This window comes from Trichoplusia ni, chromosome 7 (genome assembly GCF_003590095.1).
Source record: "Trichoplusia ni isolate ovarian cell line Hi5 chromosome 7, tn1, whole genome shotgun sequence".
NCBI classification, from domain to species: Eukaryota; Metazoa; Arthropoda; class Insecta; order Lepidoptera; family Noctuidae; genus Trichoplusia; species Trichoplusia ni.
The window spans coordinates 11300187-11372275 of NC_039484.1; the positions used below are offsets into that span (position 1 = coordinate 11300187).

General features: G+C 32.8%; 2 protein-coding genes across 2 annotated transcripts; one reads left to right on the plus strand and one right to left on the minus strand.

Annotated features, from left to right (window-relative positions):
* The first annotated feature begins 17105 nt into the window (after positions 1-17105).
* Positions 17106-48863, plus strand: LOC113495949 (fatty acid synthase-like). The gene is made up of 40 exons (XM_026874954.1): positions 17106-17267; positions 17628-17820; positions 17989-18109; positions 18222-18425; positions 18842-18958; positions 19090-19256; positions 19427-19563; positions 20249-20452; positions 20697-20883; positions 21203-21365; positions 22393-22562; positions 22834-22985; positions 23230-23413; positions 24369-24517; positions 24964-25145; positions 25530-25649; positions 26142-26251; positions 26664-26854; positions 27285-27445; positions 28379-28636; positions 29271-29388; positions 30037-30294; positions 30479-30767; positions 30847-30992; positions 32418-32561; positions 32911-33011; positions 33389-33539; positions 34719-34890; positions 35101-35213; positions 35681-35845; positions 39656-39843; positions 41484-41636; positions 42107-42349; positions 42767-42899; positions 43222-43375; positions 44979-45123; positions 46032-46179; positions 47108-47278; positions 47794-47896; positions 48250-48863. The coding sequence occupies exons 1-40, from the start codon at positions 17121-17123 to the stop codon at positions 48804-48806; spliced, it is 6969 nt and encodes a 2322-aa protein (XP_026730755.1). The 5' UTR covers positions 17106-17120; the 3' UTR covers positions 48807-48863.
* A 9250-nt stretch (positions 48864-58113) lies between these two features.
* LOC113496169 (odorant receptor 4-like) lies at positions 58114-67126 on the minus strand. Its single transcript, XM_026875306.1, has 9 exons — positions 66868-67126; positions 66142-66294; positions 64265-64453; positions 61979-62171; positions 61450-61546; positions 60789-60893; positions 59987-60075; positions 59799-59865; positions 58114-58176 (listed from the first exon to the last, which is right to left on the minus strand). The coding sequence occupies exons 1-9, from the start codon at positions 67124-67126 to the stop codon at positions 58114-58116; spliced, it is 1215 nt and encodes a 404-aa protein (XP_026731107.1).
* Between the last annotated feature and the right edge of the window lie 4963 nt (positions 67127-72089).

A 72089-nucleotide genomic window follows, 5' to 3' on the forward strand; every position in this document is an offset into this window, starting at 1 on the left:
TAAACGGACGGATAGCAGTACCTCTGTTATACATTTTCTTTATTACCATTTCGATGCGGAACCGCGAAAAAAAACTGAAAGTCTACCTCTTCATAAAGTTTGCAATGATTTCGACAACCACATAAAAATACATTTCATAAGAAAACTGTAAGGCTCATATAAAACGTAAAAACCACAATTCAGTCCAACCAACACACACTTCAAAAATAACAACTACCACTCGTACCGGCTCTTCCTTTCAGAAAGTACTTTTAAAGCGAATAAGACAGTAAAATAAATGGCTAGTAACAAAGGGTATAGCGCCCTTGCTTGCATTTGAGTCTTAAGTGCTTACTCGTGTCAAGGGATGTTGTTAGGTATAAGATTTTTAGGGTTCCGTGAGCAAGGGGTGAAAACGGAAACCTCTTACTGAAGCACCGCTGTCCGTCTGCCACTAAGCTAGCTGTATCTTAAGAACCGTGATAATTAGATAGATAATGTATTTCTGGTGTCGCTATATCACCACATACTAATAAATAAAACTAAAAGATTTAAAAAAACCCACATTTTTTAATGTCACATGCCATTCAAATTTTAACAAAACCAGTCCAGCCGTTTTTATAGTTGTAAATTGCATTGTCTATGCAATTGCAATTTCAGCCTGCTAGCTTATCAGGAAGTGCCTCAAAATTTATTTCCAAAAATCCATCCGGAACGACAAACAAACAAGAAAAGTGAGTACAGATTTAATAGATTCCTGACCGGTTTGTGTTTTAGCCTATTTGTACTCTTATTCATAATACGGACCCTCAGTATTATGAATCCGACTAACACTGACCGGTTTTTTTTCGTAAAGCATTCATGTAGTTATTTATGAGAATTTGAGTGGCTTTGTTTGGTTTGTAAATTGTATGAAGTGTAAATGGGCAAATAAATTATTTAGAGTCTATCTACTATTTTTTCAGGATGTAGTCGTTAAAAAAAAGGTGAAAAACCAATTTATATCCGATAAAGCCGTTGCGAAACCCCGATCTTTATTTTCAATTGGTTTTAGCATTCTGCTTTAGCATCAAAAACACATAATCTTTAAATTTCACTTTTTTAGCTAAAACAGTTCACAAGATACAGCCTGGTGACAGACCGACTTACATACCGCGATGTTGCAGTACTGGGATTTTCATTTTACCTTTTCTTTAGACAGCTTGTAAAACCATATATTTTACAAAGTTTCAAAATTATATGAATGTCATTGTTCCTTTCCAGCAAGTCTAAGTCTTTGTTTGGACAGCGGCCCTATTTTCTAAGTGCAGTAAGATTGATTTCCACAACCAGGTGGTTTGTTATTGACACTGTTCAAGATTTATTTGCTTTAAGCGGTAAGCTTTAAGAGTCTACAACATAACAGCATAGCATTACTGACATAACATTACTTATTTTTTCTTTGGAAAACCAATTTTCTTATCTAATACTTAATGTCATGCTTTTTTTAGTTCTGGAGATGCCAGAGATTATTATTATTGACTTTTACGATTCGAACATTCACTTATAATCTTGAATTAATTAAAGAAAACAAACTCTACACGCCTACGACAAAATTTCCGAACAAAACCGCTTTCATATCAGTGCTAAGGGACTCCATAAGTTATCTTTAACAATATTCCTTCCTTCTTAAGTACTTAGTTAGGTACTTAAATAATTAACAATTTGAAAAATAATCATTCGTATTTATCGGGATATCCCGACTAGTTTCATAAGTACCTGCATCTTATTGAACGTGCCGTTGACAAACTCTATTAAGCATCTCCGACTCGCTGTAAAGCAACTAGCGGGCTGTGTGTTTGGCAGACGTCGACTCCGCAGTTGTTTGTGCGACGTCAGGCACAACTATCGATGGAAAATGTTGTTTTTATAAGAAAATATTTATAGTGTTTTCCTATTTTTATGTTATTTAATTATTGTTGTGGGAAAGATAAAATAGTTATTCGTGAGTAACAGGCTGCTATTTAATTGTTTGTCGTATTGGGAAAGCCCAAGAAGGTTAATATTTCAACTGGGCATTTACAAATATTTATAGGCTAAAAAATCTAGGTACACTAAGACTTGATATAACTGACAATTACAACTTGCCCTCACACTTTTCGTGTTTATGACGATTAAATAGTTTTTGAAGTAAATGCGTTGAAGTACTTAAAAGTAGCACACATCATTTTTCTCATACCATTTCAAGCCTAGTCTTCCCAGAACAAAAACAATCTGTTTGTATCCAAATTGATTTCACACTAAGATTCGGACCGCCAAAATGACTTAGGCTAACACATTTATCAACGGCCATAGCCCCACTTTGTTCCGAAGTTAACACGAGAGTGCTTCAAAACTAATTCCTGATTGGAAACTTGTAGGTTCGTCTTGCATCTATTGAATAATGAAATGCAATAATCAGTCGCCGGGGAAGCCTGTCCCGGCCCGAGACTTCCGCTGTCAATTTGTCCCGGGAATACTACATTTTGTTGGTGACTGTAGTTGGTGTAGAGTTATGAAGGAATAGATGTGGCATGGAAAAATAATTAGAAAAAATACAGGTTTCAATGTAAGAGTGGATTAAAAGGATGTTTTTTTCTCTTTAACCATTTGAATTCATAATAATAACTTCTTTGATTACATGAAAGTGGATTTTGACGACCTCCGTGGTCGAGTGGCGTACACACCGGTTTCAAGGTGTCGCTAGCTCTGTCGTCCGGGTTCGATCACCGGTCGGGTCAATATAAAAATTCACATTTCTACATTGTCTCGGGTCTGGGTGTTTGTGGTACCTTCGTTGTATCCGAATTCCATAACACAAGTGCTTAAGCAACTTACTTTGGGTTCAGAACAATGTATGTGATGTTGTCCGCATTTATTTATTTATTATTTCGATTTTATGACTGAATAATCCTCTCATGAGATTTTTAGATGCGTGAATAACGACCATTTCAGTATCTAAATGGTATTTTTTTTGCAACAGGTAAAACAATTATTTTAAACTTAAAATTAAAGGGAAAATAATATGTTTATAGTAATTTTCGTGAGGATGATGAATTACTAAATAATGCAACGATTTACTCGTGTATTTATCGGGATTGTCTGACTAGTTTCGGACCCAAACACTAGTTCAAAATCATGAGCTCTCGTGGCGGCGGGGTCGTGTGTAAATACGCGTGAGTTAACGGTTGCATCATTGCAGCATTGGTAATCTTTAATTAATTTAATAAATTTTCATTTATAAATCTTTTCTGATTTATATTCATAACTGTCAGCATTTTATCAATTCCCAATGTAACCTTCTACAGTTCTGTAGCTCCATGTTCAATTTAATACTGTAGCCTGCGCCTGTCAGTTCAGCAATAGCAATAATAGGCAGAATTTGAAACTATTTCACTCAGATTGAAATTACTTTCGATGGCCATTTAATGTTTCTTGTAACGAAAATATTTTAGTGGTGGGAAAGGATAAAATAATATTTTTATTTTATTAGTTGTTGTATCGAGTTCGATTACCAAAACTATAAGTTGCACAATAGTAATGTTTCACAATTATATTAAGTCATGTGACAGCAGATAATTTATGAAAATTATCCTGAATTACTTTCTTTATATTTAATGGATTGTTTTTAAAATCTGACGCTAAAAGAAGGGTGTTGTAAGTTCGAACGTTGTGTGTGCGTGTCTGTGTCGCCGTAGTTTTTAAATGGGTGAACCGACTTGGATTTTGAGCCTATAGCGCAGTTATTAACAACATAGTGATTGCACGAAATTATGTTTTAAAATCGAGTTCCCTGCTCTACTTCGGTCACTAAGCAATAAACATCATAAATCAAATATATGTACATAACACTCAACAGAATTCTATTCAAAAGGCAGTCACAGAAATATCCTACCTCAACACACAAACAAAACGTGTAACAATGTGGAAACCACAAATCACAGTCACATCAACCACTCAAAAGCGTTTTGCATCTTTAACGGAATCCAACATGGCGTACGGCGGCTTGCAAGTCGACAATCCATTCGGCTAATCCACACACAGATTAATTGATGAATACAGAGACGCCCTGGACATTCGAAACACGATTAAGGGGCCACCGCCTCGTCTCACACAACGTCTAAATGTCATGCGGTGCTCCATGCTAATTCTATTCAATGACTCAATCTTGGTAAGCGTGAAACCAGGCTTGATATTTTGATCCCTTGGTTACAGTTCAACGTTTAAATGGGAGTTTAGAACAATGCCTCTAAGAAAATTTTATAATTATTAAATTAAACGACTCCCGCATTAAGGAGTTTAATCTTTGTTGCGGGGTTTACAAACATTCAAGCATGCACGAAGACACCCAGACTTGGACATAGGACATAGTTTTGGCGTGGTGAGCTTTCCGTGTATCAAAAACGATTTCACAATAATATGTCGTGATATTTTTCATAAGTTGAAAAGTAATGACAATGTTAATGTACGTATTGCGTGAAAAGTAAAATTATTCTTAAAGCAAGCTACTTCATTTTCAGAAAAAATAACTCAGTAGTAATATTTGTTTCGTATTTCACATTATGAAACTCTGGAAGTCATAAAATAGAACATTATTTTCGCTCTTTCTATTCATTTCTATAAATAACTTAACAAGTGCGAGTGGTACTTGCAATACTGAGGGATCAGTACAAATTGGTTAGATGATAAATAAATTTTATGTTGGGCCTAATTGCCACAACCATTGCTTAATTTCGATCTCTTTGGTGATTGTTGTTGTAGCAGCAAAATAAATACAAAATCTATAAAAAATCAACTGTCGAGTTATCACGGTTCATGTGACAGATAGACCGTGACTCTTCAATAATATTGTTCCGTTTTTACCCTTTAGAAGAAAACCCTAAAAACAACTGTTAACCAATCGTATATAATTAAGATACCAAACCATTATTCAATTTAAAACCTTCACACAAAAGAATAAAGCAGGTTATCTAATGTAGTATCTATTAAGCATTGGTACAATCGATTGCTAATGACCCGATTAGCTCGGAGTCAAACGCTTAACCGGGGTCAATCTCTACCAAATCGGATCCGCTAATTAATAATGATTATTTGCTGACCCGATTGCCGTTGTAGCCTTGGCATTTGATATCCCTTTGACAAATGTTTATTTCGAGTGGAAGTGTAGGCGTGAATGAGCTAATTAGATGTGTGAGATTAATATTAGTATGTAAGATGGAACACTGGTTTTGATGGTTGATTGATTTATATTGAATTTCGGTACGTCGTGTATTCTGTTAGCAAAATTAGCAGTCAGCAAATGTTTCCGTTTATCACATTCTATTTTAAATTAGAATGAATTTGTTTAAAATTTCTCTGGTTTAGGTATCTTTTTTAAATGGCAACGTTGTTAAAGTTGAATTAAGAAAGGTTAAGAGAAAACATATTTTATTGAGACATTTTTGTACAATAGAGTATTTGACTAAATGTAAAAATATTAAATAAATCTGTTTAGTCCGACAGATTTGCAAAAATATTGGATACGTTTTTTCATTTTATAGTCAGATAGATTTCCAAAAAAATACTGAACACGTTCTTAGTATCTATTATAAAAAGTAAGGTTGTTAAAAACCCTTAAGATGATGAAAAGTTTGGTAGTTGGAGCTAGTAGGCAATATCACTTGCTAGTAATTAGCGTAAGTGACGTCATACGAGATTTTAAATCACTGTACCCCTTTCATATTTTGCTAACGAGATAAAATAAAAAATAACTATCCATTATTTTTTGTAAATCTGTCTAAGCAGAAGTTTTTTTTCAAATATCCTATTAGCTGTTGAAATCGAAGTATTTACCTAGGCAGTGTTACGTTTGCATTTAAAATTCAAACATAAATATTTATTCACTAAAACACTAATTCTAAAACCTTGTATAATTCGAAGTCCCATCTAAATCTAATTACGTATTCGTCATTGATCGTGAGTCCCAATTTATCTTTGAGAAACATTACAGTAAACAAAATTGACTTTCTAACGAAAATGTTATTGCCTCGATAAACTGAAGTTTAAAAGTAAATAAAACACGAATCGTAAGAAAGTTTCTTCATAAATGAAGAAGAACTGAAGCCTTGCTGGGAATAGATCTGAGGCTAATTTGATTAGTACGATATCGCGAATGTTTCTGACAAATTATTTTGTGAAGTTCGATTTTATTTACATTACATTTGATAGAATTTTGTTTCTTTAATAATATCCTACTTAATTCAACAAGAATAATACAACCCTCGCTATACTTATTTCTCCATGTTTTCATTAATTTTCCAATAATCGGCGGTTATTTCATATCCTTAATAGCAGATCTATGTATTCACATGTTACATACTCTAATTTAGACCTAGACGCACATTTCTTTACACACGTCGAAAATTCCAAAGGAAAACGGAGGGACAGGTAAAACAAAAGGAAAATCAAAAACAAAGATCCTTTCGGTGAGTCAGCAAAATCTCCGATACACCTCCCACTTTGGGAAATGTGTTCAGCAGACTGATTGACGGACTCTTCACTTCAATGGCTTGACCAGTCAGCGTTCTTTTGTTTTCTTGCTGATTCCACCTCTCTACAATCGAAGGTTTTATTTTCTTGTTTTTATGTGAGAGGTTTAAGTTTAGTTTTTGATACTTTTAGAACTACTGATGAAAGTTCTGAAAGTAAAAGAAAATTTATGTCTGTCACTTAATGTCTAATTATTTTGCAGTGAAATAACTAGGGGAAAAGGGAAGAAGATACATTCTGAGAAAGTCATTTTAGGGTTTCATATCCAAAGGGAAAAACGAATCCCGTTTAGGCTGTCTGTTTGACAGCCACCATGCTGTATCTCATGACCTGTAATAAATATATGGGAAATTAAAAAAAAACCCAGAAGTTTTGTGTTGCTGTTATCGCTATAACAACCACATATAAAAGTAGTAATTGGGGTTAAGCAACAATTGGCAGTCTTAAATTTTATGGCTATAATTATATTTTATACACAACACTCATTGTCGTGATTGACCGGTTATTTCTTATCCAAAATAGTCTGACTGGCCACAAGCATCATCGTACACCGAGTACACAAAACAATTAAAAAGAAACAACGATTAAACATTTCTATAAACAGATAACGAGCATAACTGCAAACTAACAGAAAATCCAAACAAATTAAATCAGGAGTGTGAACTAAGCACAAGATGCGCATCACGTAATGGACGGCGGCAACTTGAAAGCGTTATGACGTCACGTACATAATTGTCGACGTACGTCCGAGCGTTTTATCACGGCACTTGTAGTGTTAAAGCGCAATGTTTTCTTGTTACAGCTATTGTTGATAGTTTTGTGAAATGTTTTTGTGAATTGATTTTTTAATATTCAATTGTGTGACTTTTTTTTTGAGACAGAGTGTTTAAAATTAGGACTCCTCGGTTGCTTTGGATAATATTATTTTCCTCTACTCATAACGCCTGGTTTGCACGGGAGCTTTTTTAACGCGCGTTAAAAAGCGTTCAAATAGAACAAATGCACATGTTCATACGACTATTCCCTTTAGCGCCCAATGCCCAGCGCTCAAAATGCAACACTACTCAATAAAAAAGCGTCGCGTTTTAAAAGCGCGGACGTATGATCAAGTACTTGGAAATGCATTTGTTCCATTTGAACGCTTTTTTAACGCGCGTTAAAAAGCTCCCGTGCGAATCGGGCCTTAGACTTTTAAGTCAATAATATAATCATTATAATTTATTGCTATAGATTGACGTATTGAATAAAATTTTACATTTTAAAGAGGTTTTTCAATAAAGGTTTGATGTGATATCAAGATGGTGAAGAATTATAACGTTTTTTGTAAAAAAAACCTTTCTCCCACAATTCATCAACTAGATTAATTAAATACCCATGTAAACAAAATCGTATCATATACTTCATACAAAACCTTGTTTCGCCCAGAAAACAAAATTTGATATGAAATGTTAGAACTAAACCTCTAAATCGGTGGCATTCGGAAAGTCCCAATAAACTGGAGTCGGGATATTAAACGACAATTCACACAATCGTATATTGCAATATGAGAGGGCTTGACCAGGATACAGCTGATCTAGTTTGAGCCAGCTTATGAGCTATTGCATCGGGTTAGTGAAAGACCTGGGGTTAAACTAAACGGATTTTAAAGTGAGTGTTGGTTTGTGACACTATAAATATAGATAAACAGTATCAGTAATGTGAATATGATGGTGAAATGAAAAGTGGGAAAAATATAACGAATTATGTCAATGCTACTTTGTTAAGCTTTGAGATGTTAAGATTTAAGGGCATTTAATGGGATATTACGAAGTATGATACAAGCTATTTGTTTATGTGTGAATTGTAAGATATACATTTAAGAGTTTTTATTATTATTTTTATCGTAATCATTGTATTTTATGGTCAATGGCATGGTTATTTTTAATTGTACGACGTTTATTCAGACAACCTGGTGAAATCACAAAGAACAATTGTTACCAAAATCTTCTTGACTCCGTTTTGTAATAAAAGTAGTCTTATAATAAACTACGTTTTATAATAAACTACTACTAATTTTAAGATTAAGACCGTACTGAATTTATTATTATTCGATTACAGAAAAATAATCACGATCTAATTCAACGAAAATTTATATTTGACTAATCTGTGTACAAATATCTTTTGCAAATTACCTATTACAACAAACAAGGTCACTGATTCCTAAATGCACCTTTTGAACTATTTATAGCTACTAGGATTACACCAATCGACCCGTAGGTTAAATATTGAGGTATTGTTAGTCACTGCAATAGCAAACACGCGTCAATTTGTTTACCCTTTTCAAAGGACGCCGATACGTTTGGTCCTCACTGCCCTGTCATTGCACTTTGACTGGGGCACCCGTCAAAGGCTGTTTTTGTTTTTATTTTTAGTCATACGCTATTTACAGTTCGAAATTGTAGAACTATAATTCTTGTTATGATTTTTTTAAGGTCAACGCTCATGAAGTGTCTGAAGGACGATCGGGATGTTAAGATACTTAAATGATACTACAGTTTACGAACGCGTATTTATAGAGATAGGTGATCCGCGCAATTGCAAATGCGTTGCGTTATTTAAGTATTAAACGATATAAATCGGGGACACAAATAGTTTTTTTTTTGCCTCCTTTTTGAACCTACCTTCTATCCTCCGAGGGGTATGGTTTTTGGCTCCGTTAAAGAAAACCTTCTTGCTGCTCTACGCCATGTGTCTCTGTCATGTATCTCTTTGTGCTACTTTAACTTCGTAGCTGAGGTTATCTTCATCTAAACATCTCACTTTAAACTCCTCTATAGAAAATTACCTCAAAAATAACCAAGGAATGACTTTCCAAACTCGACTAGACTAACGAAGAATTGTTAACACTGCCTGCTTTTAAACACCGCCGCACTTACAAACTTTAAACTTTACTCTCAACATAAGGTACATCGTAGAAGCGAAAACTTAAATTGTGTTACTACCCGTTACCAAGACACGTTGATGAGCCGCACGTTGTGTTATGTAAGGGCTCGCGCACACTGGTCACCGGCAACGACCACAAAACGCCGCTGCAATATTGCATGAAGTTTCAAACATTCGAAACGCCGCACACGGTGGGAGCTGGTGGTCGCCGTCCGTTTTTTCTATGTAAAATACCTAAAAAGTACAAATTCACTGTATTGACCGTGAGTGTTCCGTCCCGTACTGAATTTAGTTTAAAAATATAGTTCCCATTATTGTGTCGTAAAATACTTAGCAAAATAAGAATAGTGTCAAATTTTATCCGATTTTCCATTCCGATTGACCATTATAAACAGCAGAATCGGGATCCAGGAAATGTGCCGTGGCGGCGTTTTGTAGTTCAAGCGGTTAAGGTGCCACATGTGCGACGACCCTAAACTGTGGCACTTACACTTCTTTGTGTTATGTTCATAATGTTCGCGAATTTTGCTGGCTGAACTTTGAAAGTTTGTGTGACTGTTATTAAGGCGTCAGTTTTGAATTCAAATTGCTGACGTCGTGTTGTAGAATTGTTTTTTGGAAAGTCAGTGTTGTGTAGAAGGTATTTTTTCAATTAATACATTTTAGAAAAGGCTCGAGGAGAAAATTGACTACTTGAAAAAACTCAGGCCTCTTAAGTAATCCTTAATAATACGCTTAATAGCGTAACTTGAAGTTCTTTAGTTGATTTGAAATTTTAGTTTTCATGTGAAAAATAAAAGTCTAAAGAAGGTTTTAGGGAATTTCAATAGATCGTATTACATCAAAGCTAAGGTTTATTTTTAGATCAGACCTAATTATGTTTCATTCTTTACTTAACTAAAATTTTCCTAAGTGTATATATACTTTTTTGTGCCTCTAACTTTAGATAATATTTTTGATTTCAATAGCACTGTGAAATCTGATTCATATCAATTAGAAAAAAAAACACAATCATATTTTTGTCAAATATAATAAACCAAATTTAAAACGACCAACATCTACTTACGCTTTGTTTCAAGATTCCTGAAACCATAGTCCACTTAATGTGCTATTGTGAGTGTCCTTCTATAGTTATCCTTGAAAACCCGAACGAGGCCACTACCGGCAATGTTGGCTAAACGAATCAATTCATCAATCAAGATTAAATTTACTGAGGTATCTCTACCTATGAAAGTATGCAAGAGATCCTTCGATCGTAGATCGTAGCCTGGAGGTTCTAGGTATGAATTTACATACATGCACTGGAAGCTGGTTCAATCCTAATGTTAACGGTATATTAAATTTCTAATTGATTGTGAAGGTGCAGAAAAACATAAGGAAATTGGAATTCAAAATATTGGAATCGTTCGTAACCAGTGGGGCACTAACGTGACGGTTGTGATCAATGCTCAACCATTCCTATTAGAGACCTGAGGATTTGAAGAAAGAAGAAGAATTATGGGTATGGAAGAGAGAAGCTTCTCTACGCCTTGTATTGCACTGTTAAGCTTCCTTGACCATAATAAAATAACTTTAAGACGTGGTGGAAGACCCTCTGACGCACATGGGATTGTTTTATAATATTTCTGTAAACAGAAACCCATCATATACTCAAAATTGACATTTTATTTCACTTGTAAAACGAACTTATAGTTCAGTTACTCCAGAAATAAATAAACAAAACAACTTAGTTACAAACCAAGCCAAGTTTCCGTAACTGTTCAATGTTCTTGCGTCTGCAATCTGCATGCATGGCTAAATGGAAAACAGGCTTAACAATAAACCGCCCTAGGATATATTATGAGCGGGGTTAAAAGCATTCTCTCGGTTGTGAGCTGTTGAATACAACTTGTAAGTGCCCGATTATAGGAATGCGAGATACATTATGTGGATGTACTTGCTTCATGTACATTGTATTATCGTGTTCTGCATTATTTTGCTTGTCTGAAACCATTGAATATGAGTAATCCTCAATGGTGTTGAAATTGAAAATGGTAGTTAAAGCTGTCAAATTGTTGCCTCGTATTTAGTTTAGGAAGATTTTCGTACAAATTATTAATATGAAGGGTGGTATTTTTCTATGAGTAATCCTTTCTTTCTTAAGTTCTTGTTTTTTCGTCTAGTCAAAACACCCTGATTGCAAAAGTTTTTAAGCCACCAGGCAGCTTCTGGCTTGACGCATCCTCAAAGAATTCTCGGTGAACTGATTTCCTTACAATATTTTAATTCGCCGTTTCAAACATGTAATACTTACTTTGTATTACGCACAAATGAATTAAAAATTTATAAGTATTTGTGCCAGATTTGACAGACAAACGTTCAGCTTATGCAAAAAAAAAGGAAAAAAAAATGTTATTTTATTTTATGCGTGTGTTCGTCAACTTATTAAGCTTAATACTGGAGGATTAAAAAATATTGGTCTGATTGGTACCCTGTAACTATAATTATTACGCCATATTGTGATGACATGACAGTTGACAAACGACGCTACTCTGAATTCACTCAGTGCACGCTAGCTTATTGATTGATTACAGCTACTGGTGGAATTATCAAAAGGTATAATATTAGTGTAATATTCATCAAATATATTAAACAATACAAGATTTAAATGGGAGATCCGATGGAAGTCAATATTGTAGCCATGATTCCATTAAAAATTGAATTGTTTTTAGATATTATAGTCTTTAGTATACAAGACGTCTTCAAATTTTGACATTATTTTGTCTTTAAGCTATTTTCTCTTTTTCTGGTAATAGTCGGATCGAATATCCTTTTTTGGATATCCTTCCTGTTTATAGTCAACCTTAGTCTAACAAAGACCTATGTTACAAACATTTCGCCCCGTTTAAAGTGTAGGGTAAAATATATTACAACTTCCGTATACCGCTGATATTACTTTGAGTAAAAGTCTAGAATGTGCTTACTCTTTATTCAAGCACTAAAGAATCCAAATTTGGGTTCATACATCCTCCCTAATATATTCATATCCCAGAAAATGGCGGAAGCTCTCTATTGTGCTCTTACTGTTGTGTGTAAAGGACCTAAGTTATTTTTACAATATATTTACACAAAAAACTAGATGAAAAATAAACGACGTTGTGATGACAAACTTACCAGCAGGATCTGAGGGTTTTAGTTCTTTTTCGATTCAGATTTTATTTGTTGTTTAAAATAAAATAAAAACGTATTTGATCAAATAGTCCAAACGTGTTGTAATTAGTAATCAATATGGAATAGTTAACAACAGTTACAAATGGAATCAGAATACTAACATTCCAATAATTTCAGACCAAAACAATAATGTACCACCAAATTAATCTGGTCAACACATGATCAAAATGTTATAAATAATTTTCTCACGTCTATCTAAATGATTTTACAATACAATTTTTACTATAACATAAAGAAAAAAATACGACGCAAATATGCATATAAGCATTTTCACCAAGATTACATGAATAGACATCCTGTTATCACTACCGCCATCTATGACGCGGACGAGGAACTAATTCACATCGCTTTTCGTTTCAAAGCGACAGTGCTTTTGTTATATGTATTGCTTCCTGTAGTTCGGTTTGAGATGCATGAAGATGTAATACGTGTACTAATATTTATTAGTGTAAGCAGAATATGGCTTAATAGAGTGATTTATGAACTACAATAAACGTTCTAAGAAATTAATGTGGTATAAACATTGTGTAGTCATTGTTATAACAATATAGATACAATTCTTGATTTTTTTTTAATGTTTTATTAATACAGCAAAATGTACCCAAATAATGTTAATTTGGATGTTATTTTCGAAAGTATTTAAGTAAACTCTTACGATCAATTTATAAGGAAACATCAAATATACAGAAAGGTCAAGTCCTGATAAAATCTACTAAAATGCTTTCGAAAATAACATCCAAATAGACATTCTTATTTTATATTTTGCTGTATTATGTCTATATTTTAATTTAGAATTACAAATTCGAAATAAGTTCTCGTCCTTGAAATTTACTTCCTGACTAACTTTCCATTTAAATTACAAATTTGTATCAGATAATAACTTAGACTAAAAAGAACACTAATGACACCGGTTCATAAAATCTACTTTGCGGTGCTAGGATTAAAAAAATAAATAAACCTGAAGGTAAATTCTTTTAAAAGTAGGCTACTGAAATGAAGCAGCAAAATAAATTGTAAAACAGCTGAAAGTACTGTAAGCAATTAGTAAGAGTTTGTGATATCCGCATAGAGCGGCTGGATGAGACTTAGTTGTGTATAGAAAAAAGGCTTTAGAAAAATTTAATGAAAAGTACGGGAATATAGTAGGAAATAGTTCAAGTTTGTTTTGATGAAGAAAAAAATATTTCTATATCTGAGTTAAATTAAGACAAAGCTATTAAAAATGATGATGGAAATATGAAGTCTTTTATTCGGTAAAATATTTTTGTGATGGTATAAATTATTTTTGACAAAAAGTTAAACCGCCTTGAAAAAAAAAATAGCTGAAACTGACTTAGTCGCCACTAGAAAATGGAATCATAAAGTACCTATTATTATTATGGTTGGGACATTGGCGATACACGGTATAGAGTAGTATCTCTTTCCATACCTGCAAAAATAATACTTTAAGATGTACAGTAGACAATAAAAAATCTTAAAGATATTGGAGTACCTACATAATGCACATAAGAAAAAAATACGAAAGTATTGAGATCCTCCTTCTACTTAAAATCGGCTAAAAATAGTTAATAACACTTTTACAAAACTAGCTTCTGAAACACTAGTTAACAGACATTAAATTTTTAGGGGCGTTGTCCTGAACAAACTATTATTCAATTAGACAGTTAATTACTAGGGAATAATAAGGCCATTGACTTTATGCCTAAGTTCAATCAAACTAACGCCTATTGTTCTCCAGACTGAATATGCTTCAGCTATGTCCAAGTCAATGTCAAAAATTTCAAACATTACTCGATTTTGACCTTTCTACTTTTTTGTAACCTTTTGAGTTGGCAAGGGGTTTTACGTATAAATCGAAATGGAAAAGTACGAAAGTAGCTAAATAATTTGAATCAGAGAAGAACCCGTACTTATAGTCGTCTCTTTCATCATGAGAGGGGCAAAAGACATCATCGACGAGTCGGTTAAGTGTCAACCAGACTCACAGGGTTCAGCTGATACTGTAACTTGTCCGAAGCGACAGCCTATCTACTTTCAACCGAGCATTATTTTCAAAAATACCAATTAATATAAAATTGAATGTTAAAGACACAATTTAAACGCAACAACGTACAAACGTTGGCTGTTTATTCGACTGTCTAATTCAATGTTACTAAAGTCTTAGAATATAGGTCTAAAAATAACTTTACTGTTTTGATCTTTTGTTTTTACCTGAATTTATGTCCGTTAAGAATCGCGAAAACTGACAACACCTTACCCATTCAGAATAAAAGTAAAAAAAGAGATCTCAATAAAGTATCTAATGCATCGGTTCATAACAGACATATCCAGAATTCTCATGTGGTTTCGTCCAGATCTTCCTTTTTTCAATAGTTTTATCCATATCCTTCCATAAACGCTTTAGCATGGCAGGTGATAGAAAACGGCTGGAAAAATAAAAATCATTAATGTCTTACAAAAATAATTGAATTTTCTTCATTATTTTAAGCGTCTTATCCTGCAAGTTCTCGGTCTATGCTCTGCTTCCCGACGGCACGTAATTAGCCAACGTTAATTTTACGCATTATTTACCCACCTTGGGCTCCTGGGGTCAATTATGATTAACCCAATTCTAGGTTAGATTTTTAGATGATGTGGATACAAGGTTTGCCTTCATTTCAATAAGGCTCATTTACATTTTTTAAATATCAAATATCGCTTCACAAAGATGATTGAGCGACACAATAATCATAAAGTTTTGGCAAGTCTCAAAAACAAAAAGAATTTACGATACAAAATAAATTGAGCCAATTCAAAATTAAATAAACGAGAAAAAAATTACAAATAATCTGACATTGTTACATCCTAGCCCATATCGAAAGACAAAAATCGACAGCACACCACTTAATAATCTGCGATGAAAAAACTAAGAAATCCGAAGATTTCATTATTTCTATTTATTTTCTTGATTCAAAATCCAAAACAAACACACTTACCATCCTTAGTGAAATTACAACACTATGTCACAACCGTGTCTTCAATCAAGTCATTTGCGTCATTTACCAAAGATATTGAACTATTGACTTCAAACAATATTCATTGACCAGGACCACCTTGCTTTTATCATTGTACATTGACATGTAATACTCTATAGTTCCGTATTAATCTACATGTTCTGTCACAAATAATTCATTCACATCATGTTGAAAATTGTAATTGACTTGAACTTTAACGGTTAAGTCAATTATAATTTTGTCCTCGCCGCATTCGTTGACTTTAAAATGTTTTACAACTTCACCACTTTTTGTTGGTTCTTTTTCTTTTATAGGTTGGTTTTATTTGAAACACTATTGAAAAACGTTTTCTTTTTTAATTGACTATTTTAGGTCACTTTATCTTCCTGGACCAATATCCATGCTCGCCTTTTCCCCATTCCAACAGGCATTACTCACTTTATAAAAACTTAAAAATTTGTAAAGTTTTCATTACACTTTCTGTGTTTTATTGGTATTATTAATAAGCAAACAATAAAGATAGATTGATTCCAATTTAAAATCTTGGTATATTCAAATATAAGCGACTAACACTTTGGCTAATTTTTGCGATCACATTTTAGTAGGTATACCATGGAAAGTCTGAACAATCTATAAAATTATAACCTTTTTTTGGATAGTAAATTTTTCAAATTCGATAACTCGGAAGTTAAATTTGTATTGTATTTTGTTGTACATGGCAAATTCACGCTCACTAGTGTAGTGTAGCAAAAATAAGGAAAGCGGAACCAAAATGATCCTTAATTTGGTCCATTCGATTCATCACAACAAAAATGTGCATGAAACGAAATAAACTTAAATGAAAGTTAAATACTGAATAACTGCGAAAGAGACTAATAACTGCTAACTTATGCAGTATTTTATTCATTATCGACTAAGGTAATTAAAATTTCTACATTTACATTTGTCTGATGATGAAGAACGATTCAAGTTTATATATATTTTAGTATCAGGGTTCATTCTATTTTGTAAGGAATTGTATTATTTTTCTCACTCATCTCCAAGATTTTGTTTTAAAACATGAGAGAAGGCCTAAATTTAATATCATTTTTAATTAAAAATATTCTCAATAAAATATCATGGAGCATGCATGATGTATTTCGGCAAGTTATGTAGTGTCAAGGTTACCCTATTCAACCATTTCGTAAACATCTAAGTGTTTTACGAACTATAACCTGACTATGGTTCTGGAAGAATTCCTGGAAGTCAAAATATGATTCCAAAATGCTGAAGTAAAAAGAAACTCCAAAAAAGTAAATTTGGACTTCGTATTTTCTATTACCGAGGAACTCTAACACATTTGAAGTCAACGAAAGACCTTGCATATAAATATCTTGTAAACGAATTAATTAATTTAATAGTCTAATTGGTTTTGTACGGACAAGGTGTATAGTGGTTTAGTTATTGGTTTTTGAGTTCTATTAATTCATTATGGCTTCATCTGAAAAGATTGAGAAGCCCAATCTCAAAGATGGAACACAATCTTTATCTGGTGAAGAAGTGGTCATTAGTGGCATCTCAGGAGTGTTTCCAAATTCGGATAGTGTGGTGGATTTCATGAACAATCTTTATGATAAGGTATTGTGTTTTCATCATATAATTTTGACCAGGAAGCTACGCAATTTACAAAATCAGTTTTAAACGCGATTAGGTATTTAATTAATTTAGTGACAGTTAGAGTTCAAAGGTTTAATAGAATTTAAAATCAATTTGCATGAAATGGATTAGTAATATACATCAAAATTTCGCATCTTCGCTAATTTTATGTACATATGTAGATAATGGAATGCGTTTTTGATATAGGCTCAAATATACTTATAACAGAAATAGCTAGCCAGAAACTTTCCCATAATGTAAATGGATAGATATGGCAAAATACATAAAATTCTCGATATGAAAATTAAAATGAAATTTACAATAACAGTGATATACAAACAGGTTGATATGGTAACGAGTGCAGATAACAAATGGAATTTCAATGATCCCGACCTACCAAGACACGTTGGACAAATAAATGGCATGGATAAATTTGATGCACAATTCTTTGGAGTGACCTTCCAGTTAGCATGTGTATTAGAACCCATGGGACGGAAACTTTTGGAACACACATATGGAGCGTTTTTAGATGCAGGTAAGATGAATTTTTGAATACCTGCATTCAAAAGATTTTCGTCAGTTAACTGTAATCATACCTAAGCAGCTTTTGATTAAAATATTTTAATGAGAACAAGTTTAATACCTACCGTTTGAGGTGGAACTGTGTCTTACATATTACATCCATGGTTTTTCTTTGTTGTAGGTGTAAATCCACAAGCCATCCGCGGTAAAAAAGTTGGTGTATTCATAGGTACGTCGTATACAGACCAAAGTACAAATATAATGTACAACGTGAACAGGCGAAGTGACTTCGTCATCAATGGGTATTAATTATTTGCACTTTTTAACTTTTTTTATTGTTCTATTGTTTTAACTTTTAGTCTCATCAGATGGTTTCACAATACTAATAATTAAATCATTTTCTTCGACTTTTAGGGGCAGCAAGTCCATGTTAGCTAATCGTATATCTTATTGGATAGATGGTAAAGGTCCATCCTTTTGCGTGGACTATGGCTGTGCCGGTTCTTCGGCTTGCCTTGAAATGGCTTACCGAGCTATAAAATCAGGAGATTGTGATGCCGCTGTTGTTGGAGGATGCAGTTATACTACACATCCATGTATTACACTAAATATGAGAAAGTTTGTATTTATATTGCGTCATCTGTATTCACTTACTTATATAATTAATACTCCCTTTAATAATGTAATATAATGAAACCTCAAACCTCAAACCAGACCTGACTTACGTATGCTTCCTACCTATTGTTAACTAAACTTGCCTATATAATGCAATATCTAAACATAATTATTATAATTTCCTACGTCCCTTTGACCTAACAAGTAGAAAGAAATTCTTCATTGATACATTCAAATTGTCTAGAAAACAATACGTACTAATTAAGTAACAGGTTCAACTGAGGTCAAGGTTATTTTGTTATTCCTTCATTTAAATCAGTTATTAGTTCTTTTTTAAACTTGCATGGCCTGTTAGAATGTGGCTTTTGATGTATTTTATGACAGACGATACTTATTGAACTATTTTTTTGCATTTTCAGAGCTGGACTACTATGTTTGGACGGGAAAACCAAATGTTTTGACAAAAATGCCGATGGCTATGTGAGGGCAGATGCTGTCAACGTATTATTTTTACAAAAAGCAAAAGACGCTCACAGGTACTTTCTATTCTATTTTGAGCAAAAGATTGTTCAAAAATAATTATAACATTTTTTTACAAGTCTATAGTCTGAATATATATCCAATTTTAATTACACATGAAAATAAATCATGACATTATTTTCAATAGAATCTACGCACAAGTTTACCATGCCAAAGGAAATTATCAGTCGAGGCCCGATGCAGGATTCCTATACAATCGTGCAAGTGAAGATATTGAAAACTTCTTTAACGAGTTTTACTCTGAAACTGATGTTGAGCCAAAGAAAATTGAATATATTGAAGCGAATGCTGTTGGTAAGATTATGCGAACATCTGTTGATTCAATATTTATAATTTCATTAAGGAAAAAAGTACTTACAATAATTTTTAGGTATCACTGTAAAATATTCATTATCAGTATTGAATTTTGTGGTTTTGCATTATTATCTCTGTACTTAAGGGACATTATTCTATTTTTTTAACAGCACTCCCGGAAGCAGATGCAGTTGAATTAAATGCAATTGGAAATACATTTGCTAAAAACACTACAGTTAAAGTAGGAAGCGTTAAGTCTAATATGGGACACAGTGAAGCTGCTTCTGGAGTCGTTGCACTTACTAAGGTAATTATAACTTTAAGCACATTAGTTTATGCCGAACTAGTTATTCCATAACTAAGTGACTTGGTCAAGGTTTTTGAATAGAAGTTTGCAGTTTAAACTCAGTCATTGACTGCTTGAATGGACTAATAGTATAGGATAAAATAATTGTTTTGATAATAATTAGTTTTTAAACTTTAAATGGTGTGAACTATTCAAATGCCAGCATTTGTGGCGTGACAAGTGAAACAACGTGAATTGAGTTCGTAATTAGAATATTGCATGGATACAATAGTGGCTACTATAAATTTAAATTCATATTATTCATTGGTGTTACAAATAGGTACCATCAAATCAGGTCTATTGTGTGTGATAATTTGTTTTAAAATCACTTTTAATGTCTCAATAATATTTATATTTTCATTACAGTTTCTAGTTATTGGCAATGGAATAATTTAGTGTATTAATTCTGTTCCATCTGGATTCTGAGAATTTTCTTTACTTAACCATGAAGAGCTTACCTTAATGTGCATTTAAAACATTTCTAGAGAGATATCTAGTATTCGGAGTAAGAGAATAAAGGTCTTATTATTCAAATATTAAATCTCGATTCTTGAAAATATGAGTCACATTAGGATTACTTTCATTAAAAAGCACCACATATTACTCCTTGCATTGACTTGATTTAAAACATGTTCTTTTTCTATAGCTTTGTCTAGCGTATCACAAAGGGAAATTACCAGCAAACCTGCATTACAATGAGCCTCAAGATCAAATACCAGCTATACGTGATGGAAGGATCAAAGTTTTAGATGACCACGCTGACTTTGACAGAGGTTTTACTGCTATCAACAATTTTTCATACGGTGGTGCCAATTACCATGTCGTCTTAAAGGGGCATCATAAGGAAAAGGTTAGTGAGCTTTTGTTTTGTACCAGTGCTTATATAAGGTCCTCCAGAAAACACCCTGGAATCTTTGTTATTTTGTTTATCTTTAAAAAAATAACTATTAACGTCTGATATTTAAGTATCAATGATGTGTTTTATAATCATGCATTTTTAATTGCAATTCTTCAACAACAAAATTTTTATGGTCTACAAATAGGTCAAATGACTTTTCTATGCGACATCTTATTACATTAACTGGCATTTTCAGAACCTTAACAAATACAAGTCACAAATCCCACACCTAGTTCTGGCTTCCGGAAGACAGGAGTCGTGCGTGCAAAAGATTATAGATATCATGAAGAGTCACCCCATTGATCCCGAGGAAATTGGACTTCTTCACAAAGTTTACGAGCACGACGTGGCTGGACATACTGGAAGAGGGTATACGATACTCGGTGAGTTAGTTATATGGGATACTTAACCAAGATATAGAGTAAAAGTCGTGGAAGGGAGAAAATTTCAAACAATGTTCTTAGAATGTTGTCTTTGAAGTTTTCAATATAATTGATCAGATTTTTTTGGAATTACAAAAACATTATTTATATTCCTCGTTTGCTCTCCTATGAACCAGAAACTTAAAATAGTTTGTTTCATAAAGCGCTTTTTTTTTGTTTGTTCTTCGCCTTTAAATCTCAAAAGTGAGGTATCAACACATCTTTGAACATTATTTTAAAATATATGATTTCTGTGACATCAAAATTTCTTCCCTTTTAGGCCAAAACGAAAACAATGAGACTATAAGTATAGGTGAGAGTGTGGACTATTATCCCGGGGTAAAGCGCCCTCTTTGGTTCGTATACAGCGGAATGGGATCCCAATGGGCGGGGATGGGAGCTGATCTTATGAAGATACCTGTATTCGCAGCTGCTATACACAAGTAAGTCATTGTTTTAGTCTTTGGAATTCAAACCTTACACTGATGGACCTATGGTTTGAATTCTTGTGATGATTATTTAATTATTGCTTTTGAAAGTTTTTTTAGATTTAGATGAAGAAAATATGAGGTGAATTACCTGGAAAGGTGTAAAATATAATTACATTGGTTTCCCCAATATTTGAATTAGTTTACTTCAAAGTTCTTTGTAAAATTTCTCAACTCTTTGGAGTTTTGATAATTTGACCGTAAAATAGTTTTTAGTAATTGAAATTCTTAGGGTCTTTTAGATTTTGTTACATTAATTTTATACTACGTTGCTTTGTCTTGTGTTTTGTAAACAGATAATCATTTAAGGACATTGGTTCTTAACCAATGTTTCATGGTTAATCTATTGTCATTAAAATAAAAAGTACCAAAATGTGCGTACATACATAACATAAAACTTACGAAAAACTCAGTTTTGACATCACCGCGCACAAATTATACCAAAGTGAACAAGTACCGAAATTCCAAATAAAACTTAAGTTATTTTTAAGAGTTAAAGACCGGCCTTCCAACTTATTATGATAGATTGCCTTTGTTAATGTTTTGTTGCCCCAAAACAGCGATTAAGGTCAAATACTTGACTTGCTCTTCAAAATACTTCAGAGATGATTTCCTGAATTGAAGATTAAGATCTCTTAGTGTATTTTTTTTTACAATAATATGTACTGTAGACATAAAAATATTTATGCGACTTTACAAAGACTTGACCTGTAAAGAGTTCTTTTTTTAAGTTATGCTATCAGAGACTCCTCCGAAATGGCTTGACTGATTTTTATGAAACTTTTAACTCACTTCTAGTAAGTCTGAGAATCGTCTGACAAACCACTTTTACTGAGTCAGCTAGTTATATTATGTGTAGCTAATTTTATTACGAGCAGGAACAAAATAATTTACAATATAACGCAACATCTAACTTGAGTGATTGAAGCAAACTTAGACAAGATTTATCCATCACCTAAATCCATGAATAAATTCTTTATAGATGTCACAAAGTATTGGAACCTAAAGGCGTGGATCTCATAAGGATAGTAACAGAGCGAGACAATTCTATATTCGACAATATTCTGTACGCGTTCGTTGGCATTGGAGCAATACAAATTGGACTGACTGATGTCATTAAGGCAATGGGAGTTGTTCCTGATTATATAATTGGTAAGGAAATTGTGTTGCATACCTAATATTTATTTTGAACTATCGTTAGTTGATTTTATTTGTGGAACTCGGGATATTTTATCGCATTTTCGGTATTTTGCACCCTTCAGTAAATGAGACGACAATTCGACAAAAAGTATCGATTTTCTCTTGTAACAATGTTATTGTTTCTTTTCTTTTGAATAAACCATCTGCATTCAATTCAAAGTGTCAAAAAATCATCTTCATTTCTTTCCAAATTATATTATGCTATTAATTTTTTTGGTAACAGGTCACAGTTTAGGAGAAATGGCTTGCGCATACCACGATGATACCTTCACAGCTGAGGAGTTAATTCTAGCAACGTACAGTCGAGGAAAAGTGTGCTTAGAAACAGAACTTATTAAGGGATCCATGGCTGCTGTCGGTATAGGATATAATGCGGTAAGGAAACTGATTTTCCTATTTAGGAATAAACTTTATGTGAGAAAAAAGAATTATACTTTAGAATCGTATGGTAATATGCAATTTCCTTCACTCCCGTACTTGTTAAAGGGTTATTCCAAGGACACATTTTGTAATCATAAAAGAGACAAAATCGGGAGATAGTAATTTTAGATCAGAACGACAATTTTTTTTTAACTATTATTATAGTGACATATTATGACAAATAATCCTTTTTTTATAGATCGTTCATCAATGTCCTCCAGAAATCGACATAGCTTGTCACAACAGCTCTGACTCTACAACTATATCAGGCCCAGCGGAGAAAATGACAGAATTCGTTGGAGAGCTAACCAAACAGGGAATATTTGCCAAGGAGGTCCCTTGTGCCAATATTGCGTACCATTCAAGATATATCGCACATTGTGGTGTGTATAATGATAATCGTTATACAAGGTGTATCAGAATAAACGCAAGACGTTTCAAGGGGTCATTGTACTCATTATTTTAAACAACTTTTGTGATAAGAATAATACGGTAATTGCGAAACAAAAAAACAATAATCAACTATAAAAAAATCGTCTGCTTCATACATATCTAAGCACAAGCGATAAAATGTACTGAACAGCATTTTTTTTTGCATTGCAGTATTGGTCCCATGGTAAAGTTGATCATTATCATTATCACTATGATGAGTATAATGACAGCCTTTAAGGTCGCGCATTTTTTCACACACTTTATTTTTTTTAAATTACTGCCTTACGTCTGGCGTCTTGCATGTAGGACTGTCCTAATTTTTGTATTTGACTTATTTTTGGATCATAGGCCAGATTTCTTGGAGTTATGATCTCAAGACACTTATCAAACGTAGTACGCAGTGGAAAAAACAGCTATTCATTTTCTACAAAATAGTAAATGGTTCCTATTTGAAATACTCCATTGTAGCAGTAAAAGCCTAAGCTCAGACTAACTGCATAGTTCTGTAAAAAAGGCCGAAACAAACAATCCAGATTTTATTACATTTTCTGAACTAAATAAACCTATTCGCGGTTGAGTAAACTCTACCCTTGATTTATAACCTCAAGCTTGAAAACAAATACAAAGTAAAACTATTAGTTTAAAACTAAAACGAAAATATTTAGACATACGCGTTCACTTAAGCAAACTTTACAGTGTAATAATTTAAATTAAAAATAATTTCTTAGAATTAGTAAAGGACAGTTATTATAAACATGTTTTAGTACGTTTTGACCCCACCAATGAAGCATAACATTAACTTTAATTAAAATTTGACTATTAATAAGATTTTCTGTGCACCCATATTTTTTTTTTTAACAATTTTTTTTTTTGTTTCAACACATATTATAAAAACTTTCTATATAGGTCCTGAACTACTCAAAAATTTGCGTGAGATAATCAAAAAGCCCAAGAAGCGAAGCAGTAAATGGATATCAACGTCTGTACCACAAAGTCAGTGGGATGAACCCAACGCCGTGTATTCTTCGGCGGAATACCATACTAACAACTTGTTGGTAAGTGACTCAACTTTATCTTCGCCTTCGTTTGGTACAGGAAGGTTTTTCTAGTAGTGGAGCATTCATACTGCAGCTTGTCTGTAGAGATTGAATTTTTAATCATTATGTTGAAGGTCAGCCATCTGACCTGAGCCATCTGATGACTTATTTGCTTGTTAAAAATAAGCCAGTTAATTTTCTTTCCACCTTATTTATTCAATTCTATTAAAAAATAAAAAAAAATGTAAATTATTAAATTCCGTTCCACTTGTTAAGTAATCAGAGAAAAAAGAACTTTGAATACGTCATTAGGTTACAAAGAACCGTAATAAATACCGATGCAGTCTGTATTCTGAGAGAGAGAAATTCAATTGTAATTTGAAATTAAAATACCAAGAAATCGAAGTAAAAAGGTTTTGAAGTCAAGTCGTTTACCTGCAATAAAAGGTATCTTCGTTCAACAGAAACCGGTGCTCTTTGAGGAAGCAGGAAAACTGATACCTGATAACGCTGTGGTCATAGAAATTGCACCTCACGGGCTACTCCAGGCAATCTTGAAGAGGTCTCATAGCAAATGCACACTTATTCCGCTAACGAGACGAGGTACCAACGACAGTGTGAAATTCTTATTAGACGCTATTGGAAAGTAAGTATAAAGAGATGGAAATTATGCGAAAAGAGTTGGTCAATTTAGATTTTTTGCTATATGTCTTAAAAGTTTGGATTATTATAGCTAATAGCATGAGTTGTAAATGGTTCATTTTTGAAGTTCTTAACTAAGAAAGTAAAAAAAAAAATAGGAGTAATTGCAAGGATATAGCAGAGGCCAACAAAAATTTCATCTACGTGAGAAAAAGCTTAGTCAGTTGAAGGCAAAAGAGGCTCTTACGGCCTTTTTGCTGGTAGTAAAAAATAGGACTGTCTTAATTACGTATGGGGAAAAAATATATTTTTAAACAAATAAAACTTGGATCTCGATTATTTAAGTTTTTCTAGAAAGTTCCATACAATTAATTAATTTAATTTTTAGAATGTATCAAGCGGGCATAAACCCGAAGGTAGATGCCCTGTACCCGAAGATTGAATTCCCAGTGTCAACAACAACGCCACTTCTATCTCACTACGTCGAGTGGGAACACAGCGAGGACTGGTAATAATATATTGAGTGATATTAATGAATTTTGTGATTGAAATTGTAATTTGCCAAAGCGTACAGTATCCTGAACTCAACTCTAATTTACAGCAAAACAAGTCTTCTCACCTTGACATAAAGTTACTTTTTTAATAGTGCAATTGCTTTAACCTTTCGTCAAAAATGCCGAGAGCATATCTAAGACAGGCACTTACAAATAAGAAGCTTTACCCACTAAATTTATGAAAATTATTCAACAATTTTAGTGAATCAGATTTCTTCGAACCGGTCTTTGTGAAGCGGTAGCAACGGTATTTATTTATAAAGTTCCATGAAATTGTTATTGAAAGACTTTTTTATTTAGAGACTGGCCATTTTCATAACTATAATATTTTATGACATACCTGAAAATAAAATTATGAATTGCACTGTGCACAATTTATGTTCGTCTCATAAATTCTGTATTTATTAATATTTTACAGATAAATGATTTCAAAATTTGCATTGCAGGCCACGATTGACATTCGATAAATTGGATCACTATGTTGCCACATCGCGAGACTTTCCTCTCTCGATACATGATGATGACTACAAATTCTTGGAAGGACATGTAAGAAATGGTAATAGAAAATTAATAACTTCGTCATCCATATTTGCTATAGCTTCGATTACCAATTAACTTAGTCTGCCTGCAATCCTGCGTCTTTATAAGAGAAAGTGCGGAAATATTTAATACTATAGAGATATAAATATCAAGGATTTCTAGCCTTAGCCTACAAACATGGTTATAAAAAACTGTCCCGCTTTTTTTTAGCTGTTCACACCTTGTAGTTCTTAAAAACATATTTTTGCATTCCTGGTGGAAACAATCTTATGCTCTCAAGAATGCTTAGCAGAACTTATTTTGGGAAAAATTGGCATGGGATAAACCTGTTATCAAATATAGCAATTTTTTTCAGAAACTTGATATCAATAAGAATGTATATCGAGCGACGGCAATGACATCAAATCTAAGTATTCTTTCATTTTCAGATTTGACAGTTCTTCCCGAATCAGCTTTATTGGTGCTTGTATGGGAAACCCTGGCGATGAGTTTAGGTGTGAACTATAGGGAACAGTCAGTCATTTTCAGAAATATCACTTTCTACTGCGAAGCTATCATCAATCCTGATGTTCCTTTGAACCTTACGATTGCCATTAATAGGGGCAGTGAGACATTTGAGGTAAGTGGCTAGTTGATGATTTTTAATCAATTCACCTGTATTTCATCTGTATTTCACCTATAAGTCTTTTAGGTATCTAAGCATTTGTTTTCTTATCATGCTGTATACAATTTGAAATCTATCTTAAACATAGTTCTTTACGTTTATTTAATAACCCGAAATAATGTAGGGTATGTTTTATCATTGGTATTTTTAAGCTCTATCCTAATTTAAATCAAACTGATAATTTTAAAACAAACTAATTACGCTATAATTAAAACAAAATTAACAAAGTTATCACTTTTGAAGCTAATTAGCATTTTAGACCTCAAATAGATTAACATTTATAAATGTAAGTTATAAATACCGTCAAATGATCAAAAAATGTCTAATACGTAAATTCACCATCACCATCAGAATAATCAATTTTTCTATTGTATTTTTATCTCAGGTCAGCCAAAATGATAAACCCATAGCAAGTGGTGAAGTAAACTTTGTAAAAGTTCTTCATTACATCCCGGTAAAGGAATCACCTAAAGACATTGATGAAGAGATTACATTGACTAAAGAAGACGTCTACAGGATATTACGTTCCAGAGGATATTCTTATAAGTAAGTTGTTTTGGTTCAGTTCCTAGTCGGTTACTACCGAATCTTAGAAATGAATAAGCAATTTTGTGACATTGCAAGTAAGGGGTCTTTGAAGAAACTACACCTACTCAAAGCTTAAACTTTATTGATACTACAAAAGTTATCATTATCGTGCCCTCTTTCTTAGGCACTATATTTTGAGTTAATACTCAGCCTAATTATTTCTCACCAAGAAAGACAGCTCACCAAAAAAACTGGCTCAGTACTTACTGAGATTACTATAGCACATCAAATTTCAGATCAGATCAGAATAAATATTAAATTACAAATAGCCGAATCACTAAAAAGTTTTTAAGTATTTTATCACTCGATTTAACGCAAAGTAATTTTCAGGTAACTTACCTAGTTTATTTAGCTTTAATTCGACATCAGCATAAAAATAGTAGGCAATTTACGTTCAAACCATTAGGGCGACGTCGCTTTTACTTCTCATAAAACTTGCTACATAAAATTCAAGTAAACAAGGTAATACCCATCGAATGAACTCCGGAAAAAGAGGCTTATTTCATTTAGATGACACAACTTCTTGACGGGTCGTTTTATTCCTCTCTTTGAATATTACCATGTTATATTTCTTAAAGACTTAGGTATTGGGAGCAGATTTTTTTTATCTTAATTAAGGTTAATACGTTTGATGTCTTTTTTGTTATATTTTTTCTCTTATACTTATTGGCCTCTGTAATTGTATTTTTTTTTCTATGCTACATGCCTTTTGTGTTTTAAAATGATCAATATTATCATCAGCCCCGTTTAATCGGACACATGTCCATCGACTATAATCTATTTTGTTGTTGAAAATTTTAGTTTACGCACAGAATCAATCCTCTTCATCACAATAAACCTTCGTTCTTCATTTTTCCCATCATTACTGACAGAACACCCTGTCCATTGTAGGGATAAGTTCCAGTCCATTCAATCGACGAATTTGGACCGAAATGAAGCTTTAATTCAATGGGACAAGAACTGGATTACTTTCTTAGACTCGTTAATACAATTGAAGGCAGTAGCAAGGAAATATGACGGAGTGTCGACACCCAAATTCATTAGGCAACTAAGAATCAGTATGGTGGAGCAAGAAACTTCGAACATTGAAGAATTGAATGGGGTCAGCTGTTATCCTGCGAAGTATAATGAGTTATTGGGAGTTGTGAGGTAAGTGGCAAACTAATAAACAGAAATGGAATATTATATAAACAACTTTTAATACCCGTGAGTTTACCGTTAACCAGTATGATTTTTTGTAAATATTCAGCTTTATATGTAACTTAATATTTAACTACTCTGGCTTTAAAATTCTATTACCGTTAACGTCTAATACGCAGAATAGCAAGTACATTAAGTTTTACATCTACCCCGACCCATGTATCGCGTCCAAAATTGATATATTTTAAAGTTCGAGGTTCATGCAATGCCATACAATGTTTCACCTAGCTACTCAGAGATGTCTACTTACAAAGTTCCAAAAAAAAGATTTTACCTTCACCTACAATCCGAAACTTAATTACAAAACAATTTCATTTTATAAACAATTTTCTAATCGTTATACTTCAAGGCCTCAGGTAATGAGAGATTTATGGGGCTTTAGAATTAATTAAATCTATTTACCATTTTAAATGCCGATTTAAATTTTACTTCTTAGTATAAAAGTAAATAAAACTATTTCATAGATTAGGTATAAGATGTGTTTTCATTAATTTTTGCACGAAACGTATTTTGGAATCAAAGTGTTACGAAACAAAATGTAAGTTTCAAATAATTATACAAATCAATGAATATTTCTTTTTAGATGTGCTGGAGTTGAGTTAGTGGGTGTGACATTCGTAGACAAACCTATAATTGAGAACCAACCAGATGTTTTGGTCTCTAAAGAATTTTATCCACATTATGCAACAAGCAATGTCGATGTAAGTATCATGTTAGATGACAAATCGTTGACAAAACAAGCTTGCGGACAATAAATGTAACGTTTTATCACCGACGAATTTCTTGCTCATTTTTTGGTCTTATCCGACAGTTTCGGGCCAGACATGTTACTATATTTTTTAAATAAATATGTTTGTTCCCAATGCAATTTAGCAATAATATGGTAAAGCAAATTGTGTATGTCAAATTGTTATGGTAAAACCGCCATTATCGCTAGTAGAATCCCTTTTTTACCAGATGTTCTTTTGCACATAGCTGTGAATTATAAAAATGATCACTTAACTACTAAACGAATTATAATTTTCTAAGGCAGAGCTAATTCAGATTTTCTTTTGCTAAGCAGATTCTTAATTAAATGTCAATCACTTGACAGCGTTCATGGCACTGAATTTAATCTGCAGGCTTGCATCTAGCATCTATGAAAATTATCGTCATCTTTTAACACTATTACTGCCATTTCAAAGACCCTTACTTCAATAGATACAATTAATTTGTTTTATTCAAATACATGTTTGAAGTAATAATTAACTTAAGTAGACTTCTTTTATGGGACGATTAAAACAAGTAACTTTTTATAAAAGTTATGAAATGTTTAATCTTGTTTTTTTTTAAACGGTTTTTTTTTTCAGTTGAAAACAGCTCTTCTATTAAATCTCCAAGTCGTAGCCGAAAACTCAACTAAAAACTCGATTCGAGTAACACAGATCGTGACATCAAACAAAAACCTAAGTTGTTTGATTGCTGAGATATCTGACAATGTCCCAAATGTTCAGATCGATGTTGCTTCAGTTATAGATGTCGCTGTTCTAGAAGCAGCTATTGTTCAGAATACCGATCCCGAGAAAGCTAATGTCTTTGTCATTGAAAATCTCTTAATTGATGAAAAGGTAGGTCTTAGTAATATTACGTATTCAAATTTAAAACACCTGAATTTTAATGATCTACTTAAGTGAGGATACCGAAATTACAAATATTCATATTCTAGTAAATCAAGGTTTCAATTCATCTCTAGAAATCTTCATTAACAACTCAATACAAAATTTTTATTAATAAAAAACTTTTCTTTTCCAGAAATTGGAGACTCTACGAAATCTTTCAAAAGACAGTTTTGTTTTGGCCTTAGAGAATGAAGTGCCAAAACTTCAAGGAGTTATGAAGGAGCTTTTCAGCGTTGTAACATCCATGTCAGATGGAAAGCAAATATTAATATTATTGAAACGGCAGAATCCTAAGGATGTTACTTACATTTCCGTAAATTGTGATAATAAATTGGATTGGGTGTCGCGCGTGTATGATGAGCTTAATAAGACGAAGCGAGTGGTGTTAGTGTCTGAGAGACAGCCATATTGTGGGGCCTTAGGTACCTATTATAATAGAATGTTATATCGTATCTAATAACGTCAATTTATTTGGTGATCTTAATTCGATTTGGTTTTTAGGTTTTGTCCAGAAATTGAGAAGCAATGGAGTGGAGAATATAGGGTTGGTTGCTATTGATGACTTCCATGCACCTGATTTTAGTGCTAAACATTCTGTGTACAAGATCCAATTAGAGAAAAATCTAGCTGTTAACATTTTAAAAAAGGTAAATATTATTTTTATTTATATTATTTTAAAAATAACTTCTAGGACAATGGCCAACGCAACAACGATGATAGAAATCGACGCATTCGTGTGTATAAATTATAATAATATGTCTTTTTAATAAATTTGTCTCTAATAATAAGTGATTTTGCCATGAATAATAATAATCGACGAATCAAAACACTTTTTACGAAAAAAAAGCGGTAAGTACTTAAAAAACCCGCGTTTATCAACTCACATCTTACAAAATACTTGCGTCAAGCTAGCGCAAAACTAACGATCTGTCAATATTATGTCTGATACAATCTCGACCTCTCAACACGCTACACGAAACTCCAAGAATTTCCCATGTTTGAACAGTTTTGCTGGCACGTTAAAAAGGAAACTCAAAGTGCTAGGGAATGACGTCACGTTCACAAGATTAGTAATGTCAAAGAACTGAATAAAATTGAAACACAAGTTTCGAAAACAATTTTTCACCATCTGTCAGATTTCCAGAAAATATTGGATACGTATTTTTTCTTCTGTCTTCTTCTTCTAAGATTGTGGGTACAGAGATTTAAAATTTCGTGTGACGTCACTTACGAGCAAACTTTTTACTAGCAAGTGACGTTACTTATAGCCCCCACTACCATACTTAAGTGCCTTTTATCTTCCATACTTTTGAAAGATGTGATAAAATGAATAAAGCATTATTATTCAATATTTTTTGGAAATCTGTCTGACGGTGCAAACAGATTTATACTATTAGATTTATTTATATACAGCTTATATGGTCACTTTTCAGTAACATCATGTACTTATATGAGGATGACATACAAAGGGTATGATATTACTGAGAATTCATATTCGTAAAAGCTTATTTTTTATTAAAATACATTGAAGTTGGATGATACTATATTTCTTGGAAATTTGCTACTAACAGTGATGTTACACGGGCAGTGGGGTTGCAACACACGCAATTATTTTAACGCTGCGTTGACGCTGCCTCAAACATATTGAATAATGTCTTGCCGCTTTGTCATTTCAACGCAGCCACTTTTGAACCAACTCCTAAAAGCAGGACACGTGCTCAATTTTTCTGTCATTCAGTCATCAATTTTATTAATTCTTTTTATTCGACGTAAAGTAAGAGTTGTTGACTATAAACATGACATCAAATTTGGCTCCGTACACTTTATTTTAAGGAGGTCGTCAGGGTCTGTTTAAAAAATAATACATAATCTCGTCTCATCTTGATCCTTCTTGTGTTTTAAACCTACGTTGTTTCGCAATTCACAATTTTTTGACACCATGTGGCAGGTCGCTCAATTTCGCTCGATTTAACTTTTAAACGCACGTTCAAGAAACGAGCGTGTGTCATTACCCTTATATCTGTTCATATTAATAAAGATTCACTTTATTGATTTCTCATAACTTTATACAGGGTGAATGGGGAGGTCTTTACTACAGCCCAGTTTCAACCTCAGCCAAGCTTAAAAATGTGACACTGACTAGTCAAACTGGTGATTTGGATGACCTGACCTGGATTGAAGCCCCAACTCTTTCCGCCAGTAAAAACGTTGTACAGGTATGTATGTATACACTTGAAAAAGTGAATACTGTATTTTAAAGTATTATTCAAACCGCATACTACATTGCAGTGCTAAGTAACACGTATACGTAACATTTTGTACTGGGACTCCAAGGTCACAATTTTCGTTTTTTTCTAAGTGTTACAATGCACTTTTGGAACCATATTTCTGTCAAATAAGTTTTGCCAGTTGGATAATAATCTGCTGTGTCTTATCCAATATTAAAGTATTATTTTCATCTTTATTTCTATTTTCGTCTGATGTTTAATCAGAAGTCCAAAAGTTTTTTGCTTAACCAGACCATCCAAAGAAAAGGTTTGAGTTAACTTTCTTTTCTTTTTATAGGTTTCATACGCAGGAATTTCATTAAAGGATTCAGAGATAGCAATCAGTAGTATTAAAAGGCAAGAAAAACTTGGAATGGATTACAGCGGTATTGATGCTGAGTAAGTATTTAAAAAGTTTTATCCTCATCAGGCCGACAAAAACACACGCTTACTAAGGAGCGAGTTTAATAGACAAGTTTTTTTTATTTAAATTTGTCTTAACGCATTTCAATAAAAAAGCCTTTAAATATGAGAAAAATTGTATTATTTTAGTATCCTATATAGTACCTTTAGTAGTAGTACTATAGTACCTTTCTGGCCCGTGTATTTAATACCTTTTACTTTATCGTATTAAATAACCAGGTACATTTTTTTATAAGTTGTCTGAACAATATGTTTTTTTTAAACAAAAATGGAATGAAAATGAATAAGACTAAAAATTATTTTTCTTAAAAGATATCTTTGTTTATTACATTACGTTTTTTTTTTATCATCAGTGGCGATAGAGTCATGGGTTTAGTATCTGGAGGGGCATTGGGAAGCACCGTAGAGGCTGACCCTGATTTCCTATGGCCAGTTCCGGACCATTGGAGTCTACAAGACGCCGCCACTGTTCCTCTGCCCTACGCTATTGCCTATTACTGCTTGGTAAGTACCTTTTTTAAATAAATCCTAATGATTGAATTAGAAAAAATCTTAAAAAGAGAAAATAAGGAACACAGTTATTGAACAAAATTTATTGAAGTCTCGGGTAAATATAGATTGGCGGTAGAATAAACTATCCCAGTAAGAAGTGAGTGTGTTCGTATATTGTGTGTATGTTTTTTAACTCTTCACGTCGAAACGGCTAGACCGCTTTCATTTAAATTGGGTATAGTGATAGCCGACACCTTGGATCAACACAGACTTTTTATCTGACTTCGTAAAAATAGGGTAATGTTCTTGCAGCTATAATCAACATCCAGGCAGGCGATGTTGTTAGCATTAGCTAGTAATAGAATAAAACAGCCAAAACAAGCATCAACTTTAAAGTTTTTAAAGAAGCAACATAAACAAGCATTTTCAAATAACCTTACGGATTCGTTTGATAAAGTATTCAGTTTAATGGTTTCATTTCGTTTCGGGGCATCATGTGAGCAGTTGAATATTCTACATCCAAACAGTTTCTGAATGCTTAAACTGAAGACAGGAATCTTAGAAGATTATGTTGGTAGCACTGGACTAGCTTTAATGTATTCTCTCAATACATCCGACGTCTGTAGGATTGTCTTTATACGTCCAGGTAATACCAGCATTAGAGCGGCTTAACTGGTATCTCAGAAACTGGATGTATCGGGAAAATCTGATTTTCTATAGACGTTGCTTAGGCTAGGAGCGTTCTGAGAATCCTTCGAATCTAATGGCTTTTAAACTGTAAACTGGACTGGTATTTCATATGAAATGCAAATTTGGTCAACAGGCTTTGTCATTAATCCTTATCTAAGCCGAAGACAAAGGCAATGGAAATTAAGAAAATATTTTAGTCTAAGTATGGAAAATTATAATCATTATTTTCAACTATATTTTCCCCTACCAAAAGTTTTCACCCGCCACATCTTAGAGTAATATTATTTTAATTTTGAACGTGTGACGGACCACTAAACGACGTATCGTAGTGGCTTGCCACAAAGACAATGATTAAATAAAGAAGTGTGACTGCAAAAAATATTTGAAGGTGTTGAGTGTCAATGACACGGAATTTGGACACAATTTAGCGGTTCTGTGGACTATGACATTCTCAAAAAAAAACACCATAATAATATATACCTATATCTTTTTTTCTTCCAGACGATCAAGAGCCAATTGTTTAAGAATCAAAGGGTTTACGTGACGGGTGGAGCGGGAGCATTAGGACAAGCAGTGATTGCTATATGTCTGTCCCTAGACTGTACCGTATTCACATCTGTTAGCAGTATGAGTAAGAAGAAGATGTTGCTTCGTTTGTTCCCCAAGTTAGACGGTGAGAAAATGCTTTAATTTAGGGTTTTTATATGAGTTTCCCTTACAGAAAAACGACTAAAATTCAACTTTGTTTAAAAACAAAAAGTAGGACGTTTTTTTTTCAAAATTTGTTCAGTCATAGTTTTTTTCAATGTCTTTTGATAAATCGGTCAGTGTTTTGGTGTAAAATAATTATAGTCTCCAAATTAATACCATTTCTTTGTTCTAGAAAACAATATTTGCCACGCTAGGAACGACTCATTCTTGAGTATTCTTAAAAATAGTGCGAAAAATATTGATTGCGATTTTGTGATAAACTGTGCAAGTGGGCCGTTGAGAGAGGTAAGTTGACTATACTATAAGCTACACATGTCATATGCTAAGTGAGATCGATGTCTCCGAAGCTGATTCAAAGTTCCAATTTATTAATCTGACAAGTTAAATCTACGTGACTTGTCGAGTAGCAATACCATTCCCATAAATGGGTCTAATCTTCGCGTATTTATCTTGTTCTAAAAATTCTCGTTCTGAAACTAAGAATTTAATCTTTGCGTCGCGGGGTTTCACAATCATTGAAGTCACATGCACATCATCCACACTAAAACCAGAACCAGTGTTCGAAGATCACACATATGCTTGTCCTACGCGGGGTTCAAAACCGCGACACATACGTTTAGCGTGGTGACTTAGCACGTGACTATCCACACAGTCGATGCAAATAAGATTGCCTTGCGCGAACTTGTGTCTCGGATCTAATTCCGTTTAAAAAATTATTTCAATACAATATTAATAAAAAATATTATTTTCAGGTGGCAATGCACTGCGTTGATCATTCCGGATTATATTTGGACCTTGCTTCGTATGATAACTATGAAAACAAAGGTTTTGGAATGTCCTACTTAGCTAAAGAGCGGTCGTACCTATGTGTTGATTTTTCAAGTATATTCAGGCCCGAAAACGTTGAAGAAAAGAAGGTTAGTATTTGTGAATAATTATATTTTTTATAATCACTTTTGTGAGTTTATTACATGACGTAGATATTAATCCAATTTCATGACTTCAGAATTTGTAAATACAGGAGTTTCAAATTTTGAACGCCAAAGAACATGGAGAAATGAGAAAAGCTGCTCATAACAGTTTAAGTTCATTTCTGTAGAAAATTGGTATATAAAGTCAGATGTTAAACTGAATTACTATCATTTCCATCACATACATATTTACTGCTATATAATTAGTTGTTTGTATCAAGCTGGATCGCAAATTAATTGTTTTGAGTAAGTTTTAATGAGCGTCAGAGGTGAACAACATTGTGATCTATATTTATATCTACTTTGCTTACTGAAGTATTGATCTACGCAACAAATTATGATAATGTTGTGACTTTGTTACTGTTTATTGCACCAAAATATTTTGAACATTTATTTGCTCAAAATAGTAAGTTAACAAGTAGAACGCGAAACTGAATTAAAATGTAGATACGGATTTTGCTAAGATATCAAGTAATTTATAAATACTGGCCAAGTGTGAACTACTGGGGATCTGTTAAAAATAAATAAAGAAACAATTCAGCAAGAAAATATCACCAAACTGTTTGTTGTTATAGCTCTATCAAAAGAACATACACAAGTGATGACGTACTAGTGACAGACGGACGGACTTACAAACAGACAGTGGTGCCTTAATAATAAGGTTCCAATTTTAATGTCTTATATAAAACGTAGAGGTAAAAAAATGCTGAAATGTAAGCAAAACATTTGTAAAGGGCATTTTATAGTTCCTACACGCACCAGAAATCCCGTGTGGTTTTGTATACGGTTGTAAGGTACATGTAGGTATGTAATAGCCACGGACATCTGAATGAAGGATAGCATTTTTTGTAGTTTGAATATATAAGGGTGATAAAAAAGGTTCTTCAAAATGCTTCTTGGATAAATGGTTTCAATATTTACATTTTGACATTTATTGAAACAGCTCGATAATAACTACCTTTATTACTAAGGAAAGCTACTCGTAATAATCCTAAACCAAAAAGACTTCATGAATTTTTTTTGCACTCATGGATCAGAATTTGTCTTCTACAACAGTTACACTAGTAACTTTAACTTATAATAAAAATTGGGACAGCATTTCTACAAAATTTAGGGTCCTACGTGGGAATCAAACGCAGGACCTCCGGTATAGCAGCTACTAACCACTAGACTAACAGACCAGTCATAACACATACAAGGCTGCTAATTTAAGCTAGGCTACTACATATATAGGGAATATATAACTGGTTGTATACATAACGCAGAACCGCAGATTAAGGCTCAAAACATTACTTCTGTAAGCGGCTTTCACTGCCTCCTGCTTTTAGTTCAGACCTAGCTTGAAATTTTACCCACTCCGAAAAATAAAAACGAATGCAGATATGAATAAACGTAAATATTTAAAATGTTGTCGACATTTTTGGGAGCTGATTTTTTGTATTTTAAATATACATATGTATTTTGAGCAAGTAATTGTATCGTGAGATTTTGCGTGACTTCCATGGTGTTAGTATAATATTCTTTGAATCTATCTATAAGGTGAAGTAAGATACTGTTAAGTGTTCTAATTCATTTTTTTTATTAATGGTTTACTATTATTTGGACCTGATTTGGTGTACTTATCCACCTATTCACCCTGTTGCAATTAATGAAATTCTTACGCGAATCAAACCTGCTCCCGAACAAGATCATGCTAATAAATTATATTATAATATTAGGAATTATCTACTTAGTTCATAGAAACGTGTTCAAGGGTTTTATTTTATCTTCGTCACAATAATTAAAATGAAAAAGACAGAATTAAGCAGAAATGATGATATACTTACATAAATGCTGCAATGGTTTACCCATGCGTATTTGTCATGATTGCGTGAATAGTTTCAGTCCCAACCGGAATCCTTAGCATAACCGAAAAAACCCATTGCATTTTATTGAACTACGAATCATCCTCACGGAAGTTACAACAAAACATATACATTATATGTATACTATTAGCAGTACAGATTCCATTACATTTATTTCTATCCTCTTTGCGTGTGAAAAGGATTCCTATAATAAGAAAAACAATCGTCATACAATAGAAATTCTAGGGAAAACATTTTTCCTTTCTCGTTCATTTTCTAAAGGGAAGTGTACTTTTGTATAAGTAATTAATCTATCAAGTTAATTGGAAGATGGCCAGGCGAAAGTTTTTTTCCTTCGCTTTTTATGGCAATGTTGATAATGGTTTTCTTATCATAAAATTATTTTCAAAGGTTAGTTGAGATTTGTTTTGAATAGAAGAGGTTTTTATCTGTTTCAAAAGGCTTTTCTTTGCAAAGTTTAGAACTATTAGTGTGCCAATTAACACTTGCCAAAGGGTAAAAACCGAAGCTTATTACCAAGACTTCACGTAGCTCATGAACAGCAATAATGTTGAACTTGTTTCTGCTGCAACTTTATCATAAACATCGAGGTAAAACAACGTTTGGTACGGTCCTAACTTTGATGAGAAACTAATTTAAAGAAAAAAACGTATATCTTTAGCTTCTTTCACGACACTCTTTGTTGCAATGCGGCCTCGGTTTTGCCAAGTATTTACTTTACTCGGTGACATCGTCATGTACTTTTTCCGCCCTGGGCAAGATGGGGACCCATACTGGCTTAAACCATCGGAGTGCTTCTCCCTTCCCTTGTATCCTTGTACCAGGGTAACTCGGAACAACTACCTAGTCAGCCGTTCATATAAATATAGGGTTGACAGCTTGTGTATCCATTTTCAATTTAGACTTCTAAATCATCAATTTTTTTAAATTCTAACTATGGCAATAAACAAATTTAAAAAAAAATGTTTATAAATAGACAATTGTTATTGAGAACAACCATGAATATAAATTACTCTGACTGATTAATTCCTATTCTACCTATTAACAAATGAAAATTCGTCAGAACGAAAATAAATATAAATATTACGTCGATTTTAACATTAATTACAACAATGTTTTCAATGAAGTTATTATAATAGTATAATTAATTATATAATTTTGTCGATACTACAATACGAAGCTTACTGTTTCATATTGTGGTTATTCATTTGAAACACAATACTTGGTATTCGTGATTTACTGAGTATTATTTGATTTTACTCAGAATATGAAACCAAGTACCTACTCCGCAAAATAACTCTTTTTATTAAAAAATGAAAAAACTCGAGATGAAAACTGGTCAGTGCGAGCTGGACCCGCAATACTGAGGGTTCCGTACAAGTATGCTAAAGGAAAATAAATGTATCATACCCTTGCTCTTCCTCGATGTTAACTATCATTATTTATTGTTATAGCAGTAAAAGAGAAACCTTATCTACGATAGTTTCAGCTATCTAGCCACTATGAAATCTTCATGAGCTTATAGCTTGATGACAGACGCACAGGCTGTTGTGCATTAGTAATAGGGTCACATTTTAACTCTTTGGGCGCGGGACGTTTCTTCTCTCACAGCAAAAGCACTTAGGAAGCGGTGAAGGGTGGGCGAAACTGGGTGCTATCCAATGTAAATGGTGCTGACCTTCAAAAAGTGCTACTTAGTAGCCTAATTTGAATAAATGAATTTTGATTTTGATTTTTATTTTGGACCTTTTGTAGTACGATTTGACATTAACATAATATTAATCGACGAAATCGATATACCACCCCCCCTTCTCTCACCACCCTTATTTCTCTCCAAATCTTTATATTTTATATGCACGTACACTTCCCTAACAGATTTTATTCCTTTCAGTACCTCCAACGAACAATCGCCGAGGGGATTGCAAAAGGCACAGTGAGGCCAATTAGTCGTGTGGAATATTCACCTATTGAAATCACAAAGGCCTTCCGACTTCTTTCATCGAGCAAACACGTGGGAAAAGTTTTAATAAGAATGAGGAGTCCGGAGATTTTGACGCAAGGGTTCAACGTCATTCCTCGGTGAGTTACTTTGAGTTTCACAGTTTTGAACACAGATGGCGCTAGCAAAAACAGTAACAAAAAACCGTTAGATGTAGGCATTTGTATTCTTATTATTTAAATTTTGTCAACCATAAGTATTGCACATGTAACGTATACTTTTTTGTCGTTTTCAGCTTAAACGAAAAAAGTAGGCAATTTACTGAAATGGTCACTTTCAAACCTTTAAATGCCATGGAGTTCAGTTATCATCGTCAAATACTACATTTTATAGGGGTTTGGCATTTTGGGGTTGTCAAAATGAATATTTTTGTTTAAAAAAATAGATAGAATAAGTAAGACTGGGCTAGTTAGCAATCAATATGGTTGTATTCTGTCAGTACAGGTCGCCTGTTCTGACTTTCATTTGAACTGTAGTAACCATGTTACCGAAAAGGCTTGAATGTCTGGCAGTTCTAAGATTTCTTAGTTGAAAAATGGTTTACGAAGTAAAAATGACAGAAATTGATTTATTTGAATAATTGTATAGATAAAAATTAGTGTCCCTTTTAAAATTAAAATAGTATTGCACTCTATCTCTAAGTATATTTAAATATTTTCTATTTATCTTTATTAAATATTTCAGTTCTTTGATACTTATCACAGAAGTGAAATATTTAATATAATTTCCGCCGTGCACTTGATTAGCACGGCGGAAAGCAGTTTGCAGGATCAGTTTTGCTAGTCAAAATTTTAAAAAGAAAGTACAGATAAGTTTTGTTGCACTCTTTTTATAAAAAAACTGTATTTTAAAGCTTTACGGTAACATGGTATGACATTCCTATTGTTACCGTCCGTCGGTATTACGAGTATTTCTCAAGAAATATTGATATAAATAACATTTATTGAAGACTTTTTATATTGAAATATATTTTAGCATTTATGAATTTTATTTTTTTGATTTTAAAGCTTTACTAAAGTCAAATTTTCACTTAAATATATTTATATTGTAAAGGACAAATTTCATTATTATAGGTCTATTAAATAACTTTGAAAACTGTCAAAGAACATTCTTACAATTTATAAGCCAAGTGTCTTCAAAATTATGATTGAAGAGACAGTACGAAGACAAATAGCTCATCAAATAAAACTTCTAAATTCTTAAGGAAATCTCCAAAGTTGATTGAACCACTCACACACTTCCTTGTCACTCCAAAGTTTATATTATGGATGAAATTAAGTGGCATTCAATCTCTTTCATAGTCAGTTTCAAAAGAAAAGAGATGGCGCTATTCGTCTTACAATGTTCTATCTCATTTCCGCAGCTGCAAAAAATTTACTTTAAGATATTCTGGTTTATTGGTACACTCCTTGTCATTTTTAGCTCAGCATTAACCGCCTTTAGCATGTAAATATTTAAAACTTTAAAGCAATTTAAGGATATTGCGTAATTCGTTTTTCTTATTCACATTTAGAATCTTTTATTATTGTATTGAGAAAATCCAGCCAGTGCTAAAACATTTGGCTTTCCACCTTTTTAATTCGTACTTCTTGTATAACGTACGATGGACTTGAGGTTATCGTAATTTTTTTTTAATTCTAAATACTTATTAAATTCTGGTTGATGTCTGTTACGATATTTTTTTACACTTTCTTGTTTTTAACCATGTTTTTCATTTCAGAATAAGCTATGATCCTAAAGGTGTGTATGTAGTGATATGCGACGAAACTGGATTAGGCGTTGAGTTGGCTGATAGACTGATCAAGAAAGGAGCTAGAAAAATTGTACTGCATTCAAAATCTAAAGTCAGTGGGTATTGGCAGTCTAAATTTGTGTAAGTATGAGATCTTTTTGGTATATTGTAGAGTTCGATATTGTAGAGTCTGTAACAGTGTTTCGTGTTAGTAATAGTTGACTTTTGTTTGATACTTTCTTATATATAATAATTAAGTTGCTATCACCATGGTTGCTGATATCCTAGGATTATAAGAAATCTTCTAATCTATAGAATTCCTGTTTCGTTGTTTGTTGTTTAACTCTTCCATAACGTCTTGACTGATTGTCATGAAATTTTGTATGCATAATAGTGGCTTTAAAAATCGGACAACGGCTATTTTTCATCCCCCTAAATGTTAAGGATAGTCTACCTCTAACAGTTTATTCGTATTTAATGTTTTTTCTTCAAAAGATATTCCTTTCAATCATTTATGTGACAAAACAACGTTTTGCTGGCTCAGCTAGTGAATTATTAAATGTTCTTGATAATAAAAATAAAAGAATAAAAAAGAGCTTCTATTTTTCTAGATTGTGGAACGAAAACAATGTTGCAATAAAAATATCTACGGACAACCTTCAAACACAGCAAGGATGTACGAAAATGATAATGGATGCGGCAAAAGTTGGACCTGTTAAAGGAATATTTGTTGTTCCTGATATTGAGACAAAAACTAATGATAAGGCCGAAGATTTTGTCATCAAATACAATAAGACCGTTAACGCAGTTATTAACTTGAGTATGACGTCTAAAACCTATTGCAATGATCTAAGGTATAACTTTGTTTTATTTTTGACATACGTCCTATTATATACAGTAAAAACTAAATTGTTGCACATCTTATCAGGTCGTATCTAATTTTGTTTACCCATAATGCTGTTATGTAATACTTTTTAGTAATTTAGTTTGATGTTTTTTTTAAGATTTTTCTTGTTTTGCTCCAATTGAATTGCTTTTTGATTTCCAATCCATTAATCGCTATTGAAAATACTTAATAAAATGGTTTATTGAATTCTCATTTAATGGTTTTTTCATAGAAATAAAACTGTTACCATATTAAATTTTCCACTGCCCTTCCAAACATCAATATTTTTATAAACCTATTTTTTCTCCTTTTTATGGATTTAAATACCCTGAATAACTTCTACAGTATATTCTCCCTGTTATTAACATTTCTTGAAAATTTGCAGTCACTTCGTCATCGTAGCCACTCCTTCAAATAGCGCGAGCAGCGAATTCGTTTTCTCAGTATTAGAAAAAATATTAAAAGGAAGATCTGAAACTGGTTTCCCAGCACTATTTGTGCGTACTGCTCTTCAAAAAGTAAGCATTTTTTAACTGAAAATATTATAAATAGTATGATAGAACTTTCGTAGGCTAAAATTTTAATACTCAGATCTTTATTGTTGCCATAGAATATATTTTAACAGAGGCAATGCTATGTTTGAGAACAGTATGGACCCAGTCATCACAGTAAGCCTTAGGTGATAGGAAAAACGTCTGTGTTAAAATGATTTTTGGGTTTTTATAACATTCATGAGTTAATTTTGTCATATATTTTTGATAATTCAACAATCAGTTCTTTTTTTTTGTATGTTATTGAACTTTTTGCTCGTAACGTCTCATATTTTTTATTATTCTTCAGCCAAATCCAGAAGAAATACTAAACCGTAGTTCGCTGTCGGTTCTTTTCAATGCAATGGAGACCAGTTTGAAATTAAAATACAAGAACGTTTTGTTCTACAACCTAAAGAAACACAACGACAGGGACTACTTGAAGAAGCTTGCTAATATTTTAGGTAAGAATCTTTACTAAGATTTTCTACTTCTTCCTTTTCCTAGTTTGATTTATTATTATATTTTTTTTATTAATTCTTCATGATTATTTATAACCTCTGATGGGGCTTAATACACGATGTTTCAGACAGCATTACATTCATTCGATGGTTCGAATCTTAAACCTAATGTAAACAACATATTAGTGTGTGGATGTTGACAATTAAGTAGCGAGTTGTGTGCCTGAAAGTAATTTGCAAGAATTTACTTATTATTTTATCTATCCTTATGTTAGTCCTTCAAAACTTTTAAGTTAATTCCAAATTTCTACTTTCTGGTTTGAAATTGATAAAGCATTTTGTATCTTTGTGTAAATTGTCTGACAATGCAATATCATGATGACATGAACTTAACGTTATGTTGGAAATAAAAAATGTCTTATTGCTGCTATATCATACGACTCAACTTCGATTGATTCGCTAAAAAAAGCGAGTGGAAACATTTGAATTATTTCGACGAGTGGCATTAATTATGAATAATTAATCAAATTATTAATACCGTTATTAGTTATGCACAGATCCATTAGTACGTAAGTCAAACCAAACTAATACTACGATATTTACAAATCGTAACTAATTCAAAACAGCAGTAATATTGAGAGCAAATGAGTTTGTTTTGCTGAACTTGGATCGGAATTAATGCTAGTTGCATTTGGTAACTGTGCTACTTCCAACTGTTATAGTACCCAATAGAAGCATTTAACACGTGTTTAACGCCGTTCAGTTTTCGAAGCATGTATTAAGATATTTTGATTCCTGAATTTGGAAATTCAAATGATCGAAATCTGAAAGAAGGTATATTGAATTTTCATTCAGCTGACTAAGTACTATGATAAGTTAATGGGTGAGGTGTTGACTAGCGTTGTAGTAGTCGGGTTTCCGAAGAAAGTATGGTAATTTGTATCTGGAATAAAAATGATTGCAATATTCTTCGAAATAAATAAATAAGTATTCCATTCTATTCTTGACATAATTGAGATGAATGAAAGTCTGCGTTTTTGTAAATGACAGACACAGGAATGCACGCGACTTATACTTCATTTACAGAGAAAATTTAAGACTAATAAATCTCATATTCAAAGCTTAAATATGTATATTATGCTTTAATATTAGGACTTTTAATAGTAGTATTTTCACGCGAAATATCAAATGACTCAACGCAATTCTTGGATGTTATACACGTGCTAATTAAAAACTAGTATTTCGAGATACGCAGTACAAGGAATGAGCAAACGACTAAAAAGTTTAATTTCATTTTAATATTCACGTCTTTCTAATATTATAAACGAAAGTTTGTATGCATGGATGTGTGTTCCTTCTTCACGTAAAACCACTGAACGGATTTAGACGAAACTTGGTACACAAATAGTTTATAACCAGGATTAACACATAGGATATTAGCAGCATTTTATGATCCTGTGGGATCATTTTTGCGTTCTAGCGAGTAGGCCCGAGGGTAACAGCTAGTACCATGTAAAAATTATCTTAACAAATGTTGCTTATGATAATTTGAGCAAAATTCTCAAATTATTATACGGTTTTATAATAATAGTCGCTTGTATTACAGGTGTAACAAATATCAACAAATACCTGGATTATTCTGTTGATCGAATGCTCAATGAAGTGAACTTGGAAGAGATACAAACCCTTATCAGGAACTCATATGAAATCGACTTCCCTACAGACAAAATCCAACGAATGACCGTCGAAAGGTAAGTTAGTTTCACTAAAATATCGAAACTGTTTTAACTGTTGCTTGCTCGTTGCTTGCTCGAAAGCAGCAAGAGCACTAAGGAAGTGGTGATGGGTGGGCGAAAATGGGAGCTGACAATTCAACTTTCAAAAAGTGCTCATTTTTTGGGTTTGACCTAATTATTAAGTTTTGTATCGTTGAACGGGTTATAAAATAGATTTAAAACACAGGTAGTTAAGGAGTGGTCGATATGACATCACTAGTCGATAATACTGATAGACCGAAATAGTGGTAATTGTAAGCGACCAGTTAAAGATTATTCAAAATATATCATTCCGAATCCTATTTCGAAATAGAGGTAACGAAAGATATTTTTATTCAAAAAAACTCTTCGCAAAACAAAGAACTTACTATTTTTGTGTTTAGTCGTAAAATTTGACAGAAAATTGGATTTGAGCGAGCGAAGTTTTTTATGTTCTTCGTTCGCAACGTGCACTAAATAGTGATGAGATGGTACTATTTGGTACTTTGTAGTGACCCACATTATATTGCGCTGAATAAGGTATTCGATAGGTTTTGCTTTTTATGTTTCAAGTTTAATCTTCTTGAGCTCTATTTAGTGTTACTACTAACTTACTAAGCTTATTTGGGATCAAAAGTGCTGATTTTTCATACAAATTGTCTGAATGAATAAATACATACAAACATACACACTCACAAAAACACACCAAAATTATAGCACCACCTATAAAAGCAAAATACATGATCTCAGAATCTATGAAATTTGTATACGTAAAAAAATAAATATGAGTGTCAAAAATATAAAAACACAGCTATTACCAGAAGAGAATATTTGGCACATCAAAGAGTAAAAATAATAAAAAAGACAAAGCCGCATAACAAACTTTTTTTTCATTTTTGTTTTAGCCTCATAAAAGTAGGAGAAAGCAGAACAAAGATACCCCAGGCTGTCAGTGGTTTAGCTACTTTCTACTCAACTATTGACGATGAAGAAGATATCATCACAGCGCACACTATAATTCCAATGAAAACTCTAGTGAACCCAGGAGCTGAGGTAAAAGTTACTGGTATTATAAGAGCAAAAATATCTACGTATAGTTTGATATTATTTTACGCTGAAACTGCTGAACGAATTTTGATGAAATGCGATTTGCAGTTAGCTAACACCTTAGAATTACAAATAAGCTGCCTGATGCAGCTAATATTCATATTTATTTTAATGCAGATGGTTTTATGTACCTAAAAATCAAAATTAACGCAATCATCGCTGGCAAAAACATAATTGCAACATCCTTTTATTTTATTATCGGTAAATCCAATAATTACATTAATAACAAAAATAGTTCATCATCTGAAATTGTTTATTTTATTTATTAGACCAAATACATAAAAGTACGAGTTCGTGTAATAAAACGCTCCACTATATTATTCTTCTTTCTTAACTTGGTATAAATTGTCAAAAATCTTGTATTTTCAATTTCACCGAAAGTTAGCTACTGTAATGGAAAACAATTAAGAAATTCTAAAGTAAGAGCATCCAGACTAAATGAGACAAATTAATCGTGTTTTACATTAATTTGTGGTCTACCTAAGTGCCTAACAAAACAATAGCAATTTATTTAGGTACAGAAATTAATTTGCTTTTACACAATTGCCAAACAGAGGATTCTTTTTCTATTTTTGGAGTACATGAATGAGGTTTGGTCTTATTCTGCCAAACCTTTACCCAAATCGTGTAGATAAATACTCTTTATTAATATATGACTTCTTGTTTCAAGCAATTCAATTGAAAACTATCATTATTTATCCGGGTATCCAGTATTACATAGGATTGGTTAATTTTTATCCCACCACCTTAGTTACTAACCAAAAACTTGTCAGATTTCTATAATCGTTTTATTTGATGATGACTTTTTTTTACTTTTGGAAGGGTACTAAAATTCATGGCGACTTTTTAAATTTCGACCGTGTTTTTTTTTCAGACTGACTTGGATCCCAACGAAACGTATGTGACCCTGATACCTGGCTTCGAAGGGCGATACCAAATATTTAATTCGGCTGCAGAGGGATTGAAGGCCCAAGCTGTAGCTGTTCAGATGCCCGCAGACTTTGAGGGCAATAGCATACCCGAAATAGCTGCGGAAATACGTAAAGTAAGTGATGTACTATATATTACTTTTGGAATTGTTTTCAAAGTGTGATACTATGTTTGACGGTGAAACATACATTTTTTTTTGTAATCGTTTGGTGATGATGTTCTAGAAATTATAGAGAGTAGATGAAAATTTTAGGTCATTAAATACCAAAAGTAAACCTGATGTTTACCTAAAGGCCTAACTTACTTGGGTACTTGGGTAGGACAAACTTTTACCTACTAGTCTAAAATGATATGTTCGACAAAATAAGAACCTCACAAATTAAATACCCATCTCGCATCGAATATTGAATTTTTAATTAAAATTAGATGTCGTAAGTATCAAAAGAAGCGCAAAATATCTAAAGATCACTTTACCTAGACGGGCGAGACGAGACGCTAATCTAATTTGACTAATATTTTACTTTTAAAAATACCTCCTGGAGTTCACCCATTAAAATAATGGCCAGCAATTTGTATTATAAAATTACTTCGAGAAATGTCTTTGTAAAAATATCTTATGAATTATTTCAGTTTATGAAGACCAAGTTTGAGACGAAATCCAAGTTTTACCTACTGGGGTATTCGTTTGGAGTCAATATTGCCTTGGAACTGGCAGCACTCTTGGAGAAAGAAGGTAATAGCAAAATTCGACTAACTCGTTTTCAATCAAACTAAAAATCAAATATTAATTTTGAGGAACAAGAAGATTTGTCGTATCTGATAAATTGTTAATTTTGCTTCAACAATAAGAACCCTTTAAAATAACCATTAAATCATGGTGAAATAATTCCTCACCCTCATCAAATCCCGAAACTCTTTGAATATCTGCAACAATAGGTTACCAGAAGTACACTCGAGATTTCATACCCAATGGTTTCAAACAAACACTGTATTGTTAATTCCTTTCATAAATAATGTGCCAAAGCGTGCATTACAAATGGTCGGTTTCCATTCAAATCCCCTTATTTACACTACTTGAAATTACAGGACACATTGGAGTCGTGTATTGTTTGGACAGCAGCCCTGATGCATTGAAAATACAACTGAAGTCACATTTAGGGGACTTGACTCATTCAGAACTGGAGAGCGTTGTTCTCAATCATGTGTATGAGCTTATAGCTGGTCAGGCTTCAGAGGAACTGCAACAATATTTGAGCCAAGAAAATGATTGGTCGAGTAAAGTGAACGCTTGTATTTACAAACTGAGAGGACTCACCAACTATTCGCACCAGTACAAACTATCGTTACTCAATTCGACGTTAAATAAGATCCTGTTAGCGAAGGATTACAAGCCTGAGATCAAACTCGAGTCAGAAATTGTTCTCATTAGGGGCGTTCCTCATCCGAAATCTGAGGATCTCGGTGAAGATTACAACTTATCGAAGTACTCCACACAACCCGTGAAGATTTTCAGTATAACTGCTGACCACTCTTCAGCACCTTACGATTCCAGAGTAACCAACATTGTCAACAAAATGTTAGATTCATCTCTTATTGAAGAATTTAAAAAGAAGAACCTCTGTTATACTTACGAATTAAATTAAGTTTTATTTATAGCGACATACTTTAAGATACGGCCATAAATAAATTATTAAAAACAACATTTTGTTTTATTTATTTAAATTATTGCCATTTTGACCTATTCATTTTAGAAAGTAGTTTTATATAATTGAGCGATATGAAAAAAAAGTTGAAGCAATACGTAGTAAAATATTTGCACACAAATCAAACATTTTTATTAATTTCATAGCCAGGAAAATCATAATGCCGTAGTCCGTTCTGAAATTTGAAATCCACAGCAATATTAAATGGAAACAAATTCGTAGAAAAAAAAAAATATTACCAAAAAAACTAGATTTTTGTAATTACATACTTCAAAATTTTGGGGCACTAGCAGATCAATAATAAGTAATGCAATTGGAGTCACAAAATCTAAGAGGAACGACGAAGAACTCAAATTATTTTGTAAAAGCAAGTTCTTACAAATGCCAATGGAAAAGTGGGCTGATTTTTATAAACGCTATTAATTGTACACTCAAGAACATAAATGGGATCTATTTAAGGAATTCCGTTCAAAAGTAAGAAACAAACGTAGAATTTTGAGTCGTCAATATTAACTTTGTGTAGCGGTTATATATTCCCAGCAATTATACATACGGGATAGAAAATGGGAATTGGACGTCTGATTTACATAACGATTCCTCCAGCACTCAAGAAATGATTATACTACTACATGGTGGAGTATTGCGTGGTCTTCACTACACTATTGACTAATTTGAAAGATAATATTTTATTAGAACTTTCTAGGGGCGGATTTTTTGCGCACTGAATTTATCGATTATTCAATTTATGACTAAGAATTACGGTTGAGTTTGGGATAAGTTGGATTATCCTGAAAAATAACGCGTAAGCCAACAATTAAATATATACCTATAATGTGGAAGATTAACCGTGATTCTATCAGCATGCTACACTTCATAAACCGTGATAAGTATTTTTTTACAGATTATGTATTTCAATTGCCGTTTAAATAACAAATAATAAAAAGACAAAACATGGCAAAGTGCAGATAAAATTAACTTAAAGTAGTGTGCTATTTTTCATACACCGATTTGTGTTTCTGTAGCTAGTCCGACGCACATTCGAGTATTGTTTTTAGGTCTTGGTGTTTCATTATGCATGTGATTTGAACGAGTGTAAGACCTCCAACGAAACAAATGTCATCTCTCAAAGTATGAATGCCAATTTAACTAGATATCTTTGGAGTTTACCTCGTTGTATTGATCCATGCTGTAAAGGTGTTAATCTTTAAAATAACACCAAGTGATTGAAGATTTAGTGACTTGGTGTATGATCTATATATAGGGGTAACGTGGCATTAGCGTTTAGAACACTCTAAATTCTAGGCTAACCTCATTAATCTCCCTGGATCACAAGTTGGGTCGTATTGGCATTAAGTGTGTCGATATTACAGGCATTTGTGGGACCTAACAGATTTTAGGATCACGGTAATGGTTGGTAATTGGGATTTTGGCCTAATCTAGAATATAGTTTGAATAAGATCGATTCGTTAAAGGTTGTATTTGCAGATATGAAATTGCCTATTGAACAAATTGCCAAAATTGGATAATCCTTGTAGAGTTAATTTGAAATAACCAATCCTTGTTAATAAGCAGTCAGGAATTATCTGGAAGCAAAACCTTAATACACGCAGATAAAAGACGAGCGCAGTACGCTCTTACTTTCAAATCCCCAACAGAGCTGTTTTTGGATCTGGTACAAATCAATAAAGACATATTAATTTCAAAAACCTAATTTGACACCTGAACAATTTGCCTACACTGAAAATACCCAGGAACATCAAACGAGACACATCTAAACGTCTCTTGGGCTCACGTAAAGAGTGTCTCAGAACATTATTCCCCAAAACATGAGGCACGTACGGCTATCATATAAAACTTACCATCGTATGAATGCCACAGGTACACACTTTTACTAGACAACGTTGCACGTTTATTTCCTATAAAATTTTGACGCAGAATATGTGGCGTTCAAGGCTGATGTCAAACGAAAACAGGTCGTTACACTTTACAACCCAACCCACTGACAAGTCGTAAAGTGAGGAATTGGACAAGAGAGACACGTTGTAAGTTTTCTTTTCTAATATAACAAGTTTTGAAACAGACGTGATGGTATAGGGAAACTTTGATCATTATTTTTGTGATAGTAATTATCGAAGTTATGAAGGTGCTCGGAACTATTTTTGTTATACGTAAACATACTTATATTGAACCTTATGTGGTTGGTAATTGGTTCTTATATTTAACCTACAAAGGTCTCATAGTAGAATGGAAGTTGTATCGGCATTACAAACATCGTCTTGAACGGTTTTGAAAGATACACCTAAGATAATAGGAAAGTTTTAGAGGGTAGAGATTAAAGATGATTGCGAGCTTTATGAAATTTTCTTACTGGAGACAATATAATATGTCAAGAGACAAATATAATGTACGGTATTCTAAATTATTTTAATTTACTTTCCATGTAATCCACTTTTACTTGAATTTACAGCCAAAATAAATAAATAAGCTCTCGTCTAAATACAGGATATAAAATATACAACATCCATTTGAAAAACGTGGCCGACTCGTTTCCTCGATTCGTAAGTTTCCACATTTAGGCGTCTGATTGTTTTCAGTTCTGTAAACAGAAACAAGTTCAATACGCTTACTATGAGTTCTCGAAGTAGTACGGCTGCCATTGTAAAAGCGAGACGCCGTCATATGCGGTGGAATGGTGCCATCCTGCTTCCACAATGGGAGGTGGTTTGTTTCAAAATCTCATAGTACAGGTACAAAGCGCTTGGATCAAAACTTTCTTTATTTGCAATTAATTTTCACTCTTTCGGTACAAGAAGAAGGTTTGAGCTGAAATCAAAGTTCCTCGGTTAGTACGCTTTGAAGTTAGTCTATTTGTTTTGGATGGCGAGTAAATAATCTATTAAGAGATGTCAACTAATTATATTTGATAAGGTTCGGTGGCTAAAATCATTTTAGCTTGTTAGTTTATATTGTAAATAATAAATAATTACTTATTTGAAATGTTACTGTGGTGACGCAAATTGAATAAATGATTCAGACCAGGCTAGATCTGAAGCTAGTCGGGCGATATCGATAAATACGCCGATAAGTAAATTGTTAGCAAATAATGATGAAACGCCTATCAAAATTTACAGTAAAATGCAAAATACTATACTCAAACTCTACAAAAAACCTCAAAGAAGTTATTAGCTATTTATTTTTATATAAAAAGTATTTTATTGATAGCGCGATGATTAACAGCAAAAGGTATCGCGCCGACCAGAAATGAAACGGCACAAGAGCAGCTAGAAGAAAGAAGAAAAAAATTTGTATGTAGTACATCGAATGTCAACACAATCATGTATTATTACAATGGAGACACTAAATATGAAGGCCAAATTGCCTAATCCCGATGCTCGCCGGCCATTATTAGCCGCAGTAATTACTTTCGAACCGCATGTGAGCCAAAAGCCCAAATTTTCACCATTTCCTGACTTCAACGTTCATGATTCGAGTGAGCTGTTACTACAGCTGCGTACATGACAAATTACCTCACCCTCTAGTTACTAACACTGGGACGATGTCCAAGAACCGACGTGACCTGAAAATTATCGAGACTGATTTTTGTTTTGGAACAAAAAGTGTCGGTTTGTGAAAGGTGTAACAAGTTTTGTACAGAAGATAAATACTCGTACAATGTAACTGTGTAACTGTAACAGGGTATAAAATGACAAAAAAGATTAAGTAGGTAGAACAAACATGTTCATGATAGATAGACCGAAATAAGGGTCAAGACACCCGGCGTTTGATAAAAAGAAGAATTTTCTCTAAAACAAAAGTGTCGATTCTAATGGCGTCGGCACAATGCCAAAATCGCTCAACTGCTGCTAAAAGTTTTCAAACAGAAAAATCTAATAACTCTTTGCTGAACAGAATTCAGGAGTTAACAAGATTGAATGTCTGAGCAACAAGCCGCAAGCCGGTGACGAAAGGAAGTGAAATATGGAAGATTATGGAAACAGTTTTTGAAAGTCTAACACTAAGTTATCAAATGAAGGTAAATCTTATCAACATGTTATAGTTGAGTTTTTACAAATGTACGTACAGACCATACCATTTTAATATACATGTTTTTCTTTAACGGAACTTTTACGAAACGAAAAGATAACAAAATTTCATTATCAGAATGCTATTAATTAAAATTCAAACGTTCCTTGTTAACTACATTGGCGATCCTAAGCGGAAATCGTGACGTCATCGACTTGGAACGCCACAAACAAATTAAAATTCCGAACGTTATTCAAAATTCTTATTCGAACAAAAAATAATTCTTCTAACCAAAGATTGCCAGTATCATTCGAGAATACTAAAACGGTTGGCTATCATTTTCACACAAGAAATACTAAATCAAATTCCTACAAGTTGAATTGCTTATTATGTATGCTTGTGGGAATTCCAGCTCTTACTAGTCACGTAATCTATTGATTTTTCTGTTATATTACAAGCTAGACGTTCACGTTTAGAAGGAACTAAGACATTGAGTGTAAAGTTTAAGGAAAATGTTATTGTATGTCACATTTAGGGTAAACGTATTTTATTATATCATTGGCCTAGCCTTTTCCCAACTATGTTGGGGTCGGCTATCAGTCCAACCGGTTTCAGCTAAGTACCAGTGTTTTACAAGGAGCGACTGCCTATCTGACCTCCTTAACCCAGTTACCTGGGCAACACGATACCCCTTGGTTAGGTTAGGTTGGCTGTCAGACTTTTTTTCAAGCTTCTGACTACCTGTAACGACTGTCAAAGATGTAAGAATAACAGCCGGGACCCATAATTTAACGTGCCTTCCGAAACATTTACAATATTACTATTTTTGTAAATATCATGAATGGACAGAAGATTTTATCTTATATCTTCTACTATCCAAGGTATTTTCGGTGTAGAATAAGTAAAATTTGGTACATACATACAAAACTCGCAAATATACTCACGACAAAAATCCAAGCTCAACCTCTTTACAAACAAGGAATGATCAAAAGGCCATTTCTAACAACGTTAGCTCACCTATCCCTTGAACCTTAAATGAGAAGGTTTACTCGCCAATGAATTGCTTTCTCATCAAATCTAGATTTAGTAAGTACTCCCGTTAATTAAAAATTATATATCATTCCACAACTTTCACACAACGCCATCTAGTCTTGAACTAAGTAAAATGTGTTATGAGAACTGGACAACTGACAAAGGCACTTAGATATCTTTTGGTGTAATTTTTGTACAATATGTATAAATGTTTTACACCAAAACATCAAATAAATGATCATGTTCATTACACGATCATGTCCTGGATGGGAATCGAACTTACGACCTCCTGCTTAGCACTCAGGGCCTCTAGCCACTAGACCAACTTACATTCCAGTTCATTCGGGCGGTGACACGAGTTGCGAACTACGCTTGATAGGAATCTAGCAATGCTGATAGCCCCCAAACAACACTCGATATTAATTTCGTTCAATAGTACCTTCAGTACTTAATTATATTCGTATGAAAAAAAAATAGAACTAAACCAGCTTTGAGCAGTAATATTGCAGGTCATGACAAAACGAAATCAAAAAGACAACTTTTTAAGTGTCTCCATGAAAAAATTACGTCCAATAACATCTGTCATTTATTTTCTATATTAAATTTTAATGAGATAACTTGGAGAAGAACTTTTGATATAGTCAGCATTACTCGCCGAATAGGAAGATAATATGAAAACTTGTGCCGTTGACAGAATGAAATTCGATGGTACTTACCTAGTTTGTTGGCAATTTGCTGTATTATGAAAATTTATTGATGAATTTTATATATTTGTAATTTCTTTCCTAGGAAACATCTTTTGAAATTCGGAATAAGTTATATGGTAATATTATTTTTGCAAACAATTTATGGTATCTGTTTCTCTTACTTAACAGAAATTTGTTCTTAGATTTTTTTTTTATAAGGCAATTGTTATCAAAATTCCAAAGTAGGCAAAAATGACTCTGTGCTAAATGGTTTTCTGAAATGTCTTCTGTCTCAACTTTTTACTTGACGGTCACAAAGACAGTAAATTCACTAATTCCTCACTGATCAATCTCTTCTACAAAAACCCAACATCATCATTGGCCTAGCCTTTTCCCAACTATGTTGGGGTCGGCTACCAGTCCAACCGGTTTCAGCTAAGTACCAGTGTTTTACAAGGAGCGACTGCCTATCTGACCTCCTTAACCCAGTTACCTGGGCAACACGATACCCCTTGGTTAGACTGGCTGTCAGACTTTTTCAAGCTTCTGACCTGTAACGACTGTCAGAGATGTAGGAATAACAGCCGGGACCCACAATTTTACGTGCCTTCCGAAACACGGAGGAACTCGTTATGACAAAGATGGTCACCCATCTACGGACCAACCGCGTCAAGCATAGCTTAACCTGTGATCGAATCACTTATGCGGTTATAGCTTAGCCACGAGCTACAAAAACCCAACATACATACATATATTATACTAGCTGTTGCCCGCGACTTCATGCGCGTGGTTAGAAGATATAAGTTAGGAATTTTTGAACGGAAGCCCTCGAAGATGAATAATTTTCCCTGTTTTTTCCACATTTTCCATTATGATTCCTATTAGTCGCAGCATGATGGTTTATAGCCTAAATTTTTTCTCGATGAATGGTGTATTCAACACAAAAATGATTTTCCTATTTGAACCATTACTTTCTGAGATTAGCGCGTTCAAACAAACAAACTCTTCAGCTTTACATATTAGTATAGATAAAACTACTCGTCGAATATCCATTTACACATACATTACACATAGATTATATCTATATCTCCAGAGGCTTACCATTAAAGAGCGGTGAGCGCCGCAGAACTCTACGTACATGATGTCTGTTGTTTGTGGTCTTCCAACAAGCTAGCTTAATCTTTTAAATCGTATATAATTCTCTTGAACTATACTACTAGCTTTTTAATGCTGTAGTTTTCTGTTTTCTCCTTAGATAGGGGTTTTGTGTTATGGGTGTGATAGAGACAAAATAATATATATTTATGCGCTCAAGCTCTTTGGATTTTGGGATGTTTCCAGTCATAATGATTAAATAGGTTTCTATAGATCTGCAGAATGTTTATACTAAACAATCACTACGCTGTTTACCTATGTTGTTAGAAAAAAAAAACAAATTAATCTTTTGTGATTTCATAATAACGTTTCACTTTATGAAAAAAAAAACAAAATAAATGAGCCTTAGTAATTACATTCTAACTACGAAACGCTAAAACCTAACAATGTTATTTGAGATAAACACATTCATAGTAATATTATTGCAAAATATTTTCACACCAGTAAAAAAAATCCCTAATATTTTGACACATTCCCGTCGTTTCAATAAAAATATACATTACACCTACTTACCTTTACTTATACAAGTACCTCTGCCCCTTAGAGCGTTACTAGAGCGTAACTGACATGAAGTGTGTTCCGTTTGAAGTAAAAGCGCCGTTTTAAGGATTGTGACACAAGCTGTGACAGAGTCTACGAGCACCCAGCCTTCATATATTTCACCTTTCAAAACTTGGAATGAATTGAAAGTATGGCGTTTTGAAAATAGAAATGGTATTTGTTAAATATGGATTGCTTGGCTGGTTGCGATTGTGACTTGTTTTGAATCAGGAATTTTTTGGGTCTTCTGTGCCTGTTGTGTTTTTATATTTTTTTTTGGGCTATTTTAACTACTCCTTGGTGCCTGGTAAGTTCTAGTTTTTATTTTTGCGTAGGTACTAACATATCGAACAGTTTTATGAAAGCAAACAACAGAAAAGTAGTTTAAAAACTATTTTAAAACTTTGACGGCAAAATTCAATGAGAAAAAAATAAATTATAAAAATATTTCAGAATCAGTGAAATAGTTCTTACAAATATCCCATAAAATAGCTTATAAGCAAAAATCTAATTTCACTGAATAAAAGAAAACGTACAAAAAATACATTCGCTACTTCAAACTGAATAATTGAATTTATTGGCCTCACGCTGACAATAAAAAGCTTTTAATTAAAAAGAATGAGGAGGGCAAATAGTGAGTGCTGTGACTTGATAATATAATTTGATTGTGGCTTCGTAGGTGCTAACGCAATTACTCTGTTTTATCATTCATTTTGTGACGTGAATATTTATGTAACGGACGGTACAAGTGAATTTGGATTTAGCTTATTAATCTAGTACTCGTCTAAATAGGACTGAGCTGTGTCTTAAAGTAGTATAAAAATCTTTGGGAAAAAAGAAATGTTTGCTATTTTTGGTCTTTTTAGTTTTTTTTTGTGCAACATCGTTTATTGTTTTTTGCGGGATTTTGCTTACCTTGTGACTTAACAAATATATTTATTTCACTTTAATTTATACAAAAATGTCCTAGTTCTAGCCAAAGGTTAGAAATAACGTTTGAACATTGGTAAACCTCAAGGCTAAATAAGGGGGTGATTACAGATTGAAAAAAAAAACAGGTCATGTCACAATGCTTTGTTTTTAATATTATTATTTTGAAAGTATGCATAATAGTGACATTGATACTTGTTTGCCTTGGGATCAAACCTGCAACTTTACACACAAATCCATTAATGGAACTGCAAAGCCACCAATTTTAATCACACGTTACTTCTGACATTTCCAGAACAGGTCTCATCAAGACAAAATTCATTTCTTTATCTACTTCTTGCTGAAATATTTCCAAGAAACGAGGAAAAAAAAGTTATTACAAAAACATACCAATAAGCATTACTCTTTGTATGACAAAATCTTTTTGATCTCAACACACAGAACCGCAGGCAAAGCTAATGTTTTCTATATTAATAAAGATCTTTATAAATAATATTCTTCAATATCGTAAGGCTAGCAATGATAAGTATGCCTTTATTAATAAGGGAAAAATAAATAAGATAGTAATTTCTTTCTATAGAACATAATATCGAATATACATTTACGCCTTTGTCTAGGCTGGTAAAACATTGATTTTTAGGGTTTTGTAGCAAAATGAACCTTATCACTCTGACAGACTTCATAGTTGAACCTTAAAAAAAACATATGTTTTTCGGACTATTTCAGAGCAGTCAATGTATTTCCTGCCTATTTAATAGAGTAAAAAGAAATTAGACAAAAATACATCGCTTCCTAAATCTTTAATCCAACAAAACTACAGTGTGAAATATACTTCGAAGCGTGAGATATCACTAGGAATAAATTAAATAATTAAAACTTTTTCAACTTTCACCTTCGTAGATAGTCGAAGCGAGAGAAAAGTAGGACCAAGTTGTGCTCAGTACCTGAAACAGAGCAGTAAGTAAGTTCGATCGAAAGTTTACGAGATAGGCTGTGTACATCACACGTTGATTGGGATGTATTACGAGAAATTTAATTTAAAAATGAGGAACAAAATGAAGTTTGGCTGTGGCTGCGTTTATTATTATACTTAATTATATAGGTATAGTCAGTTTTTGAAAATCCTTTTAAATCTGCTATTGAGAATTCTACTAATATAATAGACGCGAAAGTATGTATGAAATAATGTTTGAATGTTTCTTTCTCTTTCACGTAAAAACCACTGAACGGCTTTTACAACCACGATTAATTCATATGGTTTTTTTTTTTCGACGGCTTTCAGTAGTTTTGGGTAAAATAGAAACAAGCATCCATTCGCACAAAGTTTTGTGTTTATAGTATAAGTAGGATAGCAAATCTTTCTAAAACGGTCGACAGACAGCTATGCAGATTCAACTTCAACATTAATACGAGGTATAACCCACGCTCTTACATAACAAGTTACTATTTTCAAATAAACTGATACTTAGAACATGATATTGACTTTTCAATATCATCTGAATAGGGCACGTGCTCTTAGAATTGAAATCATATTAGCAACATATTAGCTTTAGAAAACTTGATATTTACTTTGTCTCATCTTAATGGATTTCTTGAAAAACGTTCAAATCGTTTCCGAGAATGGCTTCTAACCATTTTGAGTTATTGCAAAGCAATTTGTGTCCCATCCATAGGTATGCTTGACTATAAGTATATCTAGGTACTTGTTGAACTTATATTCAATTTTACAATAGTTGACACGGACACTGGACAAAAGTATGACGCAATATTGCGTGACAGTTTTAATTACCATGGCAAAGCAAAAAGTAATAGTTATTACTACTTAACCATTGATGATCTGCCGAGTGTTGAGAGGAGACAGCAGTGGATCTCAATAGGCTGAATTGAAAATTGATAATCAGATCTCAACATCCTTTAGAAGAATCTAAATCTAATTTTTCAAAAATATTTTTTTAACTCAACAAAACCATACAACACTCGTTGTTAATCAATCTTCAACTGATTGTGACACAGCCTAGTTACCGCACGCCTTGGACCACAGAACATAGTAAAGTATCATGTAATCCACGCCACTGTTAGAGCATAAACCAATTAGTACTGTGGTCATTAACGCTAACGACCATAATCGCGTATGACCACATCTAATCATATTGTGAGCTTATGACAATACTAGTGACTTAGATTTAGTTCATTGGCAGTCAATATAATTGAGACTTTGTCTTGTTAGGGTTGTTAGAAGGGTTGGTTAGCGACCTACCTTTCCATTCAAGACAAATTATCCTTCTAGACGGTTCTAAAAATCTTCTAATTTTTTTGCTAATCGTGTGTTTGATGAAACAAATATGAGAAAAAGCTTCGTCAGATTTGCATTAAATATCGGTTAAGTATTTTTTATGAGATCGCGTAAAAAATAAGACAATCCAGTAGGTTTAGATATCGTGACAAATCACTTACCAGTACACTCTTTAATGTCAAGCCTTTGCTGCCTATGATGCGTTTCCCATATTTTTTTTTTTCTAAAATCTATCTGGAAAAAAAAACTACCAAGAAACAAACCGTGACTTACAGTCGTAAATGTTTTCAAGTCAATTGGGTTGTATTTCATTGACGTCAAACAGCAAGGTTTCTGGGATCTAAAAGAAAATATATTAAATTAAACCTAAGATAAGACCTTACAGGAAAATGATGTTATAAAGACAATACAATTTATGATTTCGACTAACGAGGAAAAGATTGTTTGAATTGTATCATTACCTTCGCATTATAAACCACATCAGCTTCTGATAGCTAAGGTTTCCTTGATACCAGTGGTTGTTGTAAGCTGAGTCAGCCATACCCGCACTCTTAGGAGAAACAAAGTAGCAATATATTGTTTAGTAGCCATGTCGTTTCTTGCCAGTACGTTTCCATAGAAATAACATTTTTGAACCGTGCACTTGGAGTCTTTAATGTAACTTATTAAAGCTATTAGATTAAAAGGAATAACTAAATATTACTGAGTTTAATTATTTCTATGAAAAACAATGACAAAAATCGTACAGAACGTTTTTATTTTGAAACTACGACAGTTTAAAATAATACGTATGTATAACTGCGGGGTTAAGCTACTGTAAAAATGTTTCAAATTGTGTAGTTGGACTTCTAAAGTTCTCAGAAAAAGATAATGGTTCGCAGAACAATTACATTCAAAGATTTTGACTTCTCTGAAACGGATTCATTTAAAAAAGATATACAATTCTGAAAACGTACATTGTAAAGAAAACATTTTTACACTTTAACTTAAAATTTTGTCTATTTCTGTCCCACTGGGTTAAGGTCGTCCTTACTTTCATTTCTTAAAGCTAAATTAAATGTGGGATTCTTTAAACTTTACAACATCACGTTAAGCTACGTTTTCATAATATTCCTTCTTCGATCTATTTCTATATAGCATAAACCAGCTGACTCGTAAACTCCATCCATTCGTTTTCAAATCAATTGGGATCAAGGAAAATAAAATGCTTACTGGACATAGCAAAATTGATGAGTTTATAAATTTAAAAGGTTTCGTACTCACAGATTCCCTTAGCAGTTCACAGTAGTAACACAAATTGAATAGGGGATAAATCAAACTAACAACTGCGACGAAATTGTTGGCCATATCGAGAGCTCCGCGAGCAACCTGGAAAATTGAGCTGTAGTATAATCGAGGAAGTTAGAAGCGTATTATACGAACAGAAATCGTTTAATTTGTTGAAAGATTTTTGAAGGGAACATTTCTTAATATATTTTTTTTGTATTTGTGATAAATCTTTTCTTTTTCCTTTCTCCAGGAATGGTTTTTTGTTGGGTCACTTTGATATACTTTGAAATGCCCATCATATTTATAACTTTTCTCTGTTAGAGCTTTAAGCATGCTTTAAAAACGGAAATTTATTAATAAGGCTTTGCTGTATATCCTGTGTAAAACGGAAAGCGAGATTAAGTCTATGTTGGTACAATTACAAATTTGAGGAATGATCAGGATCTCTAAAAAAATTGTATCTCTTTAGGTTAAGTTACGTTATCCAGTGACGCGGATCCTATTGGTTATTTCACCAGTCCTTGTGTCAATCCGAGTTGGTAATCCCTTTAGTTAGGGTAGTTTAATACTTCTTTTTTATGCTAGTGGTCTTTTCTTGAATTCAATGACCGTTGTGATATACAGTGTAGGTATCAATTTATGAACTTAATTATACCTTAGCTCCAAATCCAAAGAAGCAGATAGAAATGCTCGCAGACGTTAAATTGACTAATATGACCTTGTTAAAGATGTCGTCTAATTGCTCAGCCAGACTGTAAGACAAAAAAATATTAACCTTAGATATAAAATTAAGAGGGTTCCACTTCAATTAAGTGTTTTCTAAAAAGCTTTCAATGCCCTAATAGGCTAGATTGATATACTAACATTTTTAGATTTTACGGTATGTATTGAAATCTTAATTCTTATTTTAAATATTTTTAATAAATTATAATTGATTTTCAAACGGTTTTTGAACGAAGTGGCCAATTTTTTTTGGAATGTCATTTAGAAAGGCATGGAGATTAATTATTTGATTTTTATTTTAAAATATTTATCGGCACAAAAAGTGTTTGGTAAGCTCTTTTAAAATTTCAAAATTGTTTCAAGAAAGTTATTTCTTTTACTAAAAAATAGTTTGTGAAGGATAAAAATTGAGCTCTATTTTCCAAACAAAATAATTTATATTCAAATTAAAGTGTAGGTACCTGATCAATTTCTGATGCTTTGCGATAACATTTTTGAACGTTTGGAGATTTTCCCAAGATTCTCTGTCGTTTTTAATCACAGGTTTGATATTCAATAAGTCTTCTCGAAGCAAAGTAAATTCCGTCGCCAAGTGAGAGCACAATGTTATCATAAGAATCTCCGTGCCAAGATAGCAGTAAATTATGCGGAAAACTGAAATTAATATTTTTAAAATTGTTTTTAGTCCCTTGGTAATTGGACGTGAAAGCGAAAAATGCAGAAATTTTCAGTAAGCAATAATTTCCCCTTAGATATACTGATTTAACTATAATAATTTACTAAATAATTCAATTTGACAAAGTAACCCATTTTGTTTCCCAAAATCACTGAACTAAATACGATTTTCGGATAACAAGTTTAGCGATGGAACTAACTGCATAACCTAATCATTTGAGTGCCAAAAACGTTTTTACTAGATTGCTTCCAGCTAAAAGGGTTTTGTCAGACATGTGCATTTACTAATTGCATTTTATAGTGACATAGAAAGAAAATAGAGCAAATGTTCGATTTTTTAAAAAGCTTTCGCAGTTTCATCTCGTTTGAAAGACTAGGTATAGAAATGTTGGTATATTTTCTACTAGGCTTCGTCAAATTGTCATATCCTAAAGATTCCATAGGTCGTAAACTTAATAATTATTTTTTTAACTATACAATATATATTGTAAAACTCTATTAAGGTAGAGTTTAACCCAGCTTCGTATTAAACAAAAAAGAAGTTTGAATTTGATTTTAATCTTAGATTTTTTATATGATTTGAATTATACATTCTTACAAACGATTACAAGCAATGCATTAAAATTAAATCTTACATTACAACAAAAAGTTCTCAAAAATATTTTCGCTGACAACGTAATCAGGTCACACATATTTTACGTAAAATTTTAAGCCAAAGTCAAATACTAGTGAGAATTTCACGAAAGGTCCTTTGCGATTAATCAACGCTTCCCGGGTACCGTTGACTCCTGAAAATTTAAGGCACTCTTCACTCATTACATGAGAACGAAGGAAGAAAGGCATTTTTGAAATTTCACCTCTCAAAATAGTTCAAAAGGGTTTCTGAGTTGGGACCAAATTAAGACCGTGTGTTTGAAATTTTAATAAGATTTTATAATTTGAGCTTTGTTGTAAAGAATTTCGTCTTCATTCTGCTTTCGCTTTGAAGTGTGACAATAATTTAATTAATGTTATCAAGATTGTCTTTAACAAAATTACATTAAGAATATTTATTTAAGTAAGGAGGGAATCCTTTGGATTTTCATCATCATGGACTTTTTTTTTCGTTGTAAATGAATAAACGCCTTGCGGTTTTATGCATTGGTTTGCATGCATGATGCACAGGTTCGTTTTCGATGCAAGCAAAGTCACAAAGTATCGTTTTCTAAATTACTGTCTAAGTACTCACAGGTACTCTATTAATTATGTAAGATAATTAGACTCAAAATATTTTAGAGCTAGTGTGGTCAATGCTCAATCTTCCCTCTTTGAAGAGAGACCAGCGCCCAAAAGGATGGTGTAACTATACCGCAAAGGTTTTCCTTGGATAGGTCTTTAAACGATTCTATTTAAAGTTTCCGTTGAAAAATTAAAAATTATGCTAATACGCAATAAAGTGAAAGTTAACACAACAAATGAATGTGAATACTATGTGACTGTGAAACAAAATATCCACTTACTTTAACACAAAACGAACCAAGTCATTTAAATTAATGTGCACACAAGTCTTAATTAATGAATAATATTATGGTCTATCTGAAGCAATTCTATATCAAACGTTTGTTTGCCAGCAATCCTTCAATAATTACTTGAGCATTAGCTTATGTATGTGCTTAATTTATTCCTGAATTAGTTCAAGCTTATACCTATGATAAACGTATGATAACCTTAAAGGATTTTATAAATGTACATTTACAATGCTAATATCGTTACAAAGAAGTAAGTTTTAGAATAATATTTTTAAAACAGAAGTTTTATTGGTAGTCTTGAGTTAATTTTACGCCTTTTAAATTGGATGACTTTTTTTGGAATTCAAGTTTACTTATATTGTGTGAAAATAATATGGTAGACACAAAACCACTAGCTATCAACAATACAAATATACGTTTTCTCGACCTTGGTTAAACATGGCCTGAGTGGCTAATCGTACTTCCACAATCTGGGTTACCTACCAAAAAAAGGCAACGGAATGATAAATCAAGTAGCGTCCCTAAAGGACAATAGTTCTCCAAGAACAATAAAGCCCCACTTACTGCTGTAAGTCTCAAAAATATATACACAGATATATTTTAGCCAGTTCCCAGTTGGATCGAAAGGAAAACTACAAGAAAACGGGAGTAACAGCCCACATTCCTGCTGTAAAATATATCTGCGGAAAACTGTTTCCAATAATGGGGCCAGTATGTATTGCCACGATCCAATTATATTCATCCAGTAGAAAACTGCAAAGAAAACAAAATAATTAAATGGTGTAACATGCAATAAAGTTGAGAAAGGAGTTGCGATTAAGCTTAGATGCTTGTAGTCTCCGAGGTTGAAGTAATTCTTGCTGAAAGCGATTTACAGAAGGAAGTAAACTAGAGGAATATAAATTAAGTTCTAGATGCACGTTTGGAACGCACGCCTTCATGAACCAACAATTATTTTTATTTAATTGTCTGGTGCATTTTATGTTATTAGTCAAATCGTTTTAAATGGCCTGGACGATTGCAAATAAAACAAAATAATGGCTGGTTTTCAAAGAGGCTATATTATTATTATTTCTTAATTCAAATCAAAATATGATAGCTCTTTAGGCATTGGTTGGATAGTTTCATTACTATCCAACCAATGCTTAAAATGCTCATTCAGAAAAAAAGGTAAGAAGAAATTAAAAAATTACTTTAATGTTAAAAACAAATTGCATGATACGCAGTCACTAGAAACATTTCCATGAATGTGGTTTCATGAAAATATGTTTCCAGCGACTGTGTTTTTGTAGAAACGATATTAATATGCCACGCGCCGTTTGAGGAGCGAGCATTTTTAATTTCGAAACGATTCTGAAAATTAGTTGAATTGCTATTTTCATATCTTCTGTGTACCTTCATTAATTATGAAATATAAGGAAATTACGAAATTTGACTGTGTTTTAACGTTTACATATTCAACCTGAAATCAATTTCTCATAAACTGATGTATACTACTGAAAAGCTTCGTCAACTTTAAAAAAAAATCTCTTAAAGCTTAAATCATGACATATTGTTATAACGCCAAGGAACCATTGTTAGTAGGACAATAACAAAAGAAAAAGTTTTATGATCGTAATAACTCCGTCGAGCCGGAGTTACGTCGCCAGATAGTCGTAACACATCTATAGTCACTCATGCACCATTGAATATGGTCGATGATGGGGACAGACGAACAAATGACGTTGAAGATGCAGAAATAGTCAATTTAAGAACAATGAAATCCTGTACTACGAAAGCTCAGAAACGGAAAGTTGCTATTGATTAAGCGAGATGACACTATACAATAGTTATGTGCCATCTCGCTTCATCAATGACAGCATAACAGATATAGCTCATAGTAAGGTTACAGATGTAGATGATTTGAAAAATATGTTGATTTTACTATTGAGTAGATCTTGAGGACGATATTATGCCTTAATGTCGGTCAAATTTATTTGAACAATGATGTCAACTTCTGTGAAAATGTGAGGCATAAATGAAGGTACTAAGTTAAGAAATCCCGCATTTAGTGAGACATGTACAAAAATGAAAATAAGATTTTATTTAAAAAAGGTCTTAGTTAATAGTTTATGATAATGGTAGGGGTAATAGGCGAGCTACGACAAAAAAAAAAGCAATGCTGTAATGACTGAAACTAAACCAATTAATAATTGAATTAACTTTATAATTGACTTAAAAATGTAAAATTACTAAAGTAATGTAAATGTAAATAGGCTCCGAACGCCACTCAACATAATCCTTCCCAAACTAATTAAGTTCAAGTAGAACACCTGGCTGCAGAACTTTTAAGTACAAATCTCAATTAACTATACATCTAACAACGTTGCTAAGAGCTCCCTTGGTCAAAATTACAACAACTTTTGTTTACAGAAGTCGTATATTAAAATGCGAGTCCCCACCTGCATAACAAAACTTTAGTCTCTTTAGTAGCGCATTCTTCTTGTTAATCTGTAGTTCAGTGAAACCCTCCATCGTCCATGTACTCCCAAGTTGCGCGATTACCGACCTTACTTTCTCGGCGTTAAGACCCACTATCAATGCCTTGAGTATGCCTGAGAATTTCAAAGTTCAGTTAAAAGGATACAGCATGCTTCCGTATGCAAGGTGTTGATATAAAACGTTGGAGCAAACGTCTTTTGTTCTTTGAATTTCGAGAAAATATAGAGGAAAAATGTTAGGGAAAATTGGGAAGCTCCTGTGTATTTGAGAGTTTTGTGATGTGAGAACAAGGTAACAGTAGACGTGGTGTTTGAATAGTAATGTATAAAGATACATGTTGAATAACTATGATGACATAAGGACCATATTTTCCACAATGTTTGTGAAAAATCTTGTAAGGGACAGTTTGCACCTTGTATTTTTCTGTGGCATGTTGACTTTGTAAAATGGTTTTAGTGGTAGGTTTTAAGTGTGTTTTTTGCCGCAGTCTTATTCGTAATAAAGAATTATTTATTTCACGGAATAGTATTAAAAACAAAAAGCTGCATTCAGCTTAGAATTCTTTATAAACCGGACGATGAAAAAAAATATACTTAAAATAAGAACATATATATTGTCCAAGTGTGTATGTGCAATAAAGTATAAATAAATAAATAAATAAATAAATACTGAATATGCAGACTTACCTTGAGTACAAATAACGTAAACACTAACAACATAAGCCAATTCGTCCAACTGGAGCTCTCCTTTAAATACTTTAACCATATACATAGTAAGGGATGTGTGAAACCCTATTATGCAACACAACACTAACACAGGAAAACAATATTTCTTGAAGAACCCTCTTGGCTTCTTGTAAATCATGAGATTGCTGTTAGCCAATATATTTATACAAGCTACAATTGGACCAATGTATTCTTCAGGTAAGTCTTTTGGCTCTTCCATATTAAAAAAAGAGAGCAATTAATATTAAATTTCCAAACAAAACAGTGAAATTTTAAGTGATAATTATGTGAAATTGAAAAAGGGACGATATTTTTTCTTATTTGTACATTTCCTTATATTAAGCCAGTTATTGATATTTTTGATGCTTAAAAGGAAAATGAAAGCGGTAATGTTCTATGGTTAGATCTTCTTATATACCGTAAAAAGGGGGAGCGTGTGCGAAAGACGACTGGGAGTTATGACAAATATACGATGAAGCAGCTTTTATAGGTACTTGGTATACGCAAATTGCTACTTTATGACAATACTAGCTTATTCCTCGGTTTCGTTCCACGGTTTTCTTTTTATCATTCATAAAATATTGTATTGTAAAAAGTTTTTTCTTTAAGAAACGGAAGAAAAGATCTCGTCTTGCATTTTCCCTTTTTAAAATGTAGAGTAAGGGAAGTATGTTTTATGTTATTTAGAGTATTTATGCAAACAAACATTTCCTTACAATTTTCATTTAACATCGAAATATTGTAATAAAATGAGACTTTAATCATATTGCTCTTCCAATCTTATTACCTCAATTACTCTAACAAGACAGGAGTATGGAGTAATCCAAGCCTCACCTGTTATTACTCACTCATATTCAAAACGGTTCATTATTTTCCTTTAGCAAGTAAATATTGGAATTAAAATAAATAGCTGGGTACTAATTAAGGCTTAACATTGCGTTGGTTCAAATATCAAAGGTACACTGTTGATTTAACCCACTCAATCACACTCTGGAAGCTTTTGTACCTATTTTCATTGAAGTATCATTAAACGAATACTTTTGTTGGAAGGTTAATAACACACTGAGAATAGGAACTTTGAATGGATTTCTTTTTAGAGTTGTTCATTATCAATACTTGATCAAAATGTTATCTTAAGTTTTTTTCTTAAGTGTTAATGTTTCTAGCTGCATAAAATAATAAAGTGTCTATATTAAATATCGTTTTAGTCAAGCAAGCACTCGACATGTTTAGAAAGAGATCTTTAAAATTCAGATTTAAATATGAATCTGTGCAGTAAGGCAATTATTTAATTATTTATATTTAAAATAAATAGCCATGTTAAACGTGTAAAAAGATTAATTAAAAAATCAACAAACACTTGTACAAACTGTGTCGTTATGTTTAATTTTACTTTTCATACGTAACGTTATATTTCGTAAAATACACACATTATTTATCTGATCAATAAGTGGCTCTACTTTATTTTCCGTTTCAAATTATACGTATACTCTAACTCTTTGTGAATTTTAAATTATCTCGAAATGACGTTAAATCAAAGAGTTGCATGAAAAATATTTTATGTGTAAATTACTGTTTATATTTTTCGTTGAACAGTTGTTGATTCCCTAGATTTACAAGGCAATAAAAATATTTATTTGGATGATGGAAAAAACAGTCTTCTTAAAAATTTTCTTTTCTTAACACAAAATTTTACGACAAATTTGGCAAAAAAAAGTACAATAAAATCCCTTAAAATATCTTTTACGACTGAAAACAATAAAAGTTGGCATCATATGAATGGTGAATACATTCGCAATCGAGATATGTACCAATTTGAATAACATAACCAGTGAATGTAGATACCTCATTAAAGGAAGACATAAATAACTTTTGCTTCATGTTCGCAGCGTGTAGTGGCAATCACAGGGGTTAAGTTACGCTGGGTTTCATGGCAATATTGCAGCAAAGAAATAAAAACAAAAGAACGAAAACGCAGTTTAAGATAAGAGCAATAGCGGAATAGCAAAAAGGTCTTAATTTAAATAGTCAAGCAGCATGGTATCTTTGTAGTATCTGTGGACGTCCAAAATAAATAAAAATTAAAATAAAGGTAAACAAATTTATTCACATAAATTATAACTATTTTTTTTTTGCGTGATGTCTAACTTATTTAATTTAATTCATTATTTGGTAAATGATAATTTACTTATATCAAATTTAATAATTCAGTAGCAAAATTGGGCTTACGCAGATCTTTAATTTTCTCAAGGAAACGCCATCATAGTCAATTTTAACAATGCGATTGTATTAAAATTAAAAAAAGAACAGACTTCCAGAACTCCCTATCTTTAAAAAAATAAACAGACACTGGTACAAGCCATTTAGACCACCATTATATCGAACAAAAAACCTTAACTAAATTGATTTCGTTTCTTTCCGCTCTACGTGTATTGCTTAGACAGCGTTTAACCCATTGTTATGATGTATTCAAATGAAATCCGTGGAATCGCGACTACGGAATACTTGCTTGTTCCGTACCAGAAGAATACAAAGTTTAGTTTTAAAATCGTCACTTAAGCTGCTCGGGAAGTCAAATAACTCGTTTTCTTTTTAACCGACCTTGCATAAAAATTGAGGTTCTGTTTTGTGAGTGAAATGAAGTTATAAATCGTGTTTATTGTTTTAACTACTGATTTTTTTAAGGTTTGCTGTTTCCTTGTGAAGTTGTGAACTTTGATAATATTTAGTTTTCAGTTTGGTTTTCTTTAACATATAATGGCATGAACTTTAATGTACAGGACAACATTTCATTTAATTTAAAACGACTGTTAGAATTAGGTTCTCGTGTCTTAATTGTACTAATTATTATACTGTGAAGTGAAGCAACCAATGTCAGTGTTCTCATAATTATCGTAGGAGAATACAGTATGTATAAAAAACCCTGTCCGATCATTGAAGGTCGTAAGTACACGTGACTCATCAGACGTGATAAAAGCGTGCTGCGTTAAGGAAATATATTTTGATCGACAAATAATACCCTAAACTAATAAAACTTATTTTAGGCAGCTACCTAGTTATTACGATTTATTAGTTTTCAGTCTGCCACCGGTGATCTGCACGATATTATCTAAACTTGATTAAATTGATCGGGTTTTCTTTTCAAAGAATCGCCATTTCTTAATCTTTCGTATTTTATTAGAAATATATCTGACGGAATAACTAGTTTTTTTTTTCAGTCAAATACCCAATTACATGTATCTTAGACTTTTTCTCCTAATATAATTTCTAACACTAACTTTATTCCATACCTAAGGCAAAAGGTTCAGAAGGCTATAAACGCAAGTTACGGCTCAGCTTATATTGAAATATAGCCGTAGGTATTGTATACCCGAGTTTTATTATTATAAAGAACAAGATACCGCATTGTTAGGCTTTTGTTATGTAAAGGTCAATGTAGGTGTTTGCATTGAGTCGTATCATCATTCATGAAACATAACTGTCATTGGTGTCAATTAATTTAAATTATGTTAGTGTCTCGTTTCGCGTCAGTTTGGATTAGAAGTTGATAAAAATACACCTGGATTATAAAGCCTATGTTATTTTCTTACAAAGAAACGGTCTACCACATATGTGGCTTAAGTGTTTTGTTTGTTTGTGATTTTTGTTGACGAAATATTAAGGATCACGAAAAGAGGTCATAAAAATTTCAAACATACAGACAGCATTTATAAGCGAGTATTATTTCTTTTTTCACTGGCACCTACTTGAATATTCCATCCATTCCAAAAATATGTAGATATTATGTATTTACCAAACATACAGTGAGCATAGTAAGCTTCAAGATTGTTTTTTAATCTACAAAGTAAAGTAGGTTTTAGTGGCCAAAATATCTCAGTAAGCCACAAATTATGGTCTCATCAAATGGGAAAATGAATATATTATTACATCTCACTATTCCTATTCCTCGTTTTTTAGTATAATTTGGTATCAATTAATGAGAAAGCATTACCTTTACTCCACTTAATTAGTTACATACCACCACATTCATATATTATATCTTTCAATAAAAAATAAATGAAATAAATATGTTTTAAAATAGTATTCCGTGCATAAAAACAAAGGAATGTCACAACAATTATCACCATCAGAGTTTCGAATTATAAAACCTTTCGTAAAACTCCACATCGATCAATCATTGTGACATCCATCAGCAATACATTCAAACCGAATCACGATTACACAATTCTCATCGATGCATCCGAAATTCATTCAAATTACAACAGAATGTAGAGATTGTTCCCATTGCGAGGCTAATGCATTTCATTTGGTACAGTCGGGGGATAGTATTGACAATTTGAATAACCGGTAATGATCTCGTGTAAATGTCACTGGTACCATATGAATGCGGCTTCAGCGATTAATGGAGATTTGGAATCAGAACTCGTGGAGCGCATGCGTGCGTTTTGTGCATGCTTTAGCTTACAGGAAACAAAGATAGTATGCGGATGAATGGTTAGGAACTGTCTATTGTATCAATATAATTGTTGGTAATAAAAAATTATGTTCGTGCATATATGTTACTTTAAAATTTGATTCCATAATGACATTTTCAGGACCAGATTTTTGACCTAATTGGTAAAAAAACATCCAATACAATATGATACTTCCTCAACGTCATTATTCTAGTTTCAAACTTTGCAAAATTTGTATTATGAGTAATAGACAACTGATAAACATACTTATAATATTTCTAAATACATGCTGTTGCATAAGTTACACCCAGACACAGAAAAATGTTCACACAATTATTTGCAATGCGTGGGAATCGAACCCACGACCTCCGATATAGCAGTCAGGATCTCTTACCACTTGACCATCAGGCCAATCAATAGAACAGTAAACGTCTTCTATTCAATCGGGCATCTAATTTCTATTTTATGAAGTAATTGTTTATCTAATTTTCAGGTTTAAACGGCCGACATTTGGAAAGCATGACATTGAATAAAATATGAATATTTTGGGTGCGTGTGGTGCAAATCCAAATACCTTTGCCCTCATATTTCGTGACAAGCTTACCACCTGTCATGTTAAGGTCCAGTTTCACCATACTCTGTTAAATATTTAACGGTCTGTTAAGACAGATAACGGACTGTTAAAGTTATCGAGTGTCCCACCACGACTAAACGTCTGTTAACTTCGCT

Coding starts and splice junctions, on each gene's coding strand:
- LOC113495949 (XM_026874954.1), top strand. CDS start 17,121: ATGGCTTCATCTGAAAAGATTGAGAAGCCCAATCTCAAAGATGGAACA. Junction 26,252..26,663: donor GGAAGGACATGTAAGAAATG/GTAATAGAAAAT, acceptor TTTCATTTTCAG/ATTTGACAGTTCTTCCCGAA. Junction 45,124..46,031: donor CAACGAATGACCGTCGAAAG/GTAAGTTAGTTT, acceptor TTTTTGTTTTAG/CCTCATAAAAGTAGGAGAAA.
- LOC113496169 (XM_026875306.1), bottom strand. CDS start 67,126: ATGGAAGAGCCAAAAGACTTACCTGAAGAATACATTGGTCCAATTGTA. Junction 64,454..66,141: donor ACTAAAGTTTTGTTATGCAG/GTGGGGACTCGC, acceptor TTTTCTTTGCAG/TTTTCTACTGGATGAATATA. Junction 59,866..59,986: donor ATGTGGTTTATAATGCGAAG/GTAATGATACAA, acceptor ATTTTCTTTTAG/ATCCCAGAAACCTTGCTGTT.